Below are 72,089 nucleotides of genomic sequence, written 5' to 3' on the forward strand. Positions count from 1 at the left end.
CTACAACTTTTGTTCCAGTAGAGGTCTGTAGATAGTAGTAGTAAGATGGTGTAGCCTTGTCGGATTCTATTCTTTTGTGTACAGTATGTGTAGCAGCCTAGCTGGCTTGCACTGTTCTTCCGAATGTTTTGTATATATGTATGCAGATTGTACAGAGTTCTGATATTTCCTTTTTATGAGATTAGTTTGTGTCATTCATGGGACTTTTATGTTCAGTATGTTTCAGATAAGTATTTAGGGGTGTTTGGTCGCTAGAGGTCAGACTCCCATCACGGCTCATCGGGTTGGGTCGCGAAAAAGACCTCGAAGACTACACTCTCTCACTTATCCTCATCAGTATCATAACCATGAAATATTAATCTATTATGGAAATGAGTATGAATACGATGCAATGTAATATCAACAACCAATCCAACCCCAAGCAGTAACACACAGGGAACACAAGTAATATAAAAAATAAGGCTAAAAAATAAGCCACAATGGAATCGCAATTCTCATCCCTAGTCTCAATCAAGCATACCACCGCAATATCATAGTAATAACATATCACTAGTCATAAATACCCAATGTCTCAATGTGGTAACGAGCCAGTAAGTAAATAAATCAAGGTAAGTCAACAACACAATGAGGTGGCTAGCCCCCAAATCATACAACAAGGCCCAACCTAAGTCCATATCAAACCTAACGTCATACTCGAAGGTTTACATCTTTTCTATAACACAAACTAACTATACATATGTTTTGCTAACCGAAGTCTAACCAGAAGGTCAGCCGTAGCTTACCTGGAAGGCCGAACAACAAACTCGAAGTGTCAATTGTGCGCCTTGCCTTTTCGTTACGCCTCAAGGTAACGAAATACTAGCCATATCCAAATATAACAGTAGAATCAAGAAGAATCATCATTCAAACCTTACTTCTATTTAAGTCCCAAATCTTAACCCATGAAATGGGGTTTATGAACTAGAATGGAGAAATTAGGGATTCTAAGCTTAAACATGAAATTCATACTCTAGGTGATCAATTCCCATCCATTAGAAGCTATAATAACTCATGAAATACTCAAATTCGGATTCAAGGTGAAACCCCCAGTTTTGGGTATAAACCCTAACTTTAAATCTCACAAATTGGCACTAATAATGAAGGAATCATGTTTATATAGTTACTACTCAACAATTCCATGCTTAATCAAGTTTAATCCACCAACAAATCAAGGTTTTATAATTAACAACTTCCTCAAGAAAGAAACCCAAAATCCTCTCTTATTCTCCAAGTTCTATGGAGTTACTAGCATGAATCATTACTTTGGAAAGGTAATGAAAGAGATTGAGATTAGAAAACTTACCCTCAAGAGAAATCTGTCCAAACCTTCTTCAAATCGTCTCCAAGATGCTAAGGATATGCAATATAAGGAATGGAAGGGAATAAGGGTTTCCAAAGGCTTTTAAATCAGAAAACTGTCCATCAACCGCTTTTGCAGTTGCGTGGTCGCTTTTGCGCTTGCCCAATCGCTTTTGCGGTCACCAGACACTATAATTTTTCTAGTGTCTTCCAAACATGGAATCGACACTCCGAACTGTCCCGAAACCTTTCGGACACAAACTGTCACACCCTAATCTTACTAGGGTGTGATGGGCACCCGACCCCATATTCGGAGCCGAGTGAACCCGCTGACCCTTATTACACTCCTAATCTCTTAAATCACAAAATGAAATACATAGTAGGGGCTTTTAGAAACATTCCTTTCATCGTTCTCAAGGCAAGTAAATCTGTAATCATGAGGAATCTGTAACATAATGCATAAGGACACATCGGCTGGTGGAGCCGCTTACAAGACTGACATTCTATACCGACGACTCTGTCATAGCACATTTGTACCATATTTCAAATTATACTATTTTATATTCTGCCAAAAATCGGGCAGCATCTCCCCTGTTTATATGCCTAGCCTGAATTCCAATTCAGCAACCAACAACATCAACAACAATACCAATAGTATTAACATCATTTCCAATACCAACGTATGTCATAAAACAGCCCGCACACTGTTTCCTAAATTCCTCCACCAACCAATTTGTGGTATAACTATTTAATAATTTTATTTTCGTAAAGAAGCTGAAATTAATACCAATAACATTAATAACAACATCCTCCACATTTTACAAGTTAAATACATTTATTATCATCCAAAATTTTCTTCAAGTTTCATTCCATAATTCACAACACCAACAAACGAATTTATCAGGCTATTCTCTCCGTGCTAATCCGTCGAAACTCTATATAAACTCGTTAACAATGAAAAGGAACCTTTTTCATACCTTAAGCATGCAGCCACCACTTTATCACTCTTCTCTTTGGTTGATTTTTAGCTCAAATTGAAGACAACGCATCGTACAACACTTTTCCCTTCACGGGCTTTGGGATTCGGGGCTCTGATTTCGATCAAAATTGGTTTTTCTTCTCCAAGATTCTTTTACTCTCTCTCCCCAGAATTTTATGGGCGTTCCTGGTCTTAAAATGAGGAGGAAGGACGAAATTTGCACTTATAAAGACATGGGTAATGGGCCTAACCCGGTTGGGCTCGGATTGGGCCTAGCCCACTGACATTTCTGCCTTAAAACGTCCATATCTCCTTATTCCGACGTCAACTGTGGACCCACGATCTATGGTTGGAAAGCTAATTAAATTATCGACAACTTCTATTTCTTGGTATTGTTCCCAATTCCAAACTTATAATACCGTTTTTGCCCCTCGAATTCAGATCACCCGAAAACGTTACTTAAAAATATTTGTTTGGAGGACTTCCACTTTGATTCGGCTCAAGGGTCCTTCTTGAGTTGTGTTCAACTTCACATATGTGCTTCATATAACTTGTCATGTGTCCTAAAAAAAATCTCGACGCGTGGGCCCCACCTCAGCTTACGAGTAATCCGACGTACAAAAGTACGGAATACAACATTATCAACGTGAGTTTAAATTATGTGGCAACAACATGATTGTCAATTTTGAGGAAGCGCGTGTCACGCTCATGCTCTGAAAATGCGGGGTATAATATTCTCCCCCCCTTTAAAAACATTCGTCCTCGAATGTTCAAACTAGTTTTGTAGTCTGTCCATACTCCTATTCTCGGGTACATCCCGTTATCGGATCCTTCTTCCTTTGATGCGGTTATACCATAATAAGCATGTTTGTTACTCCAATATCTTGTCAATATTTGCCCCCTTCATTGGAATATCGCTCAATTCTTTTATTCCTCACAAATTATTTTTAGTCCGATCTTAAAAGATACCCTTCAATCACTCTATTCCTTTGCTGACTAACCCCTGGATCTTATTGAACTCGTTTCTACAAAAATTCTCGCTTAGAAATATATCTATTCGTCATATCTAAGTGCGATTAGAATCTTTGCGTTATATTCACTGGCTTTCTCCTTATGAATCTTACCTTACGGTGTCTTCAAAACAAATCCACACTTCGATCTTCAATCCTTACTTTCAATTTTAAGCTTAATACGTTCCTTTCGTCAATTCCCTTAATGTCCATACTGAAATGTATAATGATAACGGCTGTATCATTTCCGTATAAATTTCATTTTTGTTTTAGGGCCTATACTTGTCATATCTTGGAGTTCGTCATTCCAATCTCTACACTTATACTTTCTTTACTCGCTTCCCCTCTTTTGGGTCTTACTTATGTCATTCGCCAATCCATTGCCTCACTTCCAATCTTGAATTCATGTATCCCTTTCCTCAATTCCCCTTTCATACCACATCATATTCATGCTATTTCCCATAATTTATAGCAGCTGTAATTCACGTGCGAAGTCTTAACATACTCATCTTGTAGTAGCGTAATTCAGTGGTACAGCTAAGGTAACAATCCAAATAAGGGATGCATTTTACTTAGCTCAATCGTTAATTATGGGTTAATGTCTACCTCTGCTCCACTTAACAACTCTGTCTCATGGGGATACTTAGAATACCAGTATGTCAAACCATCCGTACCCTCCATGTAGTGTCACTTATCCCATTCTTCAATAGTCAGCATTCGCTGGCAGCGTCATCTTCCCCTTTTCTTTTCCATCTCGCCCCCATGATCAACTCACAGTGACCATAACGTATTTCCCTTAACCGCCATCTGTCTTATCAGGGATTTAAGTCCCATGCGCAACTAATACCCTTGTGCGTCATACTTTTTTTTATTCTTGTATCGTACTCAGCATTGATTTCAACGACAATCATAATCATATCTTTACTTGGCATTGATGATATCCTTACTTTATCGCCTTATTGTCATGTGGGGAACTCGCAACTCATAGCCACATGTCTCTTCCCAGCTTATTCCTTTAGGTACTTTATCTGTCCTGTCTTAGTATAGGGTATCCATAGGAGACGCATCCTCCTTTTTCCATAATATAACTACTCCTTAAGTTTTTGTACTTCACATATTTCCTTTTCCTTCTATACACATACTTACTCCATTTTATAATTAATCCTTTATTCTTCGCACAAGGGACCTTATTCTTAACTCCGTACTGCTTTGTCCTTCAAAATATATTACTTCTATACAATCCATTCTTCGCTTTCCCACACTCATCCTACTCATTCCCTCTCATATTTATTATGCTGATCCTTTCCTAACAAGGTCTCATAAACTTTCCTATCCACTGGTTCATGGCTCGCTTATTGGTTTCACACTTGCATTCACTTTCTATTCATGTAGGACATGTCACCTATTTAGTCGTCTCCTCGCTATACTTTATTTAATTTGCATTATAGTTCTTGCTACGTTCTCACCTTTAATTGGAATACTTATAAGGGCATCCATTTCCGATGCTTACTCTTCCGGTTCTCATTTTGACATGTCTTTGTCTTTTATGACTAACAGCGTTATTAACCTTTTCTAATTTACTGTGCCGATTCATCACCCTCATTCTTTCCTTGGTGCGTAATCGATTTCCTACCGCCGGTTTATTAAAGCATACTTCTTACTCATATGGTTAGAGATTCGCAGTTACCTCCACCCTAAATATTCTCCCTTTTCCTTCGATCAAGCCGTTAGTATCTTTAATTTTCCTTAGGGTCCTCATTCCTCGAGTAGCTTTCTCCTCTTGTTATTTGTGGTATCAACTCCGAAGTTTGTAAAATATCCTGCTATACGCGCGAATCGGTTCCATTCCTAAGTCACTCTCTAGGAAGGCTTCTCTCTGTTCGAGGCAACCACGCCAACCTGGCTGCGCATTTTTCCTTTTGTAAATATATCCTTCAAGAATTGGAAATCTATAAACATCATCGCAAGGCCTAACCATACTTCTTTTTACTTTCCATTTCTCCTCATGGTTAGGTCTGAACTCCAACGGAGAGGGCGTGTCAAGGGTGTTCGATTTCACGCCCCTGAAGATAAGAATCAAACGTGGGCTGTCGTATGTTCATACTCCGCTGCAGAATGGGGTGTCTTGAAAGAACCGCTGACATATAGTTATAGTTGAAATGGCTTTAACTTCGCTGACAAATAATGGAGTACCAAAGCATCTATGGGTTGAAGCATTCCCTACTGCAGTGCATTTAATCAACGGATTGCCATTTTCTTTCATCAACATGCAATCTCCCTTTTCTTCTCTTTATGGTCATGATACTTTTTAGGGGGAGATCACTACTCTTTCTGAGACATCTGATTAGGTTACTTTAAGAAATATTCAGGGCACAATTCGGATAGTACAGTTCAAGGTGCCAATAATTCACCTTCGAACATCATTCTATCTCTGTTTGACGCCTCAAGCGAGCACGTTATGGCCTTAAACAAGTACCCAACCTATACAAAAGGCTATAGCTATCCACTATAGGAGCTTTCTCTTACAATCCCTTATTTAGTATATCACGAAATCATGAAGCGAACTCGTTCCATTTAATATCTTCTTTTATCTAAATTCATTTATTCCATACTACCACACCTTATTCCCTTTACTTACCATCTACTCACTTTCTTTCTTTTCCCATTATTGTTGCATTATGATCTTCCAATCTTAACTTGTAGTGGAAACAACATCAACTTACCTTGTAACGTTCGTACCATATCTTTTGTTTTGTCCCTTAAACTCTGTTATCCTGTTTAATCAATGCCTTCCATACACCATAAGGTTGGTTGCCGGGATACATATACCCACTGATATAGCCATGTATAGGATATCACATACATAAGCATATATATAATTACTACCATCTCGCTTACAAAATATTTCCAACACTATTCAAGCTCACCCTAATTCTAGAGCTGTGATGCACCTTCTTTCTCTTCACCGGTCTAGTTCGCCTCACCCTACATGACCTTTTTAATATTTCTAACCACTCCGCACACTCTAATTTTCCTTTAGATTACATTAGCTTTTCACTTTTCTCTTATGTCCGAATTTACAGATTTTTTTTAGGGCACTTCCCAGGGGGTCACCCATCCTAAGATTTCTCTCACCCCAGCACGCTTAACCTCAAAACTCAAATGAAATTCGGTGCATTAATGCTGATATAATCATATCCACCTCCCCACATGACCTTCATTACATGATCTAGAGCAAGTGGAAGTCTTAACAGATTCCGAGACATTCTCGTAACACATCTCTCCTTTAACAATTACTATTTTAGCCTTTTCAATCCCCAATGTTCACCATTTCACTTATGTGTATGGCTACCTTTCACCTTGGATTTCCAAATTCCTAATGGTAGGGAACACACCTTCGTCGCCGTTACTAATAAGTACTCGGGTATCATCCTGTTTAGATTCCCACTCACCATTCTTGCATAATAATCTATAGCAAAACTGATTGTTGACTTTCCCTGAATTCCCCAACAGACCTTGCTCCTACTAAACCTCGAATGTTATCCATTTTAATTCTTCGGACTACTAACCGTCTTTCTCGCAACCGTTCTTCATTCCATGCCAAATCCATAACCCTTTTGAAACAACGCACCTCACTTGTTGTCTATTTACAATATTTCCTTCCCACGCTTCCTCTTGTTCGGCGTACCTAACAAAATGACCTGATTTTGAAAAATTCTGACGGAGTCTCCGTTACAATTCTCATTACCCAAATCTGTATGCAGCAAATACCAATAATGCCTCACAGGGCATGTATGTGTATATACGACATATCCCAGCAACCAAGGGCTCCCAATTTCAGATAAAAGAACAAATATATCAAAACTTACCTCTGTGACTTCACATGTCGTTACTCACTTTCTCCCGTCGATACTATACTTCTGCTAAATTCAAAAGTTAGCATAGGGGATCTCATTTCCTATGACTTGGCTCTATCGCACGATCTAAGACAGAAAGAAGGTCAATGATCCCTAAATGCCCTGTAGCCTCCTGTTTATAAATGTGGCCGGCTTCACACCCATAAACAGGACTCTACTGGACACGACTTTGTAGACAACTCCTTGGACGACCTGCTCTAATACCACTTTGTCACACCCTAATCTTACTAGGGTGTGATGGGCACCCGACCCCATATTCGGAGCCGAGCGAACCCGCTGACCTTTATTACACTCCTAATCTCTTAAATCACAAAATGAAATACATAGTAGGGGCTTTTAGATACATTCCTTTCATCGTTCTCAAAGTAAAGTAAATCTGTAATCATGAGGAATCTGTAACATAATGCATAAGGACACATCGGCTGGTGGAGCCGCTTACAAGACTGACATTCTATACCCACGACTCTGTCATCGCACATTTGTACAATATTTCAAATTATACTATTTTATATTCTGCCAAAAATCGGGCAGCATCTCCCCTGTTTATATGCCTAGCCCGAATTCCAATTCAGCAACCAACAACATCAACAACAATACCAATAGTATTAATGTCACGACCCAACTAGGGCCCGTGACGGGTACCCGATACTTGTACCGAGCACCTCTTATCTCGTATCGTATTCTTATTACTAAGTGGGCCGTATGAACATCACCGTACTTTTTTTTTTCTGCTTAACATTAACATTAGTAGCATAATTATAAACATAGGCTAGCAAACTTTACTAGCACATTACACAGCGACGAGGACCATCAAAAGTACAAAACATCTAACTGTACATATCTGTCTACGAGCCTCTAAACATAGTACACATATACATAGGAAGGGCCGAGTACTGCCGTGCCCGAACATATATACACAAAATAGTACCAAGGAACTAAGGCTCCAGAACAACTGGAGCGCTACTACAATACTGGTGATGAAGCTCCTAGGAGTCAAGTCTGTCTACCTGATATATGCTTATATACATATATCATATAAGCATGCAGGAGAGCCCAAGGAAAATCATGTATCCATCGGAGTGACGTAAGGTCGGTAACCTCCGATTACATTATGGAACAACCGTGATCGCTTCGTCTCGCCTTGAAGGAACGAGTATTTTAAGGCGAGACTATCAACAAGGAATAGCATCAGAAGTAAACATAGTATGAAACCAGGGGCATCATAGACATCAATTCATGTTTGGAAATCTTTAGAAAATAGTGTCATGACCAAGGAATAGAATTAAAGATCAAGAACTTGTTGGACACTTTCATACTCATATTGAATCCTTAGCTTACGACTCTTAGTCATGGAATCATTCTTGTCATACTTATCATAGACGTATTCTCTTCCTTAGCATCATCGTTATCATAGTCATCATAGACATATTTCCATTAGAATGGTACAGTACTTGTCGTTTGATAATCGGGATAAGGATCAAAAGTCTCCTTTGGATTCTGCTTCAAAATAAGTCAAGCGAAACAATAAGGAAAATCCGGGAACAATGGGCCCACCTCGGGCCGAATGAGGTAGCGTACACAATTTGCATATGTTACATGTCATGGCGTTACTTGTGAGGGTTTTAAGGTAGTCGGGTCCTATTTATGCAAGTTCTAGAGGTTTAGGAAGTTTTTCCAACATTTCACACAATTTTTAATTCAATTCTTCTGAATGAAAAAGGGATAACTTTAGGTGTGGATTCCGGAGAATAGAGTTGTCCCCGAGGTTCATATCCAACATATTACGTCTAAGACATGCCATAGAAGGAAGGGTGAAGCCTTACATACCTCTTTCCGCTCCTTATGCTATTCCAAATTCAAGTTGCAAATCCGCCACAATCTACAAATTGGTCATATTTACCAAACTTTGGTTAGAGCATTTAGAATTGGAATCTTAAGATAATACTTGGCTACCGAAATTCCGGCAGCATTTCCCCTGTAAATACTCCATCCCACCAAGTTCAACTTGGCCAATTTCAATCAACAACAATCCCGGGAATTCAACCCGGCCAAACTATCAACATAATGTCAACAACCATACTAAAATTTTCCATATTCAATCCAAGATACATTATAATAACTCAATCAATATACTACTTCCTTCAAAACCTTCCAACTCCAATAAAAACAATAACAACCTTATAATATATGTTCCAACAATACCATACTAATATCATTGTCTTCCATACATGTAAGAACATAGTATTCAATTTACATAAACTTCAACCACAAGTCTTCAATTTCCATAATTTCTCTAAGATCATTAAGCTTTGTATTAGCAATATAGAATCCACATAACAACAACCAATACACTAAATAAAATTAACTCATTTTCCTCCACACCACACCACAACTACACGGCCAACATCATGCATACACAACTACAACCTCTCCAAAATCATTCAACTTCCATTATCAACATAGCATCCACAACAATAACAACCAAACACTAGATAGAATAATTAAAACATGATTCATACACACACATAGGCATGCACGGCCACACACCTATATTCTTGTTCTTCATGAATTTCACTCATTTTTACACACTACAACATGCACAACATCCATAACATATAAGAAAAGGATGAATCCTTACCTTCTTCTTTGATTCTCCAACTTGCTTGAATTTCCAACTTATGAATTTGTGTTTTTCTTGCTTCAATAACAACTCTACTTTGTTAAGGACCTCCACTTGGTAGAAAATGATTTTGAAGGAATTTTTGTCAATTTTCTTGTTGATTTTTGCACTTGGCCGAAATGGCCCTTGAAGCTTCTTCTTTCTCTTTTTTTTTTTTCCAAGTCTTGAAACTTCTAGAGAGCAACATGAAGAACATGACTAATTTGGCTTATTTATTCATTTCCCACATGGGCCTTGGCCCATTAAGAAAGGGTTGGATGGCTAACATGGCCCAATTCAACACAAGCCCATTTTTTTGTTTTATTTTTGCACTTCATGACAAATTTTAATTTTTTCAAATTTCCAAATTTGCCCTTCGTCTTCCTCCATAATTCCACGAGTCATATTGCGAATTCCCCTTTATGCCCTTAACCTTTCTTAATATTCCCACTTCAAAATTTTCATAACCAACTCATGTGCTTAACAAAATAAAAATAAAGCCTCGCTTGTCATTTTCCCGCAGTTACCTTGAATTGTCCGAGCGCCCAAAAATGCGGGATATAACAATTAACATCATTTCCAATACCAACGTATGTCATAAAATAGCCCGCACACTGTTTCCTAAATTCCTCCACCAACCAATTTGTGGTATAACTATTTAATAATTTTATTTCCGTAAAGAAGCTGAAATTAATACCAATAACATTAATAACAACATACACCACATTTTACAAGTTAAATACATTTATTATCATCCAAAATTTTCTTCAAGTTTCATTCCATAATTCACAACACCAACAAACAAATTTATCAGGCTATTCTCTCCGTGCTAATCCGTCGAAACTCTAAATAAACTCGTTAACAATGAAAAGGAACCTTTTTCATACCTTAATCATGCAGCCACCACGTTATCACTCTTCTCCTTGGTTGATTTTTAGCCCAAATTGAAGACAACGCAGCGTACAACACTTTTCCTTTCACGGGCTTTGGGATTCAGGGCTCAGATTTCGATCAAAATTGGTTTTTCTTCTCCAAGACTCTTTTTCTATCTCTCCCCAGAATTTTATGGGCGTTCCTGGTCTTAAAATGAGGAGGAAGGCCGAAATTTGAACTTATAAAGACCTGGGTAATGGGCCTAACCCGGTTGGGCTCGGATTGGGCCTAGTCCACTGACCTTTTTGCCTTAAAACGTCCATATCTCCTTATTCCGACGTCACCTGTGGACCCACGACCTATGGTTGGAAAGATAATTAAATTATCTACAACTTATATTTCTTGGTATTGTTCCAAATTCCAAACTTATAATACCGGTTTTGCCCCTCGAATTCAGATCACCCGAAAACGTTACTTAAAAATATTTGTTTGGAGGACTTCCACTTCGATTCGGCTCAAGGGTCCTTTTTGAGTTATGTTCAACTTCACATATGTGCTTCATATAACTTGTCATGTGTCCTAAAAAAAAATCTAGACATGTGGGCCCCACCTCAGCTTACGAGTAATCCGACGTACAAAAGTACGGAATACAACATTATCAACGTGAGTTTAAATTATGTGGCAACAACATGATTGTCAATTTTGAGGAAGCGCGTGTCACGCTCATGCTCTGAAAATGCGGGGTATAACACAATCCAAATATGCAGATATACATAAAAATGCGCTATGAACACACTCGTGGCCTCAGAATTCCCATTGGAGGTCTCGTTGACCAACTAAACCCCCAATACCTCAAAACTAACTTTCCAACCCAAGTCCCAAAATTCATCCGAGTGCATTGGGAACCGAACCGAATATACACACAAGTTCTAAATGACTATCCGGACCTCTCAGAATCGACAGATATTCGAAAGAGGTCTGTTTACCGAAAAGTCAACTATGAGTCAAATGATTTTCAGTTAAAAGCCAAACTTTCCAAACGTCACATCAAAACTCACTCCGATGCCTAGGGAATCGTGACACGTATCTCTGCGGGTTGTTACATCAGATACCAATTAAACAATCACCCGTCCTCGAGCGACAAGGAAGAGAATGGGGAAAGACACCTGAGCCCGCAACAGTTGGGGATATCTCAAACACATATCGGGATTGTCCTAGTAGGAAAGACTCGCATTGAACAAAATTTAATGCTAATGAAACAACACAAAACTTTAGACATAACAAAATCGTAGCCCACTCTAAACCGGTAGACTATTTTGATTCCGCGAACCATTTCTTCACCCTTCTCAGTCGTTCATAGAACCACGATTTATTAGACATAACGCAATCATAGCCCAATCTAAACTGGTAGAACATTTTGATTCGCGAACCATTTCTTCACCCTTCTGAGTCGTTCATAGAACCACGATTTGTTAGAAACACATGAATACACACCTCAAGCCCAAAACCATGACTTACTCTTTCCAGAAATGTACCCTTGCTCCATCTGAGAATTTTATGCAATCCTTTCAAAACTGATCTTACTCAGAGTCAACATGGCTAGTTCCAAGTCTTTTTAACCCTCAAATCATAATACAGGAACATACCACTGAATACTTTACCAAACTAGGTCCGTAGGAAACTAACGGATCACTCTAAACACATATAGCAGGCATTGCACCTACTCAACCATTACCAAGCCCATTCTAACCATATACTACCCGAATAACTGTTCTCTGTAACAAAATTATTGTATTCACCTGCAAGCCCTGATAAAACTCGGTAAACCCTTCATACGTCACATATGAACCGCAACTCATCGAATCCTAATAGGTGATTTACTAGAAACTCATAGATCCTCTTGGGAAGATAACATACTCCAACAAGCTTCACTCGAACAATTTCGACCTTGAATGAATGCAACACCCTTGTATACCACCAATAGTCACTCGAATGGATTCCAAATTCCCGACACAATCATAGTCCTATCGCACATCTGTGGCGGCCAATTCTAATATTTTCCTCATGCATAAAGAATCATGTCTATCACTCTCGACTCCACAAGTTGAGTTCGATCCAAGTTATCAACTTAGTACCAAAGAACTATACCTTATGATTTCAATCTTTATGTTTCTCCACCTTTACTCGATACGCAAATCTGATACAATCCCGAACCTTTCAACGCAAAACTCGTAGCCTCATATAATACCCCTTAACCATAGAATATCCTGATATAACACCTCGATATGCCCATAACAATTTCGAAAGTATCAAATCCTACAACTACCACTCTAAACCTCATGTAATTTTCCTCATATCACTTAGTCTATTTCTATAGACTTCTTCTTTAAGCTCATGCAACAATTACTCTCGATCAACTATACCTTTTATCGACTCGTTAATTTCTCAATTTCTAATCAATTCACGATCACCGATATAGTAATCAGTCCTTGAATCCACTAAACCGAACACCGCATAATCATAAGTATTGCAAGCTAGCCGAACAAATCCTGGAGATAGGATCTTACCACACACTCTGCACATTAGAGTTTCTTAACGCTTACAATTCTAAATTGAACATTCTTTAAATCCAGCATATCACATAACACTCTTACCAATATCCTTATGTATCCAACTGAATCTTCCTTGCCCGAATTGTCCTACTCAATCTCCAAAATGTTATCCTAAACTTAACTCAGTTAACACATCATTGATCTACCATTTCAAGCATCCGTATTTACTAACTTCTACTCAAAATCCTTAACGTTGCTAGCCCTCAAAAAATCACCTCTTACTTTATTAATCGAATCTGAACACCTCTAACCACTCGCGCGACTATCCCTTATATTCAATCATATAAGACGAGTAATAACACCACTAATAGCGGGATCTAGTCAAATTTACACAATGAATACAAGGCCCCCAACCTTAATCCAACATTAGGTGCAACACCTAATTAACCCTCCTGAGTACTAAATTCTTAAACGGACTCAACACTGATAATCATTCCATTCGTCAATCACTGGCCCTAATAGCTCACGACACAATTGAAAATTCTAACTCATCCTTAAACTCTCAAGCCCACCCTATACTGAAAATTCACAACCAATCTCTCACATCACTAATTCTTGCTTCAATGATTTCCTTTCTGTCCTCAACCTTGAAGACACCAATCAACGTCATCGATCACACCTTTTACTGAAGGTTATGATATAATGCCACAGCAATCCAACATGAATCGAGTACCCATATTACCTCACCTTAAGTCTTACGAACCTTAATCCTCCGAACCCGATAGCAAGATGTCTCATTGTAATCCTTCAGTTTCGGTATATTACACCTTGAAATTTTTTTAGCTCATGCACAACGAATAGACTGACGAAGGGCGCGATGTATTAGATGTTTTGATGAGTAAGAAATAACATTTGATGATTCAAAATGATATTTTAAAGACATGAGAAGTAGGAGGAGGTAGTGGTTAAGGAAGGCAAGGCATACGTTATATATCGGAAAGGATTTACGAGTAACAATGTATGATGATTAAATGATGCTTTGGAGAAGAGTTATAACGTCCCTTAGATTGGTATTGAGGTGTTAATCCAACACACATACCGCTTCCGTACTAACCCCTTTTCTTCGGGGGCTGCGTTTCATGCCACACAGGTACCTACGAATGAATAGAAGAATTGTCAGAAGATGTTTCAGCAGGATTGGCGAGCTCCATTTGCTTCTGGAGCGTTGCCGAGTCAGAGTGTATGTATGTTCTGATTTCTGGACTGATGTTAGAGACTTTGCAGACAGCGTCGTGGGTATTGGTTGTCAGTCTGTAAGCGGCTCCATCAGCCGATATGTCGATCTGTGTTATGTAATAAATTTTGTATAATTACAGATTTTGTTAAGTTTTGAGAACGATAAAAGAAAGATTTCGAAAGCTTAATTTGTATTTTACTTTTATTTGATTTTCAGAGTCCGAAGAAATTATGTGTTATATCCCGTATTTTTGCGTATTCGGAAAATTTGAAATAATTGTGACAAGTTAAAGACAAGGCTGCGTTTTGATCTTGTTTGATACATAAATTGTTTATGAAAATTTTGGATGTGGAAATATGAGAAAAGTTTAGGGGTAAAAAAAAAAAAAAGGAAATTCACAAAGTGGCTCAAGGAAATATTGTGAAAGGCCAAGGGCAAAATTGGAATTGGCGAATTATTTGTTCATGAAAAAAAGAAAGAAAGAAAGAAAGGAAATGAAAAACTAAGGGGAATGTGCCATGCACATGGGTGTGGGCCATGTCCCATGTCATCTTTTAATATGTGGCACATGGATGAAAATTCATCACATGGCCATTTGGAACATTCAAGAAAGTGGGAGAAAGAAAGAAAGAGAAAGAAGATGAAGAACAAAAAAAAAAAACAAGCATATTTCGGCCAAGGTAGGGGGATTTTTCCCCCATGAAATCATGCCCCTAAAATTATTTTCTTGTTGTATTTCTACTAATTCAAAGGCCCTCTACAACGTGGTGTAGTTATTTCGAAAGATAAGACGTTCGTTTCATCAATTTAGCAACCTTAGCCAAGAGGGAAGTTGAAGGAAAAAGGTAAGAATTTAACCTTCCTTTCTATGTTATGGATGCTTGGGAATGTTGTGGTGTGTAGAAATGCATGATAATCATGAAAGATAACGTGTGTTAGGTGTATGTGGTCGTGTGTATGGGTGGTTTGCAAGAACAATGATTTAATTGTTTATTTAGTGTTTTAGTTGTTGATGTTGTGGGTTCTATGTTTATAATGAAAGTGTGATGGTTTTAGTTGAAGTTACAAGTGTTGGAGAGTAGTCATGGAAGCCTATGTGACTAGAGTATTATTGCTTGTATACATATAGAAAATAATGTTGTTAAGGTATGAATTGTTAGCATAATTCATGAACTTGGAGAAAGAAAATATGTTGTTGTTGTTGTGATTCCATTTGGAAGAATTCGAGTGGCATAGCATATGGGATGGAATTGTTGAATATTGAATGGATTGCTTGAAATGTTCCTGGCCTATGTTTGAATAATCTTAAATTAGTGTATGAATGCAAAAATGTTGATATCGATTTGAAAGTGTGAAGTCGGATTGGAAGTTGATATGTTATGTAGAAAAGAAGACAACATATGTTAGAATGTGCTTCAATTCGATCGTTGATGTTATTGGTATTGTTGTTGGTTTGGTTGTTGATATTTGGAGCCGAGTTAAATCTCGGGGATGATGCATTTGCAGGGGAAATGCTGCCGAAATTTCGGCAGAATATAAGTGAATTTATTTGAAAGATTAAGACAAGTATTGGCTTAAGATTGAATTCTTAAAGCTTTATGATTAATATTTGGTAAATGTGACCAATTGTAGATTTTGGAGGAAACGGGATTTGAATTTGGACAAGCGTAAGAGGAAAGTGAGGTATGTAAAGCTCACCCTTTCCTTCTTTTGGCATGTCCTATGTATACTAGGTCAAGACTTGAGCCTCGGGAACAATTCTGTCCATCGAAACCCGAGTTTGATTTTGAATACTATTCGTTCAATGTAATTGAACTATAATTCTTATGTTTTGTTGGAAAGGTGTCTAAACATCCATAACTTCCACAAGCGTATTCGGATTGCTTTGAAACTTTCTTGGATGACTCCATAGAGTCCAATGTTTGCAATTTATATCCGCCACCTCGACTTGACCCGAGGTGGGCCCACAAGTTCCGAAACTTCCTTCGTTTGTCTCACTTGAGCTATCCTTGTATGATATGAAAGTATGACTTTCGTCTACGAATCTAAGACTCCGTTTGCTTCGTTCCATAAGTCATTGGAAAGCTTCTTAATGTGAATATCCTGATAATACATTCGATTCTTTTACCGGGTTTTGATTTATGTGCACCTAATTTCTTACTACTCCGCTCGTATATATGCTATGATCCCTTGCACCGAGTTCCGGGCCGGTATGTATCGTGCGTGTCACGACCCAACCCCGTAGGCCGTGACTAGTGCCCGATCTGGGCACCCGAACCCATCTATCAAATATTATCTCAAATTCTATCAACTCATTCTAGTATATGGCGGAAGCCGACAAGACTTTATTTCAAATTTAGGTAATTTCCAGAAAATTTCGGCAGAGTTTCCTTTGTTTTACGGACTATCCAATATACCCTGCACGCAGAAAATACCAACAAAAGCCACACAGGGCTAACCAAGCAATATATAAACATATGCGGACCGGCCGCCTCGGCGTATAGGATCGCCCAAACAACATATGCGGACCGGCCGCCTCGGCGTATGGGATCGCCCAAACGACATGTACATACATCCATACAGAAAGACCCTAACCCACAAACATGTCCACAGACCTCTAAACAGACCGACATAATCATATGACGGGACAGGGCCCCGCCGTACCCATGAACGAATATATACAAATGCACTAATAAATATATATATACCAAAAGTATAAGCTCCGGAAAGAGAGGAGCACTCCGAATAGCAGAAAGGGTGTCCTAAACAGGTGGATCACCAGGCTGTGCGTCTGTACCTGCGGGCATGAAACGCAGCCCCCGGAGAAGGGGGTCAGTACGAAATATGTACTGAGTATGCAAAGCAGAAGGTACAGAAATAAATCTGAATAATAATCGAATCAGATATATAGAAAATAATACATATCAAAATGTTTATTTCCAAAGTATAAATTATGCATAGGGCACTGGAAAATGTGGTCGCCCGCCTGTCGATGGCGCCACAACACAGCATAACACCAGAAAGTTTCAAATCTCCGAATCCCCGTCACACATCACAACACAACATAACGCCAAACACAGCATAACGCCAAACATAAGTGGAACCCGGCCCTCGAGCGAGGAGCACGGTGAACCATAAACACAGCATAACACCGGAATGTATCAAAAAGCGCACGACAACAGAACCGGCCCGGGAACCGGCGAACGATATCATAGTAGGCACGAGCGGAGTAGTGAGGAATCATATGCATAAAATCATTATTATAAATCCGAAGGATAAGTAAAATAGTCATATTCGAAATCGGAATAATAATTATCACTTTTTGATTCAAAGTTGTCGAATTTACATAAAGGGCGTCGCGGGACCCACGGACGAGTATAGACCCGAACTGAGCCCGCCTATGAAAAACATACCCATTATACATCAAGCAAACTCCTATAAAAATTATTGGAGCGATCCGAGCCTCTATGCGAAAAATATGGCATTCAGAGATTATAAAATTCCTTAAAGTGAACATTTTCTATGCGAATTTCGGAAAGCGATTACTTCAAATACATCATGGTTCATATTTCATAAAAACATACATAAGAGTGCCAAAGAATATATATATGGATCATAACATGCTCGGATCTAGAATTTGGAATTCCCTTAAAGCTCTAATCTAGCCTATGTGAAACTAAGGCATGCCAAAAGAAGGAAGGTTGCTTTACATACCTCAAACGCTCTCCAATATGATCCAACTCAAGCTAAGTCCAAACTATGATTCGGCCTGCCCACGATCTAAAAATAAGCCATAAAATGCCAAACATTAGCTAAAAGACTCTTTGGGCATTAAATTGTTCTTCACCTTACAATGATCATAATCAAATAACTAGGCATTAATTCATAATTTCAATCACAACACAACAACACCCATTTACACGGCTCAAGCTCTACATACACAACTCACCTCCAACATTTCATATTTCATGATTTTCCTCCATTATAACATACTACAACATGGATATAACCTTCATAACGCAAAAACAAAATCAAATCTTACCTTTTCTTCTTCAACTTTACAATAGCCTAGGGTTTGCAATTGGATACAATGAATGGTTAGATGACCCAAACAACTCTTCCACGCTACTTAGGGACTTCAATATAGTGGGTTAACACCAAGAAATTAATTTTTGAAGGCAAAGAAATGGGGGTTGGTTTTCTTGCTCCTAGCCGTGAGCTCCCCCTTGGTTCTTCCACTTTTTTTTTTTTGCTAAGTATAGAATGGTGAGGAGATGACTTAAGGTCATCTTTTTAAGTCCCCATAATATCTCTTATGGTTTGTGGCCCACACAATGTGGTGGACCAATTAAAATTGAACACCATTTGTGTGGGCCAACCATGGAAATTGTGAATAATTTTTATCTTCCAATTTTTATCACTTTTGGTCCCAAATTTTCCTAATTGTTCCATACCAATAAATTCATGCACCACATATATCTCAAAATAAAATCGAAGGTCAAGAATCCCGACTTTGTATCCCGAAATAATTTTTTTGTCCTTAACTTATCATAATTAAATCCGGATTATTCCACTGTACAAAAATACGGGTTCTAACATCCTCCCCCCCTTTAGAACATTCGTTCTCGAATGTCAGATTAACCTTACCGGTCATACAATAATTTGGGGAAGTTTCCTTACTAACTATCACAACAATACAATCATTGATCAACGATTCATTTATCAAACAACATAGTCAAATAGAGAATTGGATTACCTGTAGGCTCTGAAAATAAATGAGGATACTTCTTCTTCATATGCTCCTCAGCTTCCCAGGTCATTTCCTCTCGGTTATTGTTCCGCCACAGCACTTTAACAGAAGCCATATCTTTGTTCCGCAACCTTTTTACCTGGCGATCCAATATGGCTATAGGCTGCTCCTCATAAGATAGCTCCTCTGTGACCTGAATGTCATCTACAGGAAAGACTCTGGAAGGGTCACCAATACACTTACGAAGCATAGAAACATGAAATACCGGGTGTACCGCTCCCAAGTCAGCTGGCAAATCCAATTCGTAGGCCACCTTGCCTATTTTGCGAATAATCAGATAGGGCCCAATATATCTCGGACTGAGCTTTCCTTTCTTGCCAAATCGCATAACACCTTTCATCGGTGACACTTTCAGGAACACCCAATCGCCAATCTGAAACTCTAACGGTCGACGTCGCTTATCGGCATAAGATTTCTGTCGGCTCTAGGCTGCCAACAATCTTTCTCGAATAAGTTTCACCTTATCCACGGCCTGCTGGACCACATCTGGGCCAATCAACTCAGTCTCCCCAACATCAAACCAACCGATCGGTGATCTACACTTCCTGCCATACAAAGCCTCATATGGTGCCATCTGAATACTGGAGTGGTAGCTGTTATTATACGCAAACTCAACAAGCGGTAAATGGTCGTCCCAGCTACCCCTGAAATCAATAACACAGGCACGCAACATATCTTCCAATGTCTGAATAGTGCGCTTGGCCTGTCCGTCGGACTGGGGATGGAAGGCTGTACTCAGGCTCACCTGGGTCCCCAATCCCTCCTGAAACGATCTCCAGAACTTAGCTGTAAACTGGGCACCTCTATCTGAAATAACAGACACAGGAACTCCATGAAGTCGTACAATCTCCCTGACATAAAGCCTGACAGAATCCTCAGCTGAATAGGTGGTCCGAACCGGAAGAAAATGGGCTGATTTCGTCAGCCGATCAACAATAACCCAAATAGAATCATACCTCCGTGGAGTGCGAGGTAGACCTGTAATAAAGTCCATATTAATGATCTCCCACTTCCACGTCGGTATCTCCATCTCCTGCAATAGCCCACCGGGCTTCTGGTGCTCAATCTTAACCTGCTGGCAATTTGGACACTGAGCAACGAACTCTGCTATATCTCTTTTCATACCGTCCCACCAATATAGGCATCTGATATCATGGTACATCTTCGTCGACCCTGGGTGAACAGAATATCGGGCGTAATGTGCCTCGCCCATAACCTGTCGCCGCAACCCTGCAACGTCAGGTACACACAATCTGCCTCTGTGAAATAACACTCCATTAGGTGACATCTCAAACGGAGTCTTCTCCTGTGCCAGCGCTGCGTCTCTGTACTGTGCCAGAATAGGATCCTCATACTGATGCCGCTTAATATCTTCTGTAATAGAGGACTCAGCAATACCTCGAACAGAAACCCCAACATCTCCAGAATCAGCCAAGCGAACTCCAAGACTAGCCAACTGATGAATATCGCGAACCATTTCTTTACTCTCTGATGGCACGTCTGCTAGGCTGCCCATAGACTTGCGGCTGAGTGCATCCGCCACAACATTAGCTTTCCTAGGATGGTAGAGAATGTCAACATCATAATCTTTCAGCAACTCTAACCACCTCCGCTGCCGCAAGTTCAGCTCCTTTTGCCTAAAGATGTACTGAAGGCTCTTATGATCTGTATAAATGTCAACGTGAACCCCATATAAATAATGTCTCCACATCTTCAAAGCATGAATGACCGCGGCCAGCTCCAAATCGTGAGTAGGATAATTCTTTTCATGTTTTCTGAGCTGCCGGGAAGCATAAGCTATCACCCTGCCGTGCTGCATCAACACACATCCCAAACCAATACCAAAGGCATCACAATAAATCACATATCCATCTGGACCCTCCGGAACAGTCAGGACTGGAGCCGTAGTTAACTTCTCTTTCAGCAACTGGAAGCTACGCTCGCAAGCATCTGACCACTGAAACTTAGCTCCCTTCTGAGTCAGCCTTGTCAAAGGCGCTGAAATGGAAGCAAACTTCTCCACGAATCTCCGATAATAACCAGCCAATCCCAGAAAGCTACGCACCTCTGTCGGCGTCGTAGGTCTAGGCCAATTCTTTACGGCCTCGATCTTCTGGGTATCCACCCGGACGCCATCAGCCCCAATAATATGTCCCAGAAATGCCACTGAAGATAACCAGAATTCACACTTAGAAAATTTAGCATATAATTCCTGGTGCCGAAGTGTGCCAAGTACCGTCCTCAAATGGTCCGCATGCTCTGCCTCTGACCGAGAATAAACCAGAATATCATCGATAAATACGATCACAAACATATCCAAGAACGGTCTGAACACCCGATTCATCAGGTCCATAAATACTGCTGGGGCATTTGTCAGCTCAAAAGACATAACTCTGAACTCATAGTGCCCATATCGGGTCCTGAATGCTGTCTTGGGAATATCAGCCTCTCGTACCCGGACCTGATGGTAACCCGATCGCAGGTCTATCTTCGAGAAGTACCTGGCACCCTGCAGCTGATGAAACAAATCATCAATCCTGGGGAGGGGATATTTATTCTTGATGGTTACTTTATTCAACTGCCGATAATCAATGCACATCCGCAGCGAGCCGTCTTTCTTCCTCACAAATAATACCGGAGCTCCCCAGGGTGACGCACTAGGCCGAATGAAACCCTTCTCCAATAAATCTCTCAGCTGCTCTTTCAATTCTTTCAATTCTGCAGGTGCCATTCTGTACGGAGGAATAGAGATAGGCTGAGTGTCTGGCAACAGATCAATAGCAAACTCTATCTCCCGTTCGGGAGGAAGACCCGGAAGCTCAAATACATCTACAAATTGATTAACCACTGGGACTGACTGAAGAGTCGGTGCCTCTGCCTCTAAATCATGAACACGGACCAGATGATAAATATACCCCTTTCTGATCATTTTCTCAGCCTTGAGGTATGAAATAAACTTACCCCTCGGCGATACTGTATTACCTGCCCACTCTATAACTGGCTCCCCTGGGAATTGGAATCGGACTATCTTCTTTTGACAATCAACATTAGCATAGCAAGAAGCTAGCCAATCCATACCCATAATCACGTCAAACTCGATCATATCTAACTCTACCAAATCCGCCTTAGTGCAGCGGCCACAGATAATCACGGAACAATCTCTATAAATCTGACTGGCTATAACAGAATCCCCTACTGGTGTAGCTACCTCAAAAGGCTCTATCGGTTCGGATTCTATCCCAATTTTATCAGCAACGAGTGGAGATATAAATGATAATGTAGAACCAGGATCAATCAATGCATACACATCACGAGAGAAAACCAGTAATATACCTGTGACGACATTAGGCGAAGCCTCCTGGTCCTGTCTGCTGGCTAAGGCATAAATGCGGTTCGAAGGACCGCTAGAACCCGAAGCTCCGCCACGACCCCTGCCGCGGCCTGCTGGTGCTGGAGTACCTCGCCCCGCAGGGCGCATCGCCAACGAGGCTGAAGATGAACCACCGGCTGACCCGGTAGACTGAGCTGAACTGCCTGTACCACCTCTAGCCGGACAGTCTCTCATATGAGGCCCTGACAGCCGCACACAAAGCATGCACCCGTAGCTCGGAAACACTCTCCCGGGTGCTGTCTCCCACAATAGGAACACAAAGGTCTGGGTGGCCTCATCTGACTGCTGGAACCTCTGTCCAACTGTGAACCTGAAGCCCTAGAGCTCGGGCCTGCCCCTGAATATCCGGCACACTCAGATCTCCTGCCGGTAAACTGTGGGGGTGTACCCCGGCCTGACGGAGGAGGATGTCTGCCTGACTGCTGCTGCTGAGGCTGTCCGCCTCGAGAATCTCCAGAATAACCTGCGAATCTGGCCCTCTTGGGCGGCCTCCTGTCCCGATCTCTGCTAGAATAATCAGCTCTATGTCGGTCCTCCATACCCAGGGCATAAGTCTGTAGTCGGGCAATATCCATGTCTGCCTGCAATGCCACCGCCATACAGCCATCAATCAAATAGCGGTCTAACCCCATCACGTATCTGTGCATCCGATCGGCCATATCTGCTACTATGGCAGGTGCATACCGGGCCAATGAATCAAACTCCATATTATACTCACGGACGCTCCGACCCCTCTGCTGCAGATGCAAAAATCGGTCAACCCGCGCCCGCCGTAACTCTGGGGGCAAAAAGTGGTGAGTGAAAGCAGTCACGAACTCGTCCCAAGTAGCTGGGGTAGCACCCTCACCCCTGGATAGCTCCCAGGACTCATACCAGTGAGCAACAACATCCCGTAGTCTATGCGAAGCCAACTCAACAGACTCAGTCTCTGAAGCCCTGACCAAATCTAATAAGCGCCGCATCCCCCGAATAAAGTCATGGGGGTCCTCGTCGGGCTTAGACCCGTAAAACTCTAGAGGGCCACATAATAGAAACTCTCGAACCCTCAGGCTGTCACGCCTATCGTCATCATCATCATCTCTCCGCCCGCGTCAGCGAGCCTGTCCCGCTACCAGAGTGGTCAATAACTGCACAGCCTCTCTCAGTGTCCTGTCCTCCGCCCCTGGCTGAGGAGCTGGAGGCGCGGGAGCTGAAGCCCCTGGAGCTAATGGTGAAGCTGCTCCAGACTCCTCTGACGATGAAGACGTAGCAGAGTCGGCTGGCCGGGACGTAATATCACGCATCATCTGAGCAAGGGTCCGAGTATCCTTCTGAGCCCAGCTGGTCTCTCCTACTACGCCCTTTTTCTTCTGGGCGGTCGTCGCCTTTTTCGGAGGCATCACTGAAAGAAAAACAACAACAGATCAAAACAGAATCATCCTAATAGCACAGTTCTATCGCACGATCTAAGATCAGAAGAAAAGACAACATCCTAAATGTCCTGTAGCCTCCTGTTTATAGATGTGGTGCACAACACACCGATAAACAAGACTCTACTAGACACGATCTGTGGACACTCCGAGGACAAACCGTTCTGATACCACTTTTGTCACGACCCAACCCCGTAGGCCGTGACTAGTGCCCGATCTGGGCACCCGAACCCATCTATCAAATATTATCTCAAATTCTATCAACTCATTCTAGTATATGGCGGAAGCCGACAAGACTTTATTTCAAATTTAGGTAATTTCCAGAAAATTTCGGCAGAGTTTCCTTTGTTTTACGGACTATCCAATATACCCTGCACGCAGAAAATACCAACAAAAGCCACACAGGGCTAACCAAGCAATATATAAACATATGCGGACCGGCCGCCTCGGCGTATAGGATCGCCCAAACAACATATGCGGACCGGCCGCCTCGGCGTATGGGATCGCCCAAACGACATGTACATATATCCATACAGAAAGACCCTAACCCACAAACATGTCCACATACCTCTAAACAGACCGACATAATCATATGACGGGACAGGGCCCCGCCGTACCCATGAACGAATATATACAAATGCAGTAATAAATATATATATACCAAAAGTATAAGCTCCGGAAAGAGAGGAGCACTCCGAATAGCAGAAAGGGTGTCCTAAACAGGTGGATCACCAGGCTGTGCGTCTGTACCTGCGGGCATGAAACGCAGCCCCCGGAGAAGGGGGTCAGTACGAAATATGTACTGAGTATGCAAAGCAGAAGGTACAGAAATAAATCTGAATAATAATCGAATCAGATATATAGAAAATAATACATATCAAAATGTTTATTTCCAAAGTATAAATTATGCATAGGGCACTGGAAAATGTGGTCGCCCGCCTGTCGATGGCGCCACAACACAGCATAACACCAGAAAGTTTCAAATCTCCGAATCCCCGTCACACATCACAACACAACATAACGCCAAACACAGCATAACGCCAAACATAAGTGGAACCCGGCCCTCGAGCGAGGAGCACGGTGAACCATAAACACAGCATAACACCGGAATGTATCAAAAAGCGCACGACAACAGAACCGGCCCGGGAACCGGCGAACGATATCATAGTAGGCACGAGCGGAGTAGTGAGGAATCATATGCATAAAATCATTATTATAAATCCGAAGGATAAGTAAAATAGTCATATTCGAAATCGGAATAATAATTATCACTTTTTGATTCAAAGTTGTCGAATTTACATAAAGGGCGTCGCGGGACCCACGGACGAGTATAGACCCGAACTGAGCCCGCCTATGAAAAACATACCCATTATACATCAAGCAAACTCCTATAAAAATTATTGGAGCGATCCGAGCCTCTATGCGAAAAATATGGCATTCAGAGATTATAAAATTCCTTAAAGTGAACATTTTCTATGCGAATTTCGGAAAGCGATTACTTCAAATACATCATGGTTCATATTTCATAAAAACATACATAAGAGTGCCAAAGAATATATATATGGATCATAACATGCTCGGATCTCGAATTTGGAATTCCCTTAAAGCTCTAATCTAGCCTATGTGAAACTAAGGCATGCCAAAAGAAGGAAGGTTGCTTTACATACCTCAAACGCTCTCCAATATGATCCAACTCAAGCTAAGTCCAAACTATGATTCGGCCTGCCCACGATCTAAAAATAAGCCATAAAATGCCAAACATTAGCTAAAAGACTCTTTGGGCATTAAATTGTTCTTCACCTTACAATGATCATAATCAAATAACTAGGCATTAATTCATAATTTCAATCACAACACAACAACACCCATTTACACGGCTCAAGCTCTACATACACAACTCACCTCCAACATTTCATATTTCATGATTTTCCTCCATTATAACATACTACAACATGGATATAACCTTCATAACGCAAAAACAAAATCAAATCTTACCTTTTCTTCTTCAACTTTACAATAGCCTAGGGTTTGCAATTGGATACAATGAATGGTTAGATGACCCAAACAACTCTTCCACGCTACTTAGGGACTTCAATATAGTGGGTTAACACCAAGAAATTAATTTTTGAAGGCAAAGAAATGGGGGTTGGTTTTCTTGCTCCTAGCCGTGAGCTCCCCCTTGGTTCTTCCACTTTTTTTTTTTTTTTTTTTTGCTAAGTATAGAATGGTGAGGAGATGACTTAAGGTCATCTTTTTAAGTCCCCATAATATCTCTTATGGTTTGTGGCCCACACAATGTGGTGGACCAATTAAAATTGAACACCATTTGTGTGGGCCAACCATGGAAATTGTGAATAATTTTTATCTTCCAATTTTTATCACTTTTGGTCCCAAATTTTCCTAATTGTTCCATACCAATAAATTCATGCACCACATATATCTCAAAATAAAATCGAAGGTCAAGAATCCCGACTTTGTATCCCGAAATAATTTTTTTGTCCTTAACTTATCATAATTAAATCCGGATTATTCCACTGTACAAAAATACGGGTTCTAACAGTGCGTATGGTTCGCCGAGTACCTTGTCTAGGAGTCGGGTTCCATGTATGTAATTTTTGAACTATGATGTATCCGGCTCTGGGGTACTGTGGTATATGTCCGTCCCCAGTTACTGTGTATATGGATTATGATGTGACTGGTTCCCGGGTTCTCGTGTTATATGTCCGGTTCCCGAGATACCGTGTACATATTATGGAATCTTCTGGAGTATGGTGTGTTATGGCGCGAGAGACGGGAGTGACGACCATGTTCCTGTGCCCTTTGCATGACTTTGATATGTATCCTTTGTGATTGAAAAGTAAGTGTTCTGATGTTCTGGATAAGCTACTTACCTTCTGTATTTTTTTGATATACGATTTTGGCATACATGAATCTAATCACCGAGTCCCTCACCGAGGGCCGGGGCACTTTGTATGTATGTGTAATGCCTGATTCTGACATATGTGATTTATGTTTGGAAAGTAATAAATTTGGTTATTGACCGCTGGATTCTTGACCGCGGTGTGCGCGACATTGACCGCTGGATTCTTGACCGCGGTATGCCGCATTAGTGATGTTGACCGCTGGATTCTTGACCGCGGTGTGTGCGACATTGGCCGCTGGATTCTTGACCGCGGTATGCCGCATTCGTGATGTTGACCGCTGGATTCTTGACCGCGGTGTGTGCGACATTGACTGCTGGACTCCTGACCGCGGTATGCCGCACTATGTGACAGTGACCGCTGGACTTTTGGTCGCGGTAATTGTGTGTCTGGTTTTCTGCGTGTATGAGACGGAAATGTTTTTCAAAGGAAAGCAAGCATTTTTGCATTTTGATTGCCGTATTTGTCTTCCGGAACCTCCTATGTATGATTTGTACGTCAAATGCAACACTTTGGTATTCTGGTTATTGTTCTCACCTTCTGTACATTTTACTTCGGTTATGACTTCGTTTTCTGTACTTCATGCTTTGCATACTCAGTACATATTTCGTACTGACCCCCTTTCTTCGGGGGCTGTGTTTCATGCCGCGCAGGTACTCCCAGGTGAGTTGAAGACAGTATAGAAGATGTTCCAGTGCAGATGGCAAGCTCCATTTGTTCCCGGAGTGCTGCCGAGTCAGAGTTGGTATGTTATGCTTTCTGGATTATGTTAGAGACTTTGCAGACAGTGTCGTGGGTATTGGTTGTCAGTCTGTAAGCGGCTCCGTCAGCCGATATGTCGGTCGGTGTTATGTACTGAATTTTGTATGATTATAGATTTGTTCTGCTTGGAAGCTACGTGAAAGAATATTTCTGAAAAAAATTTACGATGTATTTCATCTCATTTGATTTGAAAAGTTTGACGTGATTTTATGTGCAGCAAGAGTCTGAGGGTTCGCTCGGCCCTAGGTAAGGGTCGGGTGCCCATCACACCCTAGCGAAATTAGGGTGTGACATTATGTGCGTATCAGAGCAGGTCTGTCCTAGGGGTTGTCTGCAAAGTCGTGTCCGGTAAAGTCCCGTTTATGGTGTGTAGCGCGCCACATTTATAAACAGGAGGCTACGGGGCATCTAGGGATTGTTGACCTTCTTTCCTGTCTCAGATCGTGCGATAGAGCCAAGTCATAGGAAATGAGATTCCTTATGTGAGCCCTACATACGACGGAATAAGATGGGGAATGATATGGAAAGCCATGCTTGCTCTGTTATCTGGAAATTGGACGTTCCGAATGGTTGGAATGTGATATATAATTGTCTGTTCTGTGAGATGATGTTGACATTTGCCATGTGCAGATTCTGGATAGCAGGAATGGTAAAGGAGATTGTTATGTAAGAATGGTGAGTAAGAGCTCGGACGGGCCGATACTCGAAATATACGTAAGTAACGGCGACGAAGGGATGTTCGCCACCATCGGAAATCTGGAAGCCCAGGACAGGCAATAATCATACACATAAGTGAAAAGTGCACATTAGGAATCAAAAAGGGCAAAATAGTAAATGTACAAAGAAGGACGGGCTACGAGAATGTCTCGGGATCTGTGAAACCTCGACTGGCCCTGAATCATGTAATAAAGGCCATATGGGACAATGGACGCGATTATATCGGCGTTAAGGCACCGAATTCCGCCAACGTTTCGAGGTTAAGCGTGCTAAGGTGGGAGGATGGGTGACCCCCCTGGGAAGTATGCAAGAAATTCCAAAGACTTAGCTGTCTAAAGACAAATGAAAACCAGAATAGCCTAAGTGAAATTAGAATATACGAGATGGTTGGAGACCATAAAAGGCCACGTAGCACGCGACAGGCCAGACTAGAGAAGAGACAGAAAGTACGTCGCAGCTTTGGAATTTCGATAGGCCTGAATAGAGTTTGGGAGTATTTTTGTGGGCTAGTTGATAGCAATTAGATATATATATATATATATATATATATATGAATGCATGTGATATCGCATCTATGATTGTATCAGTGAACATGTGAGACCCAATAACTGGTGCTACGGTCAAGAAGGTCTCAATCAAGTAAAGGGTACTCGGAGACAGTGGGCGTATAAGGAGCCCCTTAAAAGGGGGGGAGAACATATTATATCGGATTTAACCGGGATGAGCATGAAGAAAAGGACAACTATGCGAAGGAACCCTCCCGAAGTATTATGACACCCCATAAGGTCAGTTGAACATTCGAGGACAAATGTTCTAAAGGGCGGGAGGATGTTATATCCCGTATTTTTGCGTATTCGGAAAATTTGAAATAATTGTGACAAGTTAAAGACAAGGCTGCGTTTTGATCTTGTTTGATACATAAATTGTTTATGAAAATTTTGGATGTGGAAATATGAGAAAAGCTTAGGGGTAAAAAAAAAAAAAGGAAATTCACAAAGTGGCTCAAGGAAATATTGTGAAAGGCCAAGGGCAAAATTGGAATTGGCGAATTATTTGTTCATGAAAAAAATAAATAAAGAAAGAAAGAAAGGAAATGAAAAACTAAGGGGCATGTGCCATGCACATGGGTGTGGGCCATGTCCCATGTCATCTTTTAATATGTGGCACATGGATGAAAATTCATCACATGGCCATTTGGAACATTCAAGAAAGTGGGAGAAAGAAAGAAAGAGAAAGAAGATGAAGAACAAAAAAAAAAAACAAGCATATTTCGGCCAAGGTAGGGGGATTTTTCCCCCATGAAATCATGCCCCTAAAATTATTTTCTTGTTGTATTTCTACTAATTCAAAGGCCCTCTACAACGTGGTGTAGTTATTTCGAAAGATAAGACGTTCGTTTCATCAATTTAGCAACCTTAGCCAAGAGGGAAGTTGAAGGAAAAAGGTAAGAATTTAACCTTCCTTTCTATGTTATGGATGCTTGGGAATGTTGTGGTGTGTAGAAATGCATGATAATCATGAAGGATAATGTGTGTTAGGTGTATGTGGCCGTGTGTATGGGTGGTTTGCAAGAACAATGATTTAATTGTTTATTTAGTGTTTTAGTTGTTGATGTTGTGGGTTCTATGTTTATAATGAAAGTGTGATGGTTTTAGTTGAAGTTACAAGTGTTGGAGAGTAGTCATGGAAGCCTATGTGACTAGAGTATTATTGCTTGTTTACATATAGAAAATAATGTTGTTAAGGTATGAATTGTTAGCATAATTCATGAACTTGGAGAAAGAAAATATGTTGTTGTTGTTGTGATTCCATTTGGAAGAATTCAAGTGGCATAGCATATGGGATGGAATTGTTGAATATTGAATGGATTGCTTGAAATGTTCCTGGCCTATGTTTGAATAATCTTAAATTAGTGTATGAATGCAAAAATGTTGATATCGATTTGAAAGTGTGAATTCGGATTGGAAGTTGATATGTTATGTAGAAAAGAAGACAACATATGTTAGAATGTGCTTCAATTCGATCGTTGATGTTATTGGTATTGTTGTTGGTTTGGTTGTTGATATTTGGAGCCGAGTTAAATCTCGGGGATGATGCATTTGCAGGGGAAATGCTGCCGAAATTTCGGCAGAATATAAGTGAATTTATTTGAAAGATTAAGACAAGTATTGGCTTAAGATTGAATTCTTAAAGCTTTATGATTAATATTTGGTAAATGTGACCAATTGTAGATTTTGGAGGAAACGGGATTTGAATTTGGACAAGCGTAAGAGGAAAGTGAGGTATGTAAAGCTCACCCTTTCCTTCTTTTGGCATGTCCTATGTATACTAGGTCAAGACTTGAGCCTCGGGAACCATTCTGTCCATCGAAACCCGAGTTTGATTTTGAATACTATTCGTTCAATGTAATTGAACTATAATTCTTATGTTTTGTTGGAAAGGTGTCTAAACATCCATAACTTCCACAAGCGTATTCGGATTGCTTTGAAACTTTCTTGGATGACTCCATAGAGTCCAATGTTTGTAATTTATATCCGCCACCTCGACTTGACCCGAGGTGGGCACACAAGTTCCGAAACTTCCTTCGTTTGTCTCACTTGAGCTATCCTTGTATGATATGAAAGTATGACTTTCGTCTATGAATCTAAGACTCCGTTTGATTCGTTCCATAAGTCATTGGAAAGCTTCTTAATGTGAATATCCTGATAATACATTCGATTCTTTTACCGGGTTTTGATTTATGTGCACCTAATTTCTTACTACTCCGCTCGTATATATGCTATGATCCCTTTCATCGAGTTCCGGGCCGGTATGTATCGTGCGTATGGTTAGCCGAGTACCTTGTCTAGGAGTCGGGTTCCATGTATGTAATTTTCGAACTATGATGTATCCGGCTCTGGGGTACTGTGGTATATGTCCGTCCCCAGTTACTGTGTATATGGATTATGATGTGACTGGTTCCCGGGTTCTCGTGTTATATGTCCGGTTCCCGAGATACCGTGTACATATTATGGAATCTTCTGGAGTATGGTGTGTTATGGCGCCAGAGACGGGAGTGACGACCATGTTCCTGTGCCCTTTGCATGACTTTGATATGTATCCTTTGTGATTGAAAAGTAAGTGTTCTGATGTTCTGGATAAGCTACTTACCTTCTGTATTTTTTTGATATACGATTTTGGCATACATGAATCTAATCACCGAGTCCCTCACCGAGGGCCGGGGCACTTTGTATGTATGTGTAATGCCTGATTCTGACATATGTGATTTATGTTTGGAAAGTAATAAATTTGGTTATTGACCGCTGGATTCTTGACCGCGGTGTGCGCGACATTGACCGCTGGATTCTTGACCGCGGTATGCCGCATTAGTGATGTTGACCGCTGGATTCTTGACCGCGGTGTGTGCGACATTGGCCGCTGGATTCTTGACCGCGGTATGCCGCATTCGTGATGTTGACCGCTGGATTCTTGACCGCGGTGTGTGCGACATTGACTGCTGGACTCCTGACCGCGGTATGCCGCACTATGTGACAGTGACCGCTGGACTTTTGGTCGCGGTAATTGTGTGTCTGGTTTTCTACGTGTATGAGACGGAAATGTTTTTCAAAGGAAAGCAAGCATTTTTGCATTTTGATTGCCGTATTTGTCTTCCGGAACCTCCTATGTATGATTTGTACGTCAAATGCAACACTTTGGTATTCTGGTTATTGTTCTCACCTTCTGTACATTTTACTTCGGTTATGACTTCGTTTTCTGTACTTCATGCTTTGCATACTCAGTACATATTTCGTACTGACCCCCTTTCTTCGGGGGCTGTGTTTCATGCCGCGCAGGTACTCCCAGGTGAGTTGAAGACAGTATAGAAGATGTTCCAGTGCAGATGGCAAGCTCCATTTGTTCCCGGAGTGCTGCCGAGTCAGAGTTGGTATGTTATGCTTTCTGGATTATGTTAGAGACTTTGCAGACAGTGTCGTGGGTATTGGTTGTCAGTCTGTAAGCGGCTCCGTCAGCCGATATGTCGGTCGGTGTTATGTACTGAATTTTGTATGATTATAGATTTGTTCTGCTTGGAAGCTACGTGAAAGAATATTTCTGAAAAAAATTTACGATGTATTTCATCTCATTTGATTTGAAAAGTTTGACGTGATTTTATGTGCAGCAAGAGTCTGAGGGTTCGCTCGGCCCTAGGTAAGGGTCGAGTGCCCATCACACCCTAGCGGAATTAGGGTGTGACATTATGTGCGTAATAAGAATCTGTGGGTTTGCTCGGCTCCGGATATGGGGTCGGGTGCCCATCACACCCTAGGGGCATTAGGGTGTGACACTTATGATATCCCACATGTGATTGTATCGGTGGGCATGTGTGTCCCAGCAACCGGCGTTACGGTATGGAAGGCCTTAATCGAGCAAGGGTACCGAAGTTCAAGCGACAACAAAAATAAATGGTACAAGTGTTACAAGGTAAGGTGATGATATTTTCACTATGGATTAAGATTGGAAAGTTCTAATACAACGATATTTGGAAAAGAAAGAGAGTGAGTAAATGGAAGGCAAGGAGATTAAAATGTCGGAAAAAGGTGAAAGGTAAGAAACCTTAGTGAGTGAAGCCCTCAAGAGAAACTACTGGCAAAGCACGAGGCTACTTGGGTAAAAGATTCAAAGGTAGGTACGCGGAGAGGATAAAGTACGGTAATATGGAACAAAAGAGGAATGTGTGAGGTTCGAGAACTAATTTCAATAAGTGGGGCTAAAGGAATAGTGACTATGACAAGGGAAGTGAGGTAAGAGAAAGAATGTTTAGGCTTTGCGATGATGTTAAGAGGTTCCCAGCCTGTGAGAGGTATATAAAGAGATAAGCATAGGATAAGATTAACACGGATGCCTCGGACATGGAAGAGCTTTCCAAAAGGATGACTTAAGAATAGAACGGATCTGCATGTTGGAAGGAGTGTAAACTGTAAGGATTCTGTGCTGCGAGCAAAAGTAGCGGGATGCTCGAAAAATACGGACACACAGCTGCAACGCGAACGCGTAGTTAAAAAGAATCACGAGTAAGTGAGCTAAATGGGTGAAAGGGACTAATAGTGGATAGGAAGATATGGGAATATTGACAAGAATAATGATATAGGCGCAAAATGGAAGAAAAACATATGGTAAGAAGTTTTGATATGTTGCGCACGGAGTTGGAAAGAAAGATGAGGAGTAAGGTATAAACGAAGACATCACAAAAGGACTGTTGGCGTATACGGAGCCCCTTAAAAAGGGTGGGAGAAAATATTATATCAGACTCTAAAGGAATCGCAACACTTTCAGGCTCAAGAGGAGGAAAATTTATTAGCTCGGGGCCAGAGTTCAAAACATATCGGCATATCAGGAGAATACATGAAAGAAGTAGCCGTATTATGGGAAAAGGGGGATGCGCCTTCTACGGATACCCTATACTAAGACAGAACAAGTAAATTACCTAAAGGAATAAGCTGGAAAGAAACATGTGGCTATGAGTTGCGAGTTCCCCACATGATAATAAGGCGATAAAGTAAGGATATCATCAGTGACAAGTAAAGATATGATTATGATTGTCGTTGAAATCAATGTTGAGTACAACACAAGGATAACAGATTATGATATACAAGGGGTCCTAGTTGCACATAAGACTTAGATCCTTGATAAGACAGATGGCGGCTTAAGGAAAATGCATTTACGGTTACTGTGAATCGATTACAGGAAAGAGAGAAATAACTTGAGATGGAAAGAAAAGGGGAAGGTGACGCTACCAGTGAATGCTGACTATTGAAGGATGGCATAAGTGACACTACATGAATGGTACAGACTGTTAGATATACCATTATTTTGAGCATCCCTATGGGATGGAGTTGATAATTGGAGCGAAGGTAAACATTGACTCATAGTAAACAGTTGAGCTAAGCAAAATACAGCCTCATTTGGATTGCTACGTTGGCAGTACTGATGAGCTACGCTACTGTAAGATGAGTATGTTAAGACGTCGCACGTGAATTACTGCAACTATAAATTTTGGGAAATGGAATGAATATGATGCAATAAAAATGGGAAATGGAATGAATGTGATGCAAAAAAAAAAATCGAGGAAAGGGGTACATGAATTCAAGATTGGAGGTGAGGCAATGGATTTGCGAAGGATATAAGTAAGACCCTAAAAGGGGGGAAGCAAGTAAGGAAAGCATAAGTGTAGAGATCGAAACGATGAGTCCCAAGATATGACACGTATAGACGCTAAGACAAAAGTGGGAGTTATATGAAAATGATATAGCTGTTATCATTATACATTTCAGTACGGACATCAAGTGAATTGAGGAAAGGAATAGAGTGATTGAAGGGTGTCTTTTAAGATTGGACTGAAAATAATTCGTGAAGAATGAAAGTAGTTGAACGATATTCCAATGAAGGGGTCAAAGATTGACGAGATATTGGAATAACTACGATGCTGATTATGGTATGATCACCAAGTAAAGGGAGGCTACAAAACAGAACGAGCTGGATGACTAAATAATCAAGCCGTAGAAAATAAACGCCATAGTGTATCGATTATGATCGCATTAAAGGAAGGATGATCCGATAATGGGATGTGTCCGAGAATGGGATTATGGACAGAGTACGAAATTGGTTTAAACATTCGAGGACGAATGTTCCAAAGGGGGGAAGGATGTTATACCCCGCATTTTCAGAGCCTGAGTGTGACACGTGCTTCCTCAGACATTGACAATCACGTTGTTACTACATAATATAAACTCACATTGATAGTATTATATTTCGTATTTTTGCACGTCGGATTAGTCGTAAACGGAGGTGGGGCCCACACATTGAGATTTTTTTTTTGGAGCACGTGACAAGTTATATGAAATACATATGTGAAGTTAAACACAACTCAAGAAGAACCTATGAGCCAAATCAAAGTGAAAACCCTCCAAAAAAATATTTTTAAGTTACGTTTTTGGGTGATCGGACTTCGGGAGGCCATAACCCCATCCGTGTTTGGGAATTTGGGAAATCTCCCAGAATGATAGTTGTAGATAATTGAATTCTTTCCAACCATAGGTCGTGGGTCCACAGGTGACGTCGGGATAAGGAGATATGGACTTTTTAAGGCAGAAAGGTCAGTGGGCTAGGCCCAATCCGGGCCCAACCGGGTTAGGCCCATGACCCATGCTTATTTAAATGAGATTTCAGCCCTTTCTCCTCATTTTTCAGACCAAAACACCCAGAAAATTTTGGAGAGAGAGAAAAGAGTTTTTGAGAAGAAAACCCAATTTTGATCGAAATCTGAGCCTCGAATCCCGAAGCTCATGAAGAGAAAAGTGTTGTACGTCGCGTTGTCTTCAATTTGAAACTAAAAATCAACCAAAAATAAGAGGGTGGACGTGGTGGCTGCACACTTGAGGCAAGATTAAGGTTCCTTTTCATTGCTAGCAAGTTTATTTAGAGTTTTAACGAACTACAACAGAGAAAATAGTGTGATAAATTCGTTTATCGGTGTGGTTGGATTATGGTTTGAGGCGTGAGGAGAATTTTGGATAAAATGTATATTTATGTATTTATCTTGTAGGATTTAAGTATTGATGTTATTGGTATTAACTTCGACGCCTTTGCGGAAATAAAATTATGAAATAGCTATATCGCAAATTTGGTTGGTTGAGAAATTTAGAAAACAGTGTGTGGGCTGTTTTATGGCATACGTCGGTATTGGAAATGATGTTAATATTATTGGTATTGTTGTTGATGTTGTTGGTTGTTGAGTTGGAATCTCGGGCTAGGCATATAAACAAGGGAGATGCTGCCCGATTTTCGGTAGAATATAAAAGAGTTTAACTTGAAACTTGGGATTGTATGTGACTAAATTGAATGTAAATGAAATGTCATTGGATTATGTAAAAGGAGTTACTAACGTTAGAATGCGCTTTGAATTAATTATTGAAGTTGTAAGTGTGGTTGTTCGTATTGTTGTTGATAATTTGGCCGAGTTGAATTCTCCGGTTGTTGTTGATAATTTGGCCGAGTTGGATTCTCGGGGTTGGTTGTATTTACAGGGGAAATGCTGCTGAAATTTCTATAAATGAAGTGCTAGTTTAGGATTGGACATCTAAGTATCTATAGCTAATGTTGGTATCTATTAATATTGTTGTAGATCTTGCGAAAGCCAAAGACTTAAGTTCGGATTAGCTTAGGAAGCGGGCAAGGTATGTGAGGCTTACCCTTTCTTTCTTTTGGCATGATCTTTGTGAAACAAACAGACAAAGTATATGTATGATTTCAAAGACACTCCTATTCTTAGAGCCACTAGGATGGCTAATGTTCTTGACTTCCGAAAACTGTTTTGCTATGTCTTGATATGTGTGTATGGTTCCGAAAGTTCTATTTTGATTTTATCCATAATGGTATTCGAGAGGCATGTGATATGACTATTGTTTTGATCTTCCAAAAACAGCTTCTGAAATGTTCAAAGAGGTTTCTGTAGTAAAATGTCCCTAACTTTCTTATACTAACTCGGATTGACTTGAAGCGTGTTTATGAACCTCAAGTGTCGATTTGCGTACCTATCTATCGAGTCTTGATTTATATGCATATAGTTTCTCACGACTCTTCTCGTGCATGCCTTAATGTATCCTCCACTGCGTCCCGGGCCAGGGCATGTTCTCATGCGTACTCCACTGCATTGTTCACCGCGTCCCTCTCACTTGCGGGCCGGGGGACGTTATATATGATATGATGACATGATGATATGATGACGGGGTGGTGGCTAGGATGGCATATGATGACTCTATTCACCGCGTTCCGCAATAGAGGGCCAGGGCACGTTACATGCACATATGATACATGACATTGGCATACATGATTTCATTCACCGCGTCCCTCGATAGAGGGTCGGGGCACGTTACATGCAGATATGATACATGATATTGACATACATGATTTCATTTACTGCATCCCTCGATAGAGAGTCGGGGCACGTTATATGCATACATGATATATGGTGATGACATGCATGAATTTACTCACCGCGTCTCTCACTAGAGGGCCGGGGCACGTTATATGATATATGATATATGATGATGGCATACATGATTTTAATTTATGATTTATGATTTATGATGACATACATGATTTTCATTTCAAAAGGCAAGTGCTTTGATGTTTTAAAAGGTCATACTTGATTCTGGTAAATCTCTGTTTCAGCTATGATTCTCTTTTCTATATTCCATGCCTTACATGCTCAGTACATATTCCGTACTGACCCCCTTTCTTCGGGGGCTGCGTTTCATGCCACGCAGGTACACCCAGACGAGTAAAAACCATTATAGAAGATGTTCCAGCGGAGTTGGCAAGCTCCATTCTCCCCTGGAGTGTTGCCGGGTCAGAGTATTATGCTATGATGTCTTGTTCGAAGTTAGAGACTTTGCTGACAGAGTCATGAGTATAGGATGTCAGTCTTGTAAGCGGCTCCACCGGCTGATGTGTCGTTATGTATTATGATACATATTCCTTATGATTACAGATTCTATTTGATTTGAGCACGATGAAAAGAAAGTGTCTGAAAGCTTTCACTACGTATTTCATTCTTATTTGATTTAAGAGTCCAAAGAGATTGTGTATGTAATACGAGTCAGCGGGTTCGCTCGGCTCCGAATATGGGGTCGGGTGCCCATCACACCCTAGTAAGATTAGGGTGTGACAGAAGACTATACTCATGAACACTCCTGCCATTCTGCCTCAAATGTAAGAATCTATCAACTTTAGCTCGCCTCATCTCTGGAGGCAGGAAGTGGCCAAGGAAAGCCTCCACAAACTCATCCCATATCGCTGGAGGAGCACTCTCTCCCCTAGATAACCCCCAAAACTCATACCAATTAACAGCTACATCCCGCAATCAATACGAAGACAACTCAAAAGACTCATTCTCAGAAGCCTTCATTATCCTCAATGTATGCTGCATCTGTCGAATAAAATCCTGTGGATCATCTTCGGGCTTTGACCCGTAAAACTTTAGAGATCACAATTCTTGAAGTCACGAACCCTCAAGCTAACAGACCTATCCGCATAGTAAAATCCTGGTCCATGCCTGCGAGCCTGCCCTGCCACTAATCTGGTCAGCAACTGAACTGCATCTCTCATGGCCCTATCCTCCGCCCCTAGATGAGGAGCTAGAGTCTCAGGTACTGGGGCCTCGGGAGATGGCGGTAGTGCTGCCCCTTGAAGGAGCTGCTGCTGCTCTTAGCTCCTCTGAGATTGTAGTCTAGTCAGGCATAGACTGGGCACGAGCCCTAGTAACTCTTCGAGGCTAACTAGTATCTCGTGCTACTGATTTGCCCTTCTGGGCAGCTGTTGCTTTCTTTGGATGCATAGCTGAAAACACAACAATTCGTTAGAGAGGGATTATCCTGATAACATAGCTCTATCGCCCGATCTAGAGTAAGAAAGAAAGATGAGATCCTAAATATCCTGTAGCTTCCTGTTTATAGATGTGGTGCACAACACACCGATAAACAAGACTCTACTAGACATGGTATGTAGACACTCCGAGGATGAACTTCTCTGATACCGCTTTTGTCACGACTCAAACCGATGGGCCATGACTAGTTCCCGGAATTAATTCAGTTCGTGAGGGAAGAAGATAGATGGTTAACCCCTACCTTTTCTGTAGAAATATTGATTTTGGTTTAGATTCTAACAAGCTTTAATCTTCCCTTCAACATCAACTTGAAAAGAGATGTAAATCACCTAAAGTTTATGGGATTTTAGGGGCAGTTTTGTAAGAAATGTTAGAAGAACACTTATAAACCCTAAGAGAAAGAGGGTTGCTTCCTTGAGAACGTGGGGAGAGATGTTTATGTTGTTTCTAAGTGTAAATGAGGTGATATATGTAAATATGTAGCCTCTTAAAAGGGCTTGGGCAGATGGGTATTGGGCTGCCCCAGATCAGCCCATCTCTATCCTTTTCCTTTCTATTTGTAACAGGGTCCATACACTTTAGGTAGGTGCATGACCTACTTGTCGTTAACTTGTAAGCTACTCAAGAAAGTAGGACGGAAAGTAAGTAGGTTAAGCAAGCACGTCGGGTAGGCAAGCATCTCGTTTACATTTTCCCAAATTTCTTTTCTCTCAATTTAGTTATGTATATGTTGAATGAACATACAAGATGTGACAACAAGCATGCCTAATATCGTATAACCTCGAAGATAATGTCGATGTGAAATATTAGGACAACTAATCATACGATGAATCTCAAGGTACAAAACTACGAGGTGTAACAAGATAATCCGAATAGAACATAAGGAACGCTCGACAAGAAATTACCCCAACATGATATACATAAGATATACGGCCCTATAAGGCCGACGTGCACATCCGTATATCAAACTATAGGCCAACAAGGCCATACAAAACATCTATATACATGACATCTTTCTACAAGCCACTAAGGAGTACATAATTATCATAAGGTCAGGACCGGGCCCCACCATACCTATAAACATATATACATATCCATACTGACCTAAAAAGGCAACTCCAAAGCAAGTGGAGTGCGATGACATTTTCTGTTGAGCTTGTAAAATACTAGGAGGACTGTCAACCTGTATATCAGGACCTGCGGGCATGAAGCACATCGTCCCCAGGCAAAGGGACGCTGGTACGAATAAAGTACCGAGTGTGTAAGACATATAACAACATAAGGAAAGATATCAATGTAATAGAGGTATAAGAAACCCAACCTTGGCTCTGTATTTGTCACACCCTAATAGTGGTAGGGCATGACGGGCACCATACTCTAATCAGAGTCAAGAAAACCCTTAGACATTCGCTCTATCAAAACCTATCATTTCAAAAACTTTTAAGAACATAAACTTTTCCAAATAGAAATCTTTATAACGATTATGAAAAATTTCAATCAAATAAGTACTTTAAACCAATTGAAATCATCTAAAATAAATACTCTTTTAAAATGCACAAATGACTCAACTGACATCACTTTGTCGACATCTCGACAAACATACCATAGGACACTATCTGCAGAAGTCTCTAAGAAGTAAAGTAAACATTATGAGTCAGGACAGGGCCCTGACATACCCATAATCATACATATCTATACATGACTCAGCACAGCTCTAGAATGAGGTGGAACTTGCCAATCCCAGCTGACGTCAAAGCATCATAGCTATACTCTTAACCCGCCAAACGATCAGGTGCTGCAGGCATGAACGCAGCATCCCCAGACAAAATGACGTCAGTACGGACAATGTACTGAGTATGTAAGGTGGTAACAAATCATAATCATAATTTGACTTAGGAGAGAATAAATCACAATCTAACTCAATACCTGCAGCCTTTGCTTGAAGAAACATAAATGTGCACACGGAGTCTCAAAACAATCTTTATGTAAATAATCCAATCCAACACACATACCGCTTCCGACATAGTAATAGAATGCTCCCTTCGGACAGCCGCTTTCGGCTAGTATCACAATAGTCCTTTCGGACGGCCGCTTCCGACATAATAATGATGGCCCCTTCTGGCTGCCGCTTTCGACTTAATATCACCATTATATCAACCCAAACTCCATCCACAAATACCAATTTCAATTCATATCATAAGTCACTAATCAATCCATCATAATCCAGTTATTAACCTTAGTCTTTCATAAGAAGTTATCAAATTTGTATCTCACTAGACCTAGGAGGACATACTTCCAGGTTTGAGGGTATAAACTTATATTCTACTCAATTTCATCTTATTGCCCTACCCAAAGAATAAATGATCATATCAGTACAAAGGGATGATACTATGGAATATAAACAGAAATCGTAAATGACACTACTAGAAAATAAGCCTATAGCAACAGTTACTTAACCCCTTTTCTTCCATAATGGTAATCGGATGTGCACCGACCTTATGTCCCTACTATAGAATTGTAATGCTTCCTTTGGATACTCATGTTTGTCATTATATATATATATATATATATATGCAGCTACTTTCTGACACCGAGCCTATATGGCCGGGTACGATATCTATTGTGCACACCACTGCAGTTGGGTACGGATCACACCGAGCCTTGTTATGGTCGGGTACGAGTGACACGGAGTGTAATTGGCCGGGTACATTATCGATATATATAAATATATATTTATTTATGTATGGAATGTTTTGTTTAGAGAATGATTATGTATGCATGACAGTCTTCTTAAGAGGTATTATGAGGTATAAATTGATCTCCGTATCATATGTTATCTTCATGCTTTCATCATGTTGCTATTCATGCCTTACATACTCAGTACATTATTCGTACTGACGTCCTTTTCATTTGTGGATGCTGCGTTCATGCCTGCAGGTAGACAGGGAGACGGACGAGGCCCCTAGGCTGCGTCATCAGCGATTGCATAGAAGTGCTCCATTGATCCGGAGCTACAGTTTAGTTGGTATTATTCTTTTGTGTACATACTTGGGCATGGCGGGGTCCTGACCCGTCTTTATGATATTGCATACTCCATGTAGAGGCTCATAGACAGATGTATATAGTTAGATTCTCCATAACCTTACCGGTTCATATTTTTATATATCATTTTTGGCAGCCTCATCGGCTTGTATATATGGGCATAGTTGATGATGTTTATATAGACGTGCATATGTTCGATGGAACTTGTGTCTCTTCAGTTGTGGTATTATGAGACAGCCATGTGGCACACCTAAACATAATTGTGAGAAGTATGTTAAGAAGTGCTCGGTAGGTTAGTTCCGAGTGCCCGTCATGTCCCTCTAGTTGAGTCGTGACAATAATACCCTCCCTCGAAATTACATGCCCCAAGAAGGACACAGAAGACAACAAAAATTCACACTTGGAGAATTTGGCATACAACTTCTCCTCTCGCAATACCCAAAAGTAATACTCAAATGTTTCTCATGCTCTTCCTAGCTTCTAGAATACACTAGGATATAATCAATGAACACTATCACAACAGAGTTTAAATAGGTCTTAAACACACTGTTCATCAAATCCATGAATGCAGCCGAGGCATTTGTAAGCCTAAAAGATATAACAAAGAACTCATAGTGTCCATACCTGGTCCTGAAGGTCGTCATAGGAACACCCTCTGCCCGAACCTTTAACTGGTGATACCCTGACCTTAGGTTAATTTTAGAGAACACAGAAGCTTCCTGCAGCTGATCAAACAAATCATCAATATGGGGGATGAGATACTTGTTTCGGATAGTAACCTTATTCAGCTGATGATAATCAATACACATACACATAGACCCATCCTTATTTTTAACAAATAACACTGAGGAACCCTAAAGAGAGGCACTCGGGCGAATAAAGCCCTTACTGAAGAGATCTTGCAACTGCTCTTTCAACTCCCTTAATTCTGTTGGTGCCATCCTATAGGGTGGAATAAACATAGGACGAGTCGCTAGCTCTAAATAATTATGGAAGTCAATGTCATGGTCAGGTGGCATACCTGGCAAGTCCACGGGAAACACATATGCACACTCGCATACCACTGGAACTGAATCAATAAATGGAGTATCTGCGCTGGTATCACAGATATGTGCCAAATAATCTAAACAACCTTTTTCCACTAGCTTCTAAGCATGAATGAAGGACATGAAATTCTTAGGGAGGGGACTAAGGTTACCTTTCCACTCAAGTCTAGGTGCCCCAGGCATAGCTAAGGTAACTGTTTTAGAGTAACATTATAGAATTGGATAATGTGGGGACAGCCAACTCATGCCCAAGATGAAATTAAAATCTACCATGTCTAGGATCATTAAATCAGCCCAAGTACTTTACCCCATAAATGTAATCACGCAAAAAGGGTAGACTCTATCTACCACCACAGAATTCCCGGCCGGAGTAGATACACAGATAGGGGCATCAAGAATATCACAAATCATATCCAAACCCAAGTAAAATACAAAGACATATATGAAAAAGTAGAACCCGGGTCAAATAAAATAGAAACCATTCGGTCATAAACTGTGATAGTACTTGTGATGATGGCATCGAAGGCCTCAGCCTTAGGTCTACCTGGGAAAGCATACAAGTGACCGCGTCCTCCTGTAGCCTGGGAACCATTGCGATTACCTTATCCAGTCTAAGCCCCGCCCCTGTTGGGCTGCTATCCACCTCTGCCTGCCTGAGGACCGCCTCGGTTAGGCTGAGCGCCACCCCTACCGGCAGTGTGGACACCCCGACCTATCAGTGCACGGTCTTTACCTCCCCTACTTGGTGTGAATGGAGCTCGGGGAACATGATACTGAGTCCCCTGACCACCCTGTCTAAGGTCGGGGCTAAACCTCTTGTTACACCCCGTAAGAGTCCGTGCTACTTGACTTAAGACAAGAATGAACGAGTTAAGAAAGTTCAAGGAAAGTTATATGAATGTACTTTTGCGATTGGAGTTTCATCGAAGCTTTGTGAGTTCTCTAGTTATGTTTGAGGTTATGGTGATTCTCCGGACCCTTCAAGACGCTTGTATGGATTGTTATGGATGTATATAAGTATGTATATATATGTATAAGAGGTTACATGAGGGTTGGAAGAGGAGTAGAAGATAAACGAATCTAAACAAAATGGATCGGAACAACTTCAGTAAAAATCTCGGACTAGATTTTTAGCCCATATTGTAGGAGGCATATCTCCCAGTATATGAGGAGTTTTTAGGTGTTTCAAAAGCCTAAAATGAAGTTCATCGAGTCTAGTTTCCAACTCCACAAATCGCTCGTCCAAATTATTTCGGGATAAGGAGTTATAGACGATGCAACTTGGGCTGGCGGGACAGCAAGTTGAGACCCGACCCAAGAATTTATATTTCGGCCCCTGAGTATATTTCGGCCCATGAGGCCGAATAACCTTAATATATATGGAAATTTCGTTTGAGGGCTGGTCATTTTCATCTAGGAGCTTCCAAGAATATTAGAGAGAGAGGGAGAGAACTTCTAGGCTAAGAAAGCCATTTTGGTCAAAATCCGAGCCCCGAATCCCGAAGCTCATGAAGAGAAAAGCATTGTACGTCGCGTTGCCTTCAGTTTGGGCTATAAATCAGCCGAAAAGAAGAGTGTTGACGTGGTTGCTGCATACTTAAGGTAAGATTAAGGTCCCTTTTTCATTGTTAATAAGCTTATTTAGAGTTTTAATGGATTAGAACGGAGAAAATAGCATTATAAACTCATTTGTTGTTTTGTTGAGATTTATGGATCCGGGGCTGTTTTAGTTGAATTAAATGAATGGGATTAGCTGAGTTATGATGTATATTAATGGTTGGTATTGTTGTTTATATTTTTGATGATTCAATTGAATTGGATTTTCGGGATTGTCCAGTTTATAGAGGAAATGCTGCCCGAATTTCTTTAAGTTTCGTTCCTATACAAATTAGATAGTAAGTGGTGTAAATGATCTAATCATGATATTATCGTCGTGATTGTAGACATACGGACTCGAGGAGTAGACGTTGGGTGATTAGGTAGATTCTCAGGTATTTAAAGCTATCTCTTCCTTCTTTTTGGCATGAATTACATAAAATGAACGGACGATGAACGTACATAATTCCAATGAATTCTATTTCTCAATGGTACTTGACATGATAGTCGTCTATGATTCTCTAGTGTTGGTTCATTCTAATTATTCTATTGAGTCTCAGATGATGATTTAATTTGTATTTGGTTGCTTCTGATATTCTATTCGTGCATAACGTTATTACATCATTTCACCGAGTCCCAAGCCGGGTATGTATTCGTGCACAGTTTCATTGCATTGTTCGCCGAGTCCTTCACTAGAGGGCCGGGTACGGTATATATATTATTATTTCACCGAGTCCCTCACTAGAGGGCCGGGTACGGTATACATGTGATTATTTCACCGAGTCCCTCACTAGAGGGCCGGGTATGGTACATATAGGATTATTTCACCGAGTCCCATAATGGGCCGGGTACGGTGTACTATGTAGATATGCATGACTCTCATCTCATAAGGAATAAGTGCATTGGTATATTTTAATATCATACTTGTCTCCTGTCATCTTTTACTCAGTCATGATCTTTTTTATTGTACTTTATGCTTTACTTACTTAATACATTTTTTGTACTGACCCCCCCTTTCTTCGGGGGCTTCGTTTCATGCCCGCAGGTATAAATACTCGGTCTGGCGATCCTCCAGCCTTGGACTTCTGCTCAACTGCTTGGAGAGCTCCATTATTCCGGAGCTTAAGTCATTTTGGGTGCAGATCCTTTGATATAGACTTGACTTATGCATATCCAGGGGTACGGCGGGGCCCTGTCCCGTCATATTTCACTATTATACTCTTAGAGGTCTGTAGACATGTGTGGGTTTTATATGGGCCTTGGTCAGCTATATCGACATAGTCCTTTTTGGATATTCCTGTATATAGTGGCAGCCTTGTCGGCTTGCATATTTTGTTATGTTTTGGTTAGCAGTGACTCCTCAGGAGACTGGTTCATTCTAATATGTGACGTTATGAGTCTATGGCTTGCTTTTACAAATTTCCTTATTATCCTTAGTTCCAGTCTGATTATCTTTAGCAGGTTCGTATACGAGTGTCCAGCTCGCGCACTGGTCATGGCCCATCGGTTTGGGTCATGACAAAAGTGGTATCAGAGAAGTTTATCCTCGGATGTGTCTATAGACTATGTCTAGTAGAGTCTTGTTTATCGGTGTGTTGTGCACCACATCTATAAACAGGAAGCTACAGGACATTTAGGATGTCATCTTTCTTTCTGTCGTAGATCGTGCGATACAGCCAGAGTCTAGGAAAGATCGCTTCTGACCTCTTTTCCTGTCGGTAGGTGCATACTGGCGAGAGATGAAGCAATCAGCTTCAGATAGTGAGGGTGCTAAGAAGGCCCCTAGAGTAGATTCAGGGCCCAGGCTCCAGGACCGAGCAGGAGGCGCCTCAGTTATTCCATTGAGACTGATACCCGGGAGGACCCACCGATGATTCCTCCAGAGTTTTTGACATCCTGGGAGGAGGACCCCTCAGGGGACAGTTATAACATAGATTCGTCTGAGTATTCATCTGGGACACCAGAGGAGGAGATCCCCAAGGTCGTACCTGTTGCTCCTATGACTGAGCACTGCACTAGACCAGCTACCCCGGTAAGTGTTACGAATTACTCCAGCCCCCTGTCCTGGCCTTCGGAAAACCAGGAGTTGCCCAGTTATCTACATTCCTCGAACTCAGATGAGAGAGATGATGAAGGCTAGCCAAGCGGATGGTGGGTAGACGATGACGAGGAGCACACTTCACCTTATAGATCACTAGATCATACTAGAGACCGATCGACTATAGGTATATGAAACTTTATTGAAATTTCCTATGTATGTGCATTTGCTGTAGATTATTACCTAATAGCGGCGAGCGGAAATCAAAGGGGCTGACAACTAAGTATTTATAAGTAACGGCGACCAAGGTGTTTCGTCACCATGGGGAATTTTGAAATCTAGGATGGAAAGTAGTAATACATATATGTTGAAGTTGGATATTGAGGATTGAAAAAGGCCAAGGTAGTAATTATGTAGTCGGAAGAATAAGAGATCCTTTCTAGTTCGTAGGGAGATGCGTTACAAGAATGTTTTGGAATCTATTAAGACCTCAACTTGCTCGAGATTAGGTGCATCACAGTTTTAGGATTAGGATAGGTTTGAAAAGTATTCGAATGTACTTGTGAGCAAGGCATTAGAAAATATATGCATATGCGTATGATATCTCATATGTGGTTGTACCAACGGGTATGTGTATCCCCGCAACCGACGCTGCAGCATATGGAAGTCATTAATCGAATAAGGTAACGAAGTTCAAGTGGCGAAAATGGTGCGAATGTTACAAGGTAAGTTAATGTTATTCTTACTGCAGGTTAGAGTTGAAAAGTCCTAATGCAATAACATCGGGGAAAGGAAGAAAGTGAGTATATATAGGAAAAGAAGAGATTAAAATGTCTTGAGAAAAGGGGAGAGAAGTGAGAAATGAGAGGGAGTGAAGCTTCTAGGAGAAATGACGGGCAAAGCAAGGGACTATTTGGATAAAATTTGGGAGTAGGTGTGTGAGAGAAATAGGGTATGATAGCACAGACAGGAAATGAACGTACAAAATTAGGAGAAAAAATATTGGTAAGTAGGATTGAAGGGAAGTAACCACGAAGAGGAAGGGGAAGTGAGGAAGAATAAACAGGTTCGGTAACAATGTTAGGGGATTCCCAGTTCTTGAGAAGCAATCGATGAACTAAAGGCACGGCCAAGCAGACATAATCACCTTGGAAAGGGAGGAAGCCCTCCTGAAAGATGATTTGGAAATAAAATAGATCTGCAACTCAAAAAGGATATTCTATGAACTTTAGGGTCAATGTTATAATATGAGAAAAGGAGGAGAGCAGTTAGGAGTAAAGTAACTCGAAATCTTTAACCCCGGGGGTACACAGGATGCTTTAACGATTTAGCTGTAAGAAACCGATCAATCATCGAGATAAGAACGAGGATGTCACACCTCAGAAATTTCTCCGTGAACGTACAACGAATAGACCAACGAAGAGTATGAGTGTACGATGTTTTACTAAGAAGGGGGCGACTTCTTCTGAGTTTTGAAAATGCGCAAGTTTCAGATTTACACTTCGGCCCAGTTGATGGTAAAATAGAATACGGCCCCGTAAAGTGGTTTACTGACCGTAAACTGCTATCGTCTTTCAACTTTCTGCCAAATGTCTAAATGGTTAAATACGACTCAGAATACGGACGTAAATCGAGATACTGCCGTAAACTGTGACCGTAAACCACCATGACTCCAGCAAACCTTTCTGGTTCTGTTATGCTTAAATACGGTCGTGAAAGATGGACCGCAAACCAGAATACGGCCCGTAAACTGGGTTTACGGCCACTGTGCACTTCGACTACTGTTCATAAAAAATCAGATTTTAAGTTAAGTATAAGGGACCCTTTTTCATTCCATTCATTTCATTTTCACTCCACACTTCAAGAAACATCTAGAATACTCTCTAATATTCATCCACAAGAGAATAAAAGTAAAATCAAGATCTACAACACTAAATCCATGAAATCAAGAGTGTGAAACTCATCAAAGTTCATCTACACCAAGAAATTGTAAAGGAAGTGAAGTAGGGTTTTCGGTATAGAAGAGTATTGCTACTCAAGGCTCGTTCCTACCACATCTAAGGTAAGTTTTATGACTTTCTCATGATGATTGAAGTATTTATACGTTGAAACACTTGGATTATAGAAGAGTGTAGTAAATGGGTCATAAAATGTGAATAGTGCCATAGTTGAATGATAGTTGGATTGAATTATTAATGTTGATGAGTTGGGAGTATAAATATGTTATAAATGACGTGTAGACCATGAAATAGGTGTGATGTATGAGAAAATGTGATGATGAGCTGAAACCCATAAATGTGGACAAATTGGAGAAAAATGGTGGAATGTGGTAAATGTAGATAAATGACGATTGTGGATACGATATTGTGAGTGTTGTTGTGAATGTTTGGTAGTTGAAATGAAACATGGGAAAAGTAGTAGAAAAAAAGGAAATGCTGCCCAATTTTTCCTAAAAATAGTAGCGCGTTCTTCTCGTCGATTGACTAACGATGGTACGAATTCTCTCTTGAAGGTAAAGACGTGACATCAAAGGGAATCAAGCCGACAATAGCATAGTTAAACGACAAAGGTATGTGAGGCTTGTCTTTCTTTCAAAAGGCACGAATCCTTCAAGTATTATATAATCCATCTACAAAATGAAGCCTATGAGTCCTTTAATATATTGAATTACATATGAATATGATGGTGATGATAATGAGCTAGAGTATAGCGATTCAAGAAATTGTGGCATGATGTTCCTACAAGGTTAATGATGTTATCTTTGTTAACAATAGCCCTATGCTCTATTTCATTCAAGCCAAGGCACGATACTCATAAACGTTCATAATATAATCGGGGGTTCACGACCTTACGTCACCCCGACGTAGTGTGGTTGCCCTTAAAAGCTTAACGTATGCTCTTAAGGCTAATATATGATATATCTATAAGACGATTAACAATGCTAGTTTGTAATACGATGATGATATGTATAAGGTACCACAAAATGATAAGATGATGCTATGTTATGAGAGGTGTAATAGTGATGTGTTATGATTGATTTTGTGATGATAAGATTCCGCCGTGTCTATTTGGCTAGGCATGTCACCGCAAATGCGGGCTGCGTATGATTCCACTGCGCTTATATGGCCAGGCATGTCACCGCGAATGCGGTCTTCTATGTTTACACCGAGCCTAGAGGGCCGGGCATGATCACCACTAGTGGGCGGCATATGAGGATTATCCGGATGCAGGTAATGATGCGGAGTACGATGTGACGACGTACGTGATGAAGTATGTGATGATGTATGTGATGATGAATATGATGATATATGGGATATGACAAAACATATACTATGATGATGTAAAACATGATATATGTAAAAAGTATGTTTCTTATAACACTCAAGCAGATTATATCTTTTCTTATGATTCATGATGCTTCTATGACCTTGTTCATTTAATTCCTTTCTTACATACTCAGTACAATGTTCGTACTGACGTTCGTTTTCTTTGGATGTTGTGTTCATGCCCATAGGTAGACCGAGAGGAGATCTTTCTCCGGACTCTTAGAAGCTGTTAGCTGACTGAAAGCACTCCCTTATTCTGGAGGTGCTCATGATGAACCTTTTGTGTACAGTTGTGTGTGTAATCCAATAGAGGCTCGTAGATACTCAATGTGGGTTATGTGGTTTCACGACGTGGATATTGTGTAAATATATTGATATATGTTATTGTATAAAAGCATTATGTTTTCTAATGAAAAGTAGTTTCTTTGTAAAATGAGCATAAAATCGATAAATAATTGTTGAATGAGTCTAAGAAGTAATAGTACGAGCGGTGCTTGGTGGTTAGCCCCGGGTACCAGTCACGGCCCCTAGCTAGGTTGTGACAAAGGATGATGGGACGACGCAAACGATTAGAAAATTAATGGCATGGGACAAGAGTTCCGGTAAAGGCCGAGAGATTCGATCATAGAGGGAGTAGAATGAAATGTAAGGAACATGTATGGAAGACAATTCGGCGGTAGCGTCAGAAAAATGGATAAAGGCTCGATGAATGGAGCATGGAGAGAGTGTAAACTATAAGAATTTCGTGCTAAGAGCAAAAAGTAGTAAGACACTAGGAAAACTTGATGTACGGCTGCAACACGAACACATAGTTAGGAAGAATTATGAGTAAATGAGTTAAATGGGTAGAAGGACTAACAGGGATGGAAGGGCATAGAATAGGGACGGGATGGTGCGGTATAGACCTAGATGGAAGGAGAACTTAGGGCAAAAAGAGATTTTCAGTGTTAAAACAGATTCACACTCGTAACGAAACACTCCAAAGTTTCCTAACCCAGGAGTAAAGGATGACTAATGGAAATAGGCATTTGAAGTTTCTATTGATGGAATTCTTAGGTACCGAGGTAGACTATGTGTGCCGAATGTTGCAGAATTGCGCCGGTGAATTCTAGAGGAAGCACATTATTCTCGGTATTCCATTCATCCAGGTGCGACCAAAATGTATCATGATCTCAAATTGATATATTGGTGGAATGGCATGAAGAGGGACATAGCAGAATTTTTAGCACAGTGTCCAAATTGCCAACAAGTAAAAGCTAAACATCAGAAGCCAGGGGGTTTATTACAAGAGATGGAAGTTCCTATATGGAAATGGGAAATGATTAATATGGATTTTATTGTGGGATTACCCCGTTCATGAGGGAAATATGATTCTATATGGGTGATCGTGGACAGACTCACAAAAGCAGCTCATTTTCTTCCAGTCAGAACTACGTATTCAGCGGAAGATTATGCTAGGTTGTATTTAAAAGAAATTGTGCGACTTCATGGTATTCCATTATCTATTATTACAGATAAAGGAGCATAATTTACAGCCAAGTTCTGGAAGTCCTTCCAAGAAGGTCTTGGTACTCAAGTCAAGCTTAGCACGGCGTTCCATCCGCAGACCAATGGACAAGCCGAGCGTACTATTCGGACCTTGGAGGATATGCTACGAGCGTGTGTGCTGGATTTTGATGGTAGTTGGAATGAGCATATACCCCTTCTTGAATTTGCATACAACAATAGCTATTATTCTGGTATTCAAATGGCTCCGTATAAAGCTTTGTATGGAAGGAAGTGTAGGTCTCCAATTGGATGGTTTGAAACAGGAGAAGCACAATTAATAGGCCCCGAATTGATTCAACAGGCAGTCAAAAAAGTCAAGGTGATCCGAGACCAATTTTTAACAGCCCAAAGTCGCCAAAAGTCTTATGCGGACAACCGCCGACGAGACTTGGAATTCCAGGTTAATGATTGGGTATTTCTGAAAGTATCGCCAATGAAAGGGGTGATCAGATTTGGCAAGAAAGGGAAGTTAAGTCCAAGGTACGTTGGACCCTATAAATTATCCGTAAGGTGGGTCGTGTAGCTTATGAATTGGACTTGCCTTCGGAACATGAATCAGTTTATACAGTCTTCCATGTTTCGATGCTCCGCAAGTGTGTTGGAGATCCTACGAAGATTTTTCCAATTGACGACGTTCAAGTGACAGAAAAGCTAACCTATGAAGAAGTGCCTATGGCCATCCTAGACAGGAAAGTGCGAAAATTTCGAAATAAAGAAGTAACTTCAGTCAAAGTGCTGTGGCGAAATAACAACGGGGAAGAAATGACTTGGGAAGAGGAAGACAAGATGAAATTCAAATACCCGTATTTATTCCAACACCCAGGAGAAATTCAAAGTGAAACTCCAACAACATAAGGTATGCTTGCATTAAATGAAGTGTAATAATTAAAGTATATGATCATCCCTACTCCCATCATTTCTCAGAATTTTATTGTGTTATGGCCCTGTGAGGCAGTGATGTGATATTATGGGTTGTTATGACAGGATGGTAGTGCCATATCATAAAGGAAACTTTGGCAAAACCTTTCTAGAATCCTCGCTGACTTAACATTTGCGGACGAATGTTCCAAAAGGGGGGGGGGGGGGGGGGGGAAGAATGTTACACCTCGGAAATTTCTCTGTGAACGTACAACGAATAGACCAACGAAGAGTATGAGTGTACGATGTTTTACTAAGAAGGGGGTGACTACTTATGAGTTTTGAAAATGCGCAAGTTGCAGATTTACACTTCGGCCCAGTTGATCGTAAAATAGAATACGGCCCGTAAAGTGGTTTACGGACCGTAAACTGCTATCGTCTTTCAACATTCCAAAATTTCAACTTTCTGCCAAATGTCTAAATGGTTAAATACGACTCACAATGCGGACCGTAAATCGAGATACCGCCGTAAACTGTGACCGTAAACCACCATGACTCCAGCAAACCTTTCTGGTTCTGTTATGCTTAAATACGGTCGTGAAAGACGGACCGCAAACCAGAATACGTCCCGTAAACTGGGTTTACGGCAACTGTGCACTTCGACTACTATTTATAAAAAATCAGATTTTAAGTTAAGTATAAGGGACCCTTTTTCATTCCATTCATTTCATTTTCACTCCACACTTCAAGAAACATCTAGAATACTCTCTAATATTCATCCACAAGAGAAGAAAAGTAAAATCAAGATCTACAACACTAAATCCATGAAATCAAGAGTGTGAAACTCATCAAAGTTCATCTACACCAAGAAATTGTAAAGGAAGTGAAGTAGGGTTTTCGGTATAGAAGAGTATTACTACTAAAGGCTCGTTCCTACCACATCTAAGGTAAGTTTTATGACTTTCTCATGATGATTTAAGTATTTATACGTTGAAACGCTTGGATTATATAAGAGTGTAGTAAATGGGTCATAAACTGTGAATAGTGCCATAGTTGAATGATAGTTGGATTGAATTATTAATGTTGATGAGTTGGGAGTATAAATTGGTTATAAATGAGGTGTAGACAATGAAATAGGTGTGATGTACGAGAAAATGTGATGATGAGCTGAAACCCATAAATGTGGACAAATTGGAGAAAAATGGTGGAATGTGGTAAATGTAGATAAATGACGATTGTGGATACGATATTGTGAGTGTTGTTGTGAATGTTTGGTACTTGAAATGAAACGTGGGAAAAGTAGTAGAAAAAAAGGAAATGCTGCCCAATTTTCCCTAAAAATAGTAGCGCATTCTTCTCGTCGATTGACTAACGATGGTACGAATTCTCTCTTGAAGGTAAAGACGTGACATCAAAGGGAATCAAGCCGACAATAGCAAAGTTAAACGACAAAGGTATGTGAGGCTTATCTTTCTTTCAAAAGGCATGAATCCTTCAAGTCTTATATAATCCTTCTACAAAATGAAGCCTATGAGTCCTTTAATATATTGAATTACATATGAATATGATGGTGATGATAATGAGCTAGAGTATAGCGATTCAAGAAATTGTGGCATGATGTTCCTACAAGGCTAATGATGTTATCTTTGTTAACAATCGCCTTATGCTCTATTTCATTCAAGGCAAGGCACGATACTCATAAACGTTCATAATATAATCGGGGGTTCACGGCCTTACGTCACCTCGACGTAGTGTGGTTTCCCTTAAATGCTTAACGTATGCTCTTAATGCTAATATATGATATGTCTATAAGACGATTAACAATGCTAGTTTGTAATACGATGATGATATGTATAAGATACCAAGAAATGATAAGATGATGCTATGTTATGAGAGGTGTAATAGTGATGTGTTATGAATTATTTTGTGATGATAAGATTCCACCGTGCCTATTTGGCCAGGCGTGTCACCGCGAATGCGGGCTGCGTATGATTCTACAGCGCCTATATGGCCGGGCATGTTACCGCGAATGCGGGCTGCTATGTTTACACCGAGCCTAGAGGGTCGGGCATGATCACCACTAGTGGGCGGCATATGAGGATTACCCGGACGCAGGTAATGAAGCGGAGTACGATGTGACGACGTACGTGATGAAGTATGTGATGATGTATGTGATGAAGAATATGATGATATATGGGATATGACAAAACATATACTATGATGATGTAAAACATGATATATGTAAAAAGTATGTTGCTTATAACACTCAAGCAGATTATATCTTTTCTTATGATTCATGATGCTTCTATGACCTTGTTCATTTCATTCCTGCCTTACATACTCAGTACAATGTTCTTACTGACGTCCGTTTTCTTTGGACGCTGTGTTCATGACCACAGGTTGACAGGGAGGAGATCTTGCTCCGGACTTTTAGAAGTAGTTAGCTGACTGAAAGCACTCCCTTGTTCCGGAGGTGCTCATGATGAATCTTTTGTGTACAGTTGTGTGTGTAATCCAATAAAGGCTCGTAGATACTCAATGTGGGTTATGTGGTTTCACGATGTGGATATTGTGTAAATATATTGATATATGTTATTGTATAAATGCATTATGTTTTGTAATGAAAAGTAGTTTCTTTGTAAAATGAGCATGAAATCGATAAATGATTATTGAATGAGTCTAAGAAGTAATAGTACGAGCGGTGCTTGGTGGTTAGCCCCGGGTACCAGTCACGGCCCCTAGCTTGGTCGTGACAGAGGATGATGGGACGACGCAAATGATTAGAAAATTAATGGCACGGGAAAAGAGTTTCGGTAACGGCCGAGAGATTCGGTCATAGAGGGAGTAGAATGAAATGTAAGGAACATGTATGGAAGACAATTCGGCGGTAGCGTCAGAAAAATGGATAAATGCTCGATGAAGGAAGCATGGAGAGAGTGTAAACTATAAGAATTTCGTGCTAAGAGCAAGAAGTAGTAAGACACTAGGAAAACTCGATGTACGGCTGCAACACGAACACACAGTTAGGAAGAATTACGAGTAAATGAGTTAAATGGGTAGAAGGACTAACAGTGGATGGAAGGGCATAGAATAGTGACAGGATGGTACGGTATAGACCTAGATGGAAGGATAACTTAGGGCAAAAAGAGATTTTCAGTGCTAAAAGGGATTCAAACTCGTAACGAAACACTCCAAAGTTTCCAAACCCAGGAGTAAAGGATGACTAATGGAAATAGGCATTGTACAAGTAAAAGGAACTATGATGACTAAAGGAAGGAGAAGGTTTCAATAAAATGGTTAAAGGGAATTATGTGGCCGCCAAAAACAAGGAGAAGGTTAGTGAATCAGTAGGCTTGCCCAAGGGAAAACAAATTAAAATTATAAGGCAATAGTTATGTAAAAGATGCAACGATGCGATCATGAAACCGAATTTGTATGTGTGTGCACAAGTTGTAGTATGATAAATGTAATGTGACTGACTAAAAAGGATAACAGGTTGAGTATGCCTGCTTCGTGAGGCTATCCTTTGTTATAAGCAGGCCTGCGAATGAGATCAAGAAGTGTTACTCCATAGGGTAGATTATGATCTGGGTATAATAAGCACGTAACAAGAATTGTAATGTAAAGTATAGCGAGGAGACGCCTAAGGGTATGTTAAGCTTTATATGAATACAAGAGTGAAACCAGCAAGCGAACTAGGGAGCAGTAGATGAGAAAGCTTGAAGGACCTTGTTAGGGAAAGTTCAGCGCAGGAATTCCTCAACGACCGAGATGATAGCCAGCAAAAAGAGAGAAGTCAACCCGGAAAAACAAATCAGAGTAAAGTGATATAGTGGAGTAGCAATAGCCGTAATTTGCATAATTAAGAGTATGGATGATATCTTTAGTTGGGTGTAAACGATCAAGACTACGGTAAGGATAAATAATGAAGGTAGGACAATTAATAGGAGGAGGGTCAACTTGATAGGAGTGAGAGGGGATGATCAGAACGAACAGAGTTAGTTTTGGCAGCAAGGGATGGATTGACAAAGGCGGTATATCCTAAAGGACAAAGCGGTACTAAGTTAAGAATATGGTTCCTCATACGAAGAGTCGAGGATCGAATATAAGACGGGAGGAAATGAGATAAGTCGAGCAGGAAGGAATAAGGGCGAAGATATAGCAAAAAGGAAATATATGAAGTATGCGTACCTGAGGAATAGTTGTGTAGTAGTCAAAGGAGAAAGTATTTCCTACGAAGGCCCAATATCAAGTTAGAACGAGTGAAGTATATGAAGTAAAGAGTTGAAGAGGAAAGATGATCATGAATTATGAGTTTACTGTATGACGATGAATCAATGGAGCAGAGTCATAATTAATAACGATAGTGGTACAACATGGTTATGAAATCGGTGCCAAGAGTAAATCGGAGTAAAAGAATAAGGAGGCATGGGGCGCATTAGTGGCGTAAGAGACCTAAGCCCTAGAAAAACGAAGGTGGCGTTGCAAGCCAATTTTGAGCGCCAAAGAAGAGGGCAAGTGACATTAGATGGTTGGCATGGATAGTTAGACCTACTACTAATGTAAGCATCCCTATAGGGCAGGAAGTTGCTAATTGGAGCGGATTTGGATATGGACTCATAATTACTGGATGAGCCAAGTAAAATACATGTTTGTTCGGATTACTATAACGGGTGCATTATTTGGTTACAAGATTGTAAGGTAAGTACGCTAAGGCTTCGCACATGACCTGTTATAGCCATAGATTGTGGGGAACGGTATGAGTAAGACGTAGTGTAGTCAGGAGTACGTGAACTCAAGATTTACAGGCACGAGTAAAACCCTTAAAGGGGGGAAGCGAATGGAGAGGATACCAGTGTGTAGGTTGAAATGATAAGCCCTACGGGATCATATTGACTACAGGCAGTAGAATAAGGTGACACCCAAAAGGAAGAAGAAGAAGAAGAAGAAGAAGAAGAAGAAGAAGAAGAAGAAGAAGAAGGGCCGTGAGTCGGCAAAGATGGTAAATCCCCGACGACAGGTGGGGGTGGACCCACAGTTCTTCAAGATTATATCACCTCCTCGTCCCTCTAAATTACAAATCCCAGAAGAATTTTTAGTGAAGTATGGGGCCGATCTGTGAGATGTTGTATCCGTTAAGGTCTTCGGTGGCGCAAAACGGGGAGTAAAATTTCAAAACTCCGATTGCGTGACATGGCTGAAGAAGAATTGGACTCAAAACTCCGATTGCGTGACATGGCTGAAGAAGAATTGGACTCAGTTTAGGGAGTACTATTCAATAGGTTGTGGTGACTTTTTACTCTTCAAGTATAAGGGAAACTCTCATCTCTCTCTGTCCTCATAGTTGATTTAATTGCTTCCGAGATTGAATACCCCTCTAGCCCAAATGAAGATATGACACCGAAGGATGTTGTAAATATAGTGGGGGATGGTAGTAACAAGAAGAAGGCATGCACGCCTGAGACACAGAATAATTCATAAGGTTAACATGGATTTTATTGTGGGGTTACCTCGTTCTCAAGACAAAGACATTAGCGAGAAAGTCGTTGTGAATGGTATTGATATGTATATGAACATAACCATGGATACCATATGCTAATAAGTATGATTACGAATACGAATACGGATATAGACACATGTATAGGGATAGATGTGTATGAATGCGAATCACACAAGAAAGATTATGTAACTTGAAGATATGTATATGTTGCCAAGGGAACCAAGTGGGAAAGGTAAAATCAGGATGAGGGAGTCATGATGCTCGGGGTAAGTTGAAGGAGGATTGTTACACCTCGGAAAAATTTCCGTTGGTACGCAAGAGAACGAACTAGTGATGAATGAGAGTGCATGACGTCCATGAGCAAGAAACGACGTTTGATGACCTTAGGCGAGATTTCGAAAGTATCCGATGTGAGACGAGGAAGTTGGCTAAGTTAAGATGAGATACAAGGTGAGCAATGCATGTGCATGGACGGGGGTGATTAAAAATGAGAAGTCTAAGAAATATGGGAAGTTGCAGAATTGCAACTGCCCAGTGGTCGTATATTGCAAAATACGGACCGTAAAGTGCAATACGGTCCGTAAACTGGCAGTCGTAAACTGCCATGCAAGGCTTCGACTTTCTGCCAGCCGAGGAAATGGTTAAATACGACCTGGTGGACGGACCGTAAAGTGATTTACGGCCCGTAAACCATGGTCGTAAACCACCATGAAGGCAGCCCAGCTTCTGGTTCTGGAAATGGCTAAATACGCCCATGGAGGACGAGCCGTATAGTGGAATACGGTCCGTAAACCTCCATGGACGACCACTGTTCACCCAACACAGATTTCACAAGTCATTAAATATGAGGATCAAGACTTGTCTTATTTCATTACAACATTACACCACTTCTCTCGAAAAATTCTCTCTACATTTATTATATGCGTTTTCAAGGATTATAAGCCATCAATAACATTAAGACAAGTGAATCAAGGATAACGAAATCATCAAGGATCATCCAAGTCAAAAAAATCCAAATGGAGAAAAACTAGGGTTTTGCTCAAAGAGGAGTATTATCAACCAAAGCTTGTTCCTACAACTTCTAAGGTAAGATTCATGATTTTTACAAGATGTTTAAGGTATTGGAGAATTAAAATACATGGATTGTAGAAAATGTGGTCAACTAGGTCATGAATGATGAATAGTGACATTTTGAGTAATAGTTTGAATTGAGTTATGAATGTTGTTGTGTTGTGATATGAATGTGTTATAAATGGTATTAAGATCATGAACAAGACACTTTAGACGAATGGACGAAGTTGGGTGTTATGACCATGAATGTGGGTGAATTAGAGGCAAATTGAGGAATCTAGATAATGTGGATGATGTGAATGACTAATGGCCATTGTTATGATATTAATGAAGGTATAAACGCTAGCATTGGAAGGGAACGTGCAAGTGTAGAATAGTTCGACAGAAAGGTATGTAAGGCTAACCCTTCTTTCATAAGGCATGGTTCTTGGCCAAATTCCTAATTCCTCTATATGAGTATGTTGTCTTCACATGGTTGACATTCCGAGCTCATAAGCTCACGACCCTTGATATGTACTATGATTATACTATGTTCCTCGTATGACGAGTAAGTCTATAATGTAGATGTAACGATAATGATGAGGATAGTAATGATGATGAGAGTAAAATGAGATTAGAGATGCTTACGAGCTATGATATATGTATATGTATGCCTATGAAGGGCTATGATAAGACCCCGAGCTTATGATGTCGGGTAAGACTATATGTATATGACTATGTATAAAGTATGTATATGATTACAAAACGCGCGCACACCTCTGCAGATGGTACAGATAACCCTAACGCCTTGGTAGGGCCAGGTATGTATGATCTTGAGCCTTGGTTGGCCAAGTATGTATGACACACCGATCCTACGAGGTTGGGTATGCTATGTAAATACTATGTAAATGATATGACCATGTATATAATATGAATATGAGTGTGACAAGACTTAGTAAGGGCATGTATACGAATATGAACACAAGGTGGTATGGCTATTATTATGGGATACGAACGACGATGTATGCAAGTAAGCGACATGATGATGATGATATTACTGTCTCCCCTCCTATGCTATTTCATATGATATCTATTATGCTTCTATATTGATGTTGATCATGCTTTACATACTCAGTACATTCTTTGTACTGACGTCCTTTTGTTTATGGACGCTGCGTCATGCCCACAGGTGCACAGGGAGACAGACTTGATCCATAGCTGCTTATTCAGAGATTGCATAGCAGAGCTCCATTTCTTTCGGAGCCGTAGCTTTTGGGTACTTATTCTTTTGTGTATATAATTATGGGCATAGCGGGGTCCTGTCCCGCTCATACGATATGTCATACTCTTAGAGGCTCGTACTCATGTGTATGTGGGTAGAGGTGTTCGGCCATGTCGGCCAATGTTTTTTTATATCTTTTGTTAGCCACGTCGGCCTTGTACTTATGATGTGGCATAGATGCCTATGATATGTTAAATGATGATGGTCGTCTAATGGGATCAATATGATTAACGATAAGAAAAGCACGAATTGACTTATGGTCCACCTAAATGTTATGTTATGTACGATAAGGGGGTGCTCGGGTGGGTAGCACCGGGTGCTCGTCGCGGCCCCCTAGTCGGGTCGTGACAAAAGTGGTATCATAGCTATTCAGTCCTAGGATGTGTCTACGAGCCGTGTCTAGTAGAGTCTTGGTTATGGGTGTGTTGCGCGCCACACTTATAAACGAGAAGCTGCAGACATTTTAGGAATATATGACCTTCTTTCCTTATAAGAATCGTGCGATAGAGCTATGATGTAAGCAATTCTTGTTCCTAAATCGTGTATTGTGTATTTCAGAAATGCCTAAAAAGGGAAAGGCTATAGCAGCCCAAAAGGGCAAGACGGTGGCAGAAAAGTGGGCTGAAAGAGCACCGTTACCGGTAGTAGGGGAAGATGATTCCCAGAGTGTGGCTTAATCTCAGTCCTCCCAGACAGTGCCTATTACCGAGGAGCACATGGAAGTCTCAGCCCCAGCTTCAGCTCCTCCACCGAACGCTTCGGGCCAAGACGTGAGACGGGCCATTAATTTGTTGACTCAGTTGGTTGCGGCCCAGACTCAGAGGCCAAGCGCTAGGCAAGGTGACAGGGTTGTTAGTGCAAGGGCCCGTGACTTCATTGCTTTGAAACCCCCAGAATTCTTTGGGTCGAAACCGGAGGAGGATCCCCAGGACTTTATTGATGGTATGCTAAGGACGCTCCGGTTGATACATGCTTCAGACACTAAATCGGTGGAGCTAGCGTCATATAGATTGAGGGATGTCTTAATCCAGTGGTATACGGTTTGGATGGCTTCGCGGGGAGCCAATGCACCTCCACCGGTATGGCAAGAGTTTGTTGATGCTTTTCTCCGTCATTATATGCCCCCAGAAGTTCGGCGAGCTAGGGCCGATAAATTCTTGAATCTGAGGCAAGGTAGCATGAGTGCTACAGAGTATAGTCTCCGCTTCAATTCCTTGGCTAGGTATGCTTCGGCCATGGTAGCGGATATGGGCGATCGGGTGCACCGGTTTGTGAAAGGCCTAGGGCCACACTTGATGGATAAATGCTTAACTGCGTCCCTTCAGGATGGCATGGATATTGCACGCATTCAGGCACATGCTCAGGAATTAGAGGAACACCTACAGCAGCGGAGAAATGAACGTGAGCAAGATAGGGGACATAGCAAGAGAGCTAGACCTTCAGGTTCGAGGAGCGAGTCCAGGGGTGGACACAGACAGCAGCTTCCCAGCCATTTAGGCTATTCTATGACCAGTCCACCTCTACGATTTTCAGGCCAGGGCCTTGATAGATCTGCTCGTTCAGGGCCGAGTCCGAGTTATACAGGACCTCAGTTCAGAGGTGATTTGGGCCAGTCAAGGCCACCCGTACCACCGTGTTCCCAGTGTGGGAAGATGCATTGGGGTCGATGCCGATTTGGTTCAGATGATTTCTATTCATGTGGTCGGCCAGGCCATATTATGCGTGATTGCCCCTCAGTACATGGTAGAGGTAGGACCCAGCCATCAGGGTCGGTAGCCGGATCTTTGGCATCTGTACGCCCTACGGGGCCAGGTTCAGATGCGCCAGCTGGCCATGGTAGAGGCAGAGGGAGAGCTCCCAGTACTAGCGGTTCTCAGCACCGTATTTATGCTTTGGCTGGACGCCAAGATCTTGACTCTTCTCCTAACGTAGTCACAGGTATATTATCCGTATTCTCTCATGATGTATATGCTTTGATTGACCCAGGCTCCACATTGTCTTATGTTACTCCATATATTGCGGGTCGGTTTATAGTCGAGCCGGAGTCGATCAAACCTTTTGAGGTGTCTACGCCCGTTGGCGAATCGGTGATAGCTAGCCGAGTGTATAGAGATTGTGTAGTCGTGATATGTGACCACCGTACTATAGCTGACTTGCATGAACTAAAGATAGTAGATTTTGATGTCATTATGGGCATGGATTGGTTGGCTTCTTGCTACGCCAATGTTGATTGTAGAATGAAAATGGTTCGCTTTCAGTTTCCGGGAGAACCAGTCTTAGAATGGAAAGGAAATACGGCGTCACCAAAAGGTAGGTTTATTTCCTATCTAAAGGCAAGGAAGATGATCACGAAAGGGTGCATTTATCACCTAGTACGAGTTCAAGATGTAGAAGCTGAGTCGCCGACTTTTCAGTCAGTTCCGGTATTGAACGAATTTCCGGATGTGTTCCCGGAAGAGCTTCCAGACCTTCCTCCCGAGCGAGAGATCGATTTTGCGATTGATGTGTTGCTAGACACTAATCCCATATCTATTCCTCCCTATAGGATATCACCCGCAGAGTTGAAAGAGTTGAAGGAGCAATTAAAAGACTTGCTTGAAAAAGGCTTCATTAGGCCTAGTTCATCCCCGTGGGGAGCACCCGTATTGTTCATCCGGAAGAAGGATGGCTCCTTGAGAATGTGCATTGATTATCGGCAATTGAATAAAGTGACAATTAAGAACAAGTATCCCCTCCCGAGGATTGATGATTTATTTGATCAATTGCAAGGTGCCAAATGGTTTTCAAAGATTGATTTTAGGTCCGGGTATCACCAAGTAAGAGTTAGGGAGAAAGATATCCCTAAGACAGCTTTCAGAACAAGATATGGCCATTTCGAGTTCCGAGTAATGTCGTTTGGGCTAACTAATGCATCGGCAGTGTTTATGGACATAATGAACAATGTATTCAGGCCTTTTCTGGATCTATTCGTGATTGTATTCATCGATGATATCCTAGTGTATTCTAGATCCGAGGCAGAACATGCGGATCACTTGCGTATTGTCCTTGGAGTTCTTCGAACGTGAGAGTTATTCGCGAAGTTTTCCAAATGCGAGTTTTGGTTGAACTCAGTGGCATTTCTGGGCCACATTGTTGCAGCTGACTGTATTCGAGTGGATAGCCAAAAGATTGAGGCAGTGAAGACTTGGCCAAGGCCCACGACCCCTACGGAGGGTCGTAGCTTTTTGGGCTTAGCCGGTTATTACAGAAGATTTTTTTAGGGTTTCTCTTCTATTTCTGCACCGCTCACCAAGTTGACTCAGAAGTCAGCTAAGTTTCAATGGACAGATGCTTGCGAGCGTAGTTTCCAAGAGTTGAAAGACCGACTGACTTCAGCCCCAGTCTTCACACTTCCAGAGGGATTGGAAGGATATGTTATTTATTGTGATGCTTCAGGCATCGGGCTAGGCTGTGTATTAATGCAAAATGGTAAGTTTATTGCGTATGCTTCTAGACAATTATGAAAACATGAGCAGAATTATCCTACCCATGACTTAGAATTGGCCGCGGTGGTCCATGCTTTAAAGATATGGAGACATTACTTATATGGTGTCCACGTGGATATTTATACAGATCATAAGAGTCTCCAGTACATTTTCAAGCAGAAAGAGTTGAATTTGCAGCAACGACGATGGCTAGAGTTGCTAAAAGACTATGATGTTGAAATCCTGTACCACCCCGGAAAGGCAAATGTTATGGCTGATGCTCTTAGCCATAGGTCGATGGGAAGTCTAAGTGATGTACGACCATAAAAGAAAGAGATGGCCCGTGATCTTCAGCAGTTAGCTAGCCTAGGAGTCCGAGTGGTGGACTCAGGTAGCAGCGGAGCTACTATTTAGAATTCAGCAGTTTCATCGTCAGTAGCGGAAGTAAAAGAGAGACAATATGAAGATTCCATGCTAATGCAGTACAGAGATACACTCCCTCAGAAGGAGGAGTCATCATTTGACATTTCGGAAGACGGAGTTCTCCGATGTCGAGGCAGGTTATGTGTTCCCGACCATGTAATAAAGGTCATGCGAGGAAGTGGACGCAATTATATCAGCATTAAGGCACCGCGTTCCATCGAAGTTTCGAGGTTAAGAGTGCTAAGGTAGGAGCAATTTTAGGATGGGTGACCCCCTGGGAAGTGAACTAAAAGTTCCATAAATCGAAACATAAGCGGCAAATGAGAAGCTAGAGTAGCCTAAGGGAAACTACAGTATACGGGATGGTTAGAGACCATAAGAGGTCGCGCAGGACGAGGCAGACTAGCCTGGTGAAGAGACAAAAAGTGCATCACAGCTCTTGAATTAGAATAGGCTTGAATAGTGTTTAGAAGTATTTTGTGGGCTAGTTGATAATAATTATATACTTATATATATAAATGCGTAGGATATCCCACATGTGCTTGTATCGGTGGACATGTGAGTCCCAGCAACCGGCACTACGGTAAAGAAGGCATTAACCAAGTAAGGGTACCGAAGTTCAAGTGACAACAAGAATAAACGACACAAATGTTATAAGGTAGGCTGATGTTATTCTCTCTATAGGTTAAGGTTGAAAAATTCTAATATAGTTAAAGATTCGATAAATAAGGATAAAGAGAGTGAAAATTGTAAGAATTTTGTGCTAAGAACAAAATTAGCGAGACACCTGAGAAATATGGACGCACGACTGCGACACGAGCACATAGTTAAGAAGAATTACGAGTAAGTAAGCTAAATGGGTGAAAGGATTAATAGTGGATGGAAGGGTATGGGAATATTGACAAGAATGATGGTGTAGACAAAAACTAATGGTAAGAAGTTTCGATATGTTGTGCATAGAGTTCGAAAGAAAGATGAGGAGGAAGGTATAAATGAAGACTTCACAAGAGAACTGTTGGCATATAGGGAGCCCCTTAAAGGGGGAGAACATATTATATTAGACTTAGAAAGGACTCACAACATTTTCAGGCTCCAGAGGAGGAAAATTTATTAGCTCAGGGCCAGAGCTCAAAATATATCAGCATATCAAGAGAATACATGAAGGGAATAGAAACGAGTTGACAATGAAGTGTACCGTGAGGCCGACATGAGGAAAAAGGATGGAAGACACCTTAAAAGAATGCTTCATGCCAACATGAATTATGATATGTTTAGACCGTGATTTGAGTCCCTCATATCAGCCAAATTTGCACCGTACCTAAGTAGGTAGTGATATGTTTTAAAGGGTAACAAAGAGAGCAAGAAAGGTCTACAAGTTAAGTGCACAAGGAATAAGGGAGAAAATGATAAGATCCAAAAGATATTGCGGACAACAACGATTATTATAATAAAAGTACCAACGCTTGGTAGTTTGGAAATTTTTGAAAGAAAGAAAGAACGTTGTTCCTATGAATGAAATACGAGAGTTTATCGGATACTAGGAAATAGTTCGTGGATCAATAATTTTACGGAGCATGAGAATATACGCTATGAACTTATATGAATCATCGAGGTGAAGCGATGCACGATCATATTTGTAAGAAATCCACACCGGAGAGCCAACAGGAAATAACGACGGACGAAACGAGCGCTAATATAAAGAAATCAAAAACAAGTATACTTGTGTCGAGAAATGTGAGGGAAGGAAGTAAAGAAAAGTTGTAGTAAGAACTCAAAGACGTTGCGAACTAAGAGGTTAAGTGGACTCGGATCATAAGTTTCCATAAGTGTAGTTGGACTGCGAAGGATAATAAAGGTTAAAGAAACATTATGTAACAAAGACATGAAGATTTTTGGGATAAATATTTAGAATGAAAGATTAAAGGGATAGTGACAAGGACACAAAGAAACAGAGAGCGAAGAAAAGAGAACACCAAAGGCCGATGGATATTTATAGCATGATAAGCGAAACTGCAACACTATAGATAAAATAAGAGTAAGGAACAACCTGTGGCCATATTGGATCGTCAAGTGAAGATTGCGTGCCAAATACATGGCTTCTGTTAAGGTGTGGTGACGAAACAATAACAGAAGAGATGACCTGGGAAGGACAAGGATAATGAATTGGCGCAATGGATTGGAAAACCCATGACACGGAATGAAGACTCATGTAAAGACCGAGGAGTTCAATTATAAAGAAAGTAAAGTGAAAGATAAGGAATGGGCAGGAAGAAAAAGGAAAACTATAAAAGAACCCTCCCGGAGTATTATGACACCCCATGAGGTCAGTTGAACATTCGAGGACGAATGTTCTAAAGGGGGGGAGGATGTTATAGCCTGTATTTTGTACGTTAGGATATTTCGAGATAGTCGTGGCAAGTTAAGGGTAAGACCATTTTCAAAAATTATTTTAATGTACAAGTTGTTACTAATATTATTTATGAATATTATTAGTATGGAAATATTGAGAAAGGCTAAGGGCAAAAAGGGAAATTCGTAAAGTGACTTATGGTAATATTGTGAAAGGCTAGGGGTAAAACGGGAATTTCACAAAGTGTTCTTGAAAGTTCATAAAGGGCCAAATTTGGTCGTGTATGTGTGTGTATGGGTGTGTGGGCCCCACCCATGGCCATGTGTCCATATTCTTATTTGTGGGGCTTAAGTATAAATATAGCAAAGTGGTGGCAAAATAAGGCAAAGTAATCTTCATGGAAAATTCAAGAAACTTGAAGGCAAGAAGAGGCAAGGTATCCGGCCATGGCTCCTAAAATTGAGCCATGGAAAATTGATGAAGAAAAATTATTTTCTTCTAGTATTCCAACTAATTTGAAGGCCCTAATTAACATGGAGTGGTTGTTGGAACAAGCAAAGTACTCATGGTGCAAGTTGGAAGTTTTGGCCGAATAAGAGGAGTCAAAGAATAAAGGTAAGGTTTAACCCCTCCTTTCATGTGTTATAGATGATTTGTGAGTATTGTAGCATGTAGAAATGGATGAAATTCATGAAATAGATGTATGTTGGGGGTGGCCGAATGGGATGGTATGGTGTAGGAAAGTTGAATTGATTTTTATTTAGTAATTTGATTGTTGTTGTTGTGGATTTCCATAATAAAAATGAAGATCTAATGGTTTGAAATGAAGTTGTAATCGTTTATAGATTATGGAAGAAGCTAATGTGATATTAGTATCGTTTCTTATGATTATAAGAATGAATGATATTGCTAAAGTATAAATTGTTGATGTAGTTTATGAATTTGGAAGAAAGGAAATATGTTGTTAATGTTCTTGTGGAACTTGGAAGGTTTCGGGTGAAGTAGTATGTCGATTGGGTTGTTTGGAATATTATGTGAATTGTTTGAAGTATTCTTGAATTTTGCTTGTAAGGTCTTGGGCGAGTACTTAAATGTGAGATCATTGGCATTTGTTTGATTTCATGCGATTGAATTGAGTATAAATGGAATGCCGTCGGATTGTGTAGAAAGAATTGTTAATGTTAGAATGTATTTTGAAATAATTGTTGAAGTTGGAAGCCATGATTGTTGGTATTGTTATTGATAATTTGGCCGAGTTGCATTCTCGGGTTTGTTGTTGATAAATTGGCCGAGTTAGATTCTCGGGGATGATATGTTTACAGGGGAAATGCTGCCGAAATTTCGGTAGAATATAAATGAATTTATGTGAGAAACTAAGGCAAGTGTATGACGACGAATCTCATGATTGTATGAATTCTTTTGAATGTAGACTAGCAAGCTTGGATAAATAAGCGTAGCTAATAGGGCGTGGAGCAGGTATGTAAGGCTTACCATTTCTTTCTTTTGGCATGTCTTAGAGCCAAATAAGGTATGATATGCACCTCGGGGTTACTCTATTCTTTGATTCCGAGCCTGTTTCTGATTCTTATGCACTTTTGATACGTTTTCAAAAGAATTCTATAAGCTATTTCATATGGTTTTGATGCGTATCTATGATGTCCGAGGTTCTGTCTGATATGTTTCCGAATGGCATTCGAAAGATAATTGATATGACTAAAGTTTTGAATTTCAAATAATAGCACGTTTGATTATTCCATTGAGTTTTTGATATATTTTGATACGTACATATGGTTCCAAAAGCTCTATTTGATTTGATCCGTAACGATATCTGAAACGTACTTGATATGATTGTTGCTTTGATTTTCCAAAAAGGGCTTCTGAAACGTTCGTAGAAGGTTCTGTACTTCAAACGCTTATAACTTTCTTATACTAAGTCGGATTGACCCGAAACTTGTTTCTGAGCCATCAGATGTCGGTAAGTGTACGTAACTATCGAGTCTTGATCTATGTTCATATGGTTTCGCACTACTCGGTCCGTGCATGTCTCAGTATGTCTTTCACTGCATCCTGGGCCAGGGTATGTTCTCGTGCGTACTTCTCTGCATTGTTCGCCGTGTCCCTCTCACTTGCGGGCCGGGGCATGTTACATATGATATGATGACATGATGATATGATGACGGGGTGGTGGCCAGGATGAAATATGATGACTTTATTCACCGCGTCCCGCAATAGAGGGCTGGGGCACGTTACATGCATATATGACACATGATATTGGCATACATGATTTCATTCACCGCGTCCCTCAATAGAGGGTCGGGGCACGTTATACGCATATATGGTATTTGGTAATGACATACATGAATTTACTCACCGCGTCCCTCACGAGAGGGTCGGAGCACGTTATATGCATATATGATATATAGTAATGACATACATGAATTTACTCTCCGCGTCCCTCACTAGAGGGTCGGGGCACGTTATATGCATATATGATATATGGTAATGACATACATGAATTTACTCACCGCGTCCCTCACTAGAGGGCTGTGGCACGTTATATAATACATGATATACGATGATGGTATACATGATTTTCATTTGAAAAGGCAAGTGCTTTGATGTTTAAAAGTTCATACTTGATTATGGTAAACCTCTGTTTAAGCTATGATTCTCTTTTTACTGTGATTCTTACCTTACAGGCTCAGTACATTTTTCCGTACTGACCCCCTTTCTTCGGGGGTTGCGTTTCATGCCGCGCAGGTAGACCCGGATGAGTAGAAGCCAATATAGAAGATGTTCCAGCGGCGTTGGCAAGCTCCACTTGCTCTTGGAGTGCTGCCGAGTCAGAGTATATTTGCTATGATGTCTTATTAATGTTAGAGACTTTGCAGACAGAGTCATGGGTATAGAATGTCAGTGTTGTAAGCGGCTTCACCAGCCGATGTGTCTATATATATATTATGTCACAGATTCCATAGGATTACAGGTTTTATTTGATTTGAGAAAGATGAAAGGAATTTTCTAAAAGCATTTACTATGAATTTCATTTGTATTTGGTTTAAAAAGTCCAAAAGATTATGTATGTAATAAGAGTCAGCGGGTTCGCTCGGCTCTGAATATGGGGTCGGGTGCCCATCACACCCTAGTAAGGTTTGGGTGTGACAACCCTGCTGCAGGTTAAGGAACCTATCAACCCTTGCCCGTCTCAACTCAGGTGGCATATAATGGCGCAAGAAGGCATCTTAGAATTCCTGCCAAGTCGGCAGAAAAGCATTCTTGCCCCTCGATAATCTCCATGACTGAAACCAGTTAATCGCTATACCCTGCAATCTATAAGCAGCTAACTCAACAGATTTTGTAGCTGACGCCTTCATCACATTTAAAGTACGCTGCATACTATCTATGAACTCCTGAGGATCAGCATTAGGGTCTGTGCCCTTAAACTCTGAGGGATGTAATGTGAGAAAATCTCAGGCCCTGGCACTAGCAGCCCTATCTGGATACTCATGGCCCCTATCCCATCGTCCAGCTTGGATAGCAAGTATCTGAGTCAACAAACGGATAGCATCTCTCATCTCCTGACCCTGAGCATCCGGCTGAGGGACTAGAGGTACAGGTACTGGTGCTGGAGCTGGGGCTAGATCAGGTGCCCCTCTGAGCTCCTCCGGAGGTGGGGAAGTAGGAGAACTCTGGGACTGAATATGTATCCCAGTATAAGTCTAAGCTCTGGTGGACCGGGGAGCTTGGCTAACTGCCTCACTCTCAACTGATTTGCCCTTCTGGGTTGCTGTCGCATTACTCTTCCTAGTCATCGCTGAAATCATACAAGATTATTAGATTAATGACTTCACTTATGACACAGCTCTATTCGCACGATATCTAACATGAAAGAAGGAATGACACCCTATTAACGTCTCGTAGCCTCCTGTTTATAGATGTGGTCCACAACACACCGATAAACAAGACTCTACTAGACACCGTCTGCGAACATGCCGAGGACTGAACTGCTCTGATAACACTTTTGTCACGACCCAACCTAGGGCCATGACGAGTGACCGAGCTTAACCAGCCCGATAACCCAACTTATGTTACCTATACTCAAACATGGCATTCAATAGGGTCTATTTAACTAAGTTTGAAAGCTGTAAATAGACTAAAGTCAATCTATAACTCAAAACATCTCAAAACATACTTATATATATGTAACATATCACAAGGTAAGACAACGAGGCAGCCGATACTTCTGTACCACAAAACAATGGCCAGCAAGGCCAAATAGTATCCATGACACCCACGCTGTCCCCAGACTGCTAGAAGAGTATGACCCTGCATAAGTGGAGGGACAAGGCCCCGTCGTACCCATAATGTATACAAACAATATTATACCGAAATAGGAACAGTCTCCGAAGCAAGTGGAGCTGTCTGACTCTCAATGCTGACTCCTCCTAGGTGGCCGAATCGTTTAACCGCATCCCTGAACCTGCGGGCATGAAATGCAGCCCCCGAAGAAAGGGGGTCATTACGGAATATGTAAGGCAATACTGAATCATAAAACAAGGAAAAGATTAACAGTAAGCAAGTTTAGAAAGCAACCTGGGAATAACCTGGAACAACACTTTGACCCATGTCATATGGTCCCTTACACAAATTCTAGCATACACAATATAAATATAGAATATCCTACTCGTAGCCGCTTTCGGCTAATAACACGATAGTCCCTTCGGACGACCGTTTCCGGCGTAGTCATGATGGCCCCTTCGGGCAGCCGCTTCCGGCTTAGCTAGGGTGGTCCCTTCGGGTAGCCGCTTCCGGCTTAAGAATATCATAATCCAACTGATCAGGTGGAACAATAACAATACATATGATATACAGTATGAATATGTAATGAAGCTACAAAACGTTGCACCCCTTTTAGAGTGGTTTCTATTACAACTCCCTTTGGAGAGATTTTGAGAACAAGTTTTAGAGTTTCCTTCATTTACCATTTTCTTTGTAGTGAACATGTAAGTATAATGTATCGCAGAAGCTTCCTTCGAATTATCAACAAGAGTATAGCATGAACGAAACAAGACATTGGATATCGACTCCAAATCCAACTAAGAATAGAGTACTTATGTTTTACGTTCTTTAGGAGTCATAAAAAGGGGATCATGCCAAAATATGAAAGAAGGGTTAGCCTTACATACCTTATTTATGCCTCAAGCTAATCCTCGAGCCCCTTCCCGAGCTTAGTCAACTAAAATACCATCAACTATATAGGGATTAAGACTAGGCCAACAAGATTATTCTAACTAATCATTTATTCTGTCGCCTAACGGGATTTGGACAGCATCTCCCCGATAATCCTACCAACCCAACAATTCCAAATTAAGCTAATAACCTACAACAACAACAAATCTAACAATTTACAACAATAATATGACTAAACTCATCTTAAAATTCTATCCAAAATAGCCCTTAAACCACAACGCCTTAATATTCGGTATACGATAATTATAACTATATTTCTAAAACTTTAATCTGTTAAATCTCCACGTAATCATCTCAATAACAAAGATGAGAAAATAA

Source organism: Lycium barbarum, chromosome 7, assembly GCF_019175385.1.
Source record: "Lycium barbarum isolate Lr01 chromosome 7, ASM1917538v2, whole genome shotgun sequence".
Lineage (NCBI taxonomy): Eukaryota > Viridiplantae > Streptophyta > Magnoliopsida > Solanales > Solanaceae > Lycium > Lycium barbarum.